Source organism: Vigna angularis, chromosome 1 (genome assembly GCF_016808095.1).
Source record: "Vigna angularis cultivar LongXiaoDou No.4 chromosome 1, ASM1680809v1, whole genome shotgun sequence".
Lineage (NCBI taxonomy): Eukaryota > Viridiplantae > Streptophyta > Magnoliopsida > Fabales > Fabaceae > Vigna > Vigna angularis.
The window spans coordinates 47,867,643-47,922,812 of record NC_068970.1 but is presented as its reverse complement, the minus strand read 5'-3'; the positions used below and the strand labels follow the sequence as shown (position 1 = coordinate 47,922,812).

Below are 55,170 nucleotides of genomic sequence, written 5' to 3'. Positions count from 1 at the left end.
TCTCCATCAGTACCATTCAACTTGACAGAGGGATTGGCTGGAGAAGGAACAACTCTGATAAGCCAAATTTAGAAATGATGTCAAGACAATACTTTCTTCGGTTGAGAACTTGATGAGAATGTGCAACCACAAGCCCCAAGAAGTACTTCAATTCTCCAAGATCTTTGATGTGAAATTGATCATTTAAGATTAGAGTTAATGTGATGAATTGTGCCAAGGATCATGGAGGGGGATCACTGACCGGAGGGCAGGGAAGACTACGTACCGTTGACAAATCTTTCTTTGTTCTTGGTTTCAAGAGCTACCATCATTTCTCTTTGCCACTGATGGAAGTTGATCTTGGTGAGGAGAGGTGAAACAAGAACAAGGGTTGGGTTTTCACCAGGGTGGAGGTATAAGGGTGGAAATCCGAATGGTTTTCGCTTGATTGAGCCATGGTCGATCAACTCAAAGAATACAAGAGCATAAACTTAGTTTTATATAGAACTAAGTTCTGAAGAAAAACTTTACCAGAAAACTAACTCTTAACAAGCCTTAACAGGAAAGTTATAGATAACAGAAAACTAACTCTAATATATGTATGTATCTTATAATTAGTAATCATTTGCTTAAATTAAAAATGGAACACTGAAACAGATAATTTCCAGAGACAGATAATTTCCAGAAACAGAATAAGAAAACTGAGATCTTATAGCAGTGAAGTCTGTAATGGTAGAATCCTTTTATAATGAACGTAAAAGCAGAAACAGAGAATGTAATGTTTCAATACAATTCTATAAATGTTTATTTCAACTTTAAGCAGCTGACACAACCCACTGGTACCTTCTAGAATAGGTTCTGGAATAGTGTAACCTGGTAAAAGGCATTTGAGAGAGGGAGAGAGAGCATAACAAAATTGTCAGAGAAGAAATTACCACACGCATAAAAATAACCTCAGATCACATAATCTTTTAGAAATACATTCTTTCTTTTACACCTCATGCTTTTCCTTTGGCCTTCTCTTTGCTGATTGCTTGCCATGTGTCCTTGTGGTCTAACTAACTTTTCTCCCCTATCCAGCTCAGCATTGTTTTGGATTTCATTTTTTTTCACGTTACAAACACATTATATATTTATTATAACTAAGGGTTATATTTAATGTGAAAAACACGTGACATAAGTAATTGTGTATCATTAGTTTAATATTCCATGCACTCTTTTATTTATTTTAAGTATTTGTAGTTTACATTAACGTTTTTTTTATCTTTTGAATTTTTCAATTTTACTTTACCTTTAATTGCTTTAACTCTAATAAGTAAAGTATTTAAGTGTGAGATCTATGTTATGTATTAACCTCTTTAAAAATAAGGGAAAATATAATACTATTTATGATATAAACTCATTAAAGTGTTATTGATAGGCTGAAAAGACTATGAATACATCCTATCACATGTAGTTCAACAATTTCATAATCATATTTACTCATATACGCACTTTAAAAACCTCTTACTGACTTGAGTGTTATAGTTTTTGCAAGCGGACTTCCCCCCTCATGGCGATTCAAAATTAAGTTACATGTTAATAATCTGGTAAGAACAAATCCCATAAGAGCATTTTGCGTCCACTATGAGACTCAGGTAAAACTTTATCTTGTCTCCACATTTTATACTATTATCACATTTCATTAAGATAGTTCATCACTATTAAAAATCATCTCATTCCTGCTAGCATAAGCATTTATGATCAGAATTTTGCATTGCCTTTAAGGAGTGATATTATGACACTGCATTGGTTTTCTACATGAACATTTTTTTATGATATGATATTTTATTGAATATTTGTGGAGAATAGTGTTATAAACATTTTTTCCCTTTGCTTTGACAACACCTATCTTAATAAATGTTACAAGTTTCAATGGTGGCCACTCTAAGAAGAAGTAAGCCCATAAGTACTCTTTCCCAAAGTTAAAGAGACTATTATATATATATATATATATATATATATATATATATATATATATATATATATATATATATATAATTTGTATTTTTTTTCTAAAGAAAAACCCTAGTTCTTTACTTGATGCATGCTAATATGAGCTTTTTGAATCGAAATAATGTAGTATGTTTTAATGGTGAAAGGGAAAGCGAAGAAGAAGAAGATGAAGGCGTAACAACACATGACGTGTAAGGGACAAATCTCTTTCCACAAATCGAAGGGGGCAACTAATAAACCTTCTTGTCACTTGAGATTTATGTCGAAATGATTTTCTCTTTAATATAACATAGTGCAAATCCAAAGTATCAATCTTAGGAGAGACAAGAAATTTGAATGAATGTGAATGTGCTAATATGATCTGGATGAAGGAAATCTAATATGCCAAATCTAAACTAACTAAGAATATACTAAGAATGCAACTTATATAATGAACTAAATCTAATCTTAAGACCTATATGCAAAACTAGTCTAAAATGAAGTAAAATCCACGGGTTCTCAAGCTAAAATGAGTATGAATGATTATAAATGAGATGCAAGTCTTTATAATGCTCAAATGAGTGATATGAAATGTATCATGAGTGATGGAATGATATAAAATAGTGCATAAATGCAAAAATAGATATGCACATAAAGTGTTTGACATAATGCTCTAATGAACTACAATGATGAATATGTAATGCAAAGGTGATGAACATGATTTCAATGATAAAAATAACCTAAAATTGCAATAAAAATAACCTAAGTGTTTTTCTAGTTTTGGAGTTAGCTTTCCATATACAGAGACTTCTTTGTTTAGTTATGTTTTAAATGTTAGTGATCGTTAAGTACATTGCGTGTCTAAAACATATTCACACATGTTAGCTTATCTAATAAAAATATCGTTTAGTTATGTTTAACGAGACTAGTGTTCAAACGCTTTATCCCTTTTACCAGATGATATAACGATTAGACACATTGTTAGGATCTTGATAGTGTTTGTCACTTTTTATGTATACATTAGGCGTTCTTGTGATATGAGATGTTCTCATATCATGATAGCATTTGACTTATTTAACTGATATCCTAGATTATTCATTTCTTTTAAATACTGTTTGGATATAAAATCTTAAGTTTTAGTATTTAGTCAAGCGTTTGCTAGATGTATTCACATGTCTGACATCATTTGTAAAGCATTGTCTGTTAGACGATATATAATATTATTTTCATGAAACATTATAAATGCTTATTTCATTTAACACATATTTTGTTCAATATTATTCTTAACAAGTATAATCTTTAGTTGTTTCACTCAATAAATAATATTTCGTTAAATATTGTATGTTAAATTTCAAAACATAAGTCACTAGACGTAGTTTCTATAAATGATATTGTTTTAACAACTACTGCGTATCCATAGTATTTATAAATCAAATCCATATTTATAAAAATCCAAAGTCGTTATCTCACTGCTTGCATCTACTAAATATTAACTACCACTTTTCTTTTAGTGTCCAAAATATAATAACACAGTAACCTCACAATGCATAATAATAAAATTAAATTAAATCTTTCACAAATCACGTCACGTACCCCTAAAATCCTATACATATTATATATATAACTATTACCAAAAGAAATAAGTTATCATTTTTCTTTTCTTTTCGAAAAACATGTACAAATAATTAATTACTGCTGCACTCTAGATTTGTTTAAAATAAAATAATTTTATCTTCGTGACCTTATTGACTATAAAAGAAAACCAACTCACCAATATAATTATTATTATACCATAACCGTCCCATGAAAAAAATAATCCAATTACATTTAATAAAAATATAGATAATACCTAAGATAACATCCAAATAATATTATAACAAAGTTTCATACAACCATTTCATACACCATAGTAATATCAAAATTGTCTAACACCATCCAAGCCACAATTATGAAAAACACATTCGAAAATGCCAAAATAATAAATCAACACCTAATAAAACCTCGTACCATTAGCTAACCAAAAGTTAAATATAGAGAATACACATCTTATTAATGTCATACTAAATCAAGTTTCACTTTTTTTATTTATATATATATATATATATATATATATATATATATATATATATATATATTACACATTTTTAAAAATATCCTAAACAATGAGATGAAAACCGAAATTGCCAATAGGTTAAATAGATATATACGTATTATTTAACTTGCTAAAAACAAAACATCCAAATAGAATAATCAATTACTAGACAACACAGGAGGAAATCAATGTGAACCAAGAAATTATACACGATGAAATTATTTGACAACATAGTATTAAATAGAACACATCAAGATGAAATAAATTATATTCCTCGTGAATGAAAATACCGAACATAATATCATTACCAACCTAAAGAAACATGCTAACATCAAGGTATAACATGCAAGTGAATCAACCAAGCATAATTAACAAAATCACATCATACAAAACAAACAATAAATATAAGTCCCCTTATCTTGGTTCCCCTAAAGACTTTTTCTGAAATAAACAATGTTCTTCCATTGCCCGAGCTTTCACAAACCTTTACTCGATCAAACTCTCACTCTTACGACACCTCAAAGTTTCTTTCTCTTTTTCATTATGGCTAGGGTTTCTACATTATCATAATATAAATAAGATACACACTTGTCTCATGTTTTTTTTAACTTTTTTTATAAAAGTCCATTATTTTCATAATACTAAAATAAAATTGTTTTTATCTTAATTGATTATGACAAGTCCCTAAATAATATATTTTATTTTAATATCTTTATTCTAATTGATTCTGATAAGTTCGTATCTTTGTTTTTATTGATTCTGATAAGTCCCTATCTTTATTCTTATTGATCATGATAAAACACCACATAATATATTTTATTTTACTTTTTCCTAAGCTACTTTAATTAACATTTTAATTTCACTTTCCCCATTTTAATTAATTTTTATCAAACACATGCACAACAATTATTATAAACATTAATACACAGCACAATTGCACATAAAAAAATAATAAATATATACTATGTACATAGCAAGAATCAAACCCATGACTACCAACTCATAACAAGGAGCTTTAATCATCTATGTTATACTTCATTTTACTAATATTTACCTTTTATTATTTTTAATTCATGATACCCACACCCACCACCTTTCTAGATAATAATTTTTCCTAGGTCTTACACTAAATACATCCTATCATAGGAAGTACAACAATGTGTTTAAATATGAAAGATGACCCATATGCCACATGTCAAATTTTTTCATTTTCTACTTGAAAGATGTTGCATGTCAAAATTAGAGGGTTTCAAGGTAGAAGATAACTTAGATTTTGACTGACAATCCTAACTTTTGACACGTGATAAATCTAGATTTTAATTGTTAGCAAAAATGATAAGAACGGAAGATAAAAATATTTTGATGATGATAAAAAGCAAGTCCAAGAATTCAAAACATGCAAATGATGTTAGAGGACTTGTAGTTATAAGCTTTTGCAATAAGTCTTTTATAGTTATGTATTGGACTTAGCTTAGAAGGATACACAACAACTTGTATAAGATCACTCAAGAAAGTGTTTTATTTAAAAAGCTTTCGATATAGAGATCATTATACTCCTCTAAGTCGATCACCAAGACAAACCATTGGTTCTACTATTGGGTCTAACAAGGAGAATGTTCACCAGAGAGATACAAACACCAATAACATTGGAGCTCAAACATATAAGGAATTGATACCACTCTCTATCCAAAATCTTAAGGAAATGAGTTAATAAATCTTTTATCTTTATATAATACTCTACTTTCTTGTTTCTATTTAATGTGAGACTTAAAATGATACTTGGATTCCCAACTGTATATAATTCTAAGATGTGACACATTCTAGTAATATTAACTTTAATTTAATATAATAAACTATTGAACATTTCTAAAAAGTAAAAACTCAATAAATTAATAATCTAAATATAAAAATCAAATTATTAATTAAATTTTAAATAAAAATGGAACATGAACCGGTGGTTTAGGGTGGAAGCATATGTGTTATATTATTTAATGTGAAAAACACATTACATAAATAATTGTGTTTAACTACTTTAGTATTCTATTAACTCTTTTATTTATTTGATTTATCTGTAATTTACATTAGCGGTTTTCGATCTTCAAGAATTTTCAATTTTACTTTACCTTCAATTGCTTTTACGTCATTATACTTAAATTTAATTTAATCTTGGGATCCTTTACATTTTGAATGATTTCTTTTTATTTTGATTACTTATATATTCAAATCTTTACATTTTCATTTTAGAGGCATTAAAAATACTTTTTTTTGCAAATCTTAATTTTTGTTAACATATTTAATTTATATGTTCATAGAAAATGAGTAAACTAATATATTTTAATTTTAATCTCTTTAAAAAAAATTGTATAATTTTGGTCCCTCTAAAATTACAATAATATTTTTTTATTTCTAATATTATGTGTCACTATACTCACGTCGAAATTATCAAATAACTAAAACAATCTGCTTTTAAAGAATATAAAGAGCTAAAAACAATAATTTCAAGCTGTAAAAAATAAAAAAAAATATTTCATAAAAGACCAAAGTTGAAAAAAGAAATCATTACAAATTTGATAAGAATAGAAAACAAAATTAAAACTCATTCATTATACGTATTTTAAAAACACATTTATTTGATCTATAAACTATCAATTTCCTGTAATAAAATAGGCTACAAGTAAAATAGGTATATTCTCTTACATACATATGATATAAACGCAATGAAAAATAACACAAATAAAGTTAACTCCTACAAAAACGGAATCGAACAAAATAATAAAATAGAAAAAAAATTGCAGCAATTAACCGACCTATTGTTTGAAACAGTATAAAAACAACGATGTCTGATAGAGCAGTTTCAGTTCCAATTCACCATTCATCGTTCTCTCTGTTCCATAAATCATGGCTACATACCAAATCAAGAGCACCCAGAAGCCGATCACGTTTTCCCACTCGGAGATCGAAGCAGCGAAGCAACTCATTCAACTCAGCAGCGGAGATTCTGAAGAGGATCACCACAGCAGCAACAACAGCTGCAGCTACAGTGTGGTGCAAGGGAAACCGCGTCAGAGCAAGGTCGATTCCGGTGGAGATGTTTCCTCCGTCGCAGAAACCACCGTGGACTCCCAAGATGAAAGCTTTGCTACCACCACCAAGAGGTACCGTTGTGTAAAAGATTTGTATAGCGTTACCGAGCCTGTTCCTGCAGCGAAAGCCAAGAAGAAAAGGAACAGAAAAACGAGTGCCGCAACTCGGAACTGACATTAACATCATCTCTTATAACTTACCTGAGCTAACTATCAAAGTTTGCAAGATGTAAAATCTGTACGTATTGGTTTTCACTGCTTCAGACTGTTTTGCATGCTTGGTTAATTTATGTGAAAGTTCTCGAAATTTCTAGATGTATAGCCGGAAATTTCAGTTTGTTTCTCAGTTTTTAGCTGTTACTAAGGATTATAGAACACTTCTTCTTCTGAGTGCTATCAGAGATTCACCCATCTAATCTATTCTTCTGCTCTTTCACACTTTCTACGATTTGGGTTCGGTTATCAATTTCTTTAATATGAGATTATTGCTTTTTCGTGATTTGGAATAGAAACATGTTTTTTCTTTTTGTGATCTAAACTTTCAGTAGAAAGATGGTTTGGATAGCGTTTTTGGTTCTCGATAGTATGATTTGGACCATAGTTGGAATCATAAATCTTGGTAGCGTTGTTTTAGGTAATCTTGGAGGAGGATTTAGTAAAGATTAAGGTTGTGTTTTTAATTGTATAATTATGGAAAATGATTTCGAGAAGGAGAGAGAGGGAGAGATAGTGTGTTGGGTGAATTGGGGTTTGGAAGCCCCAAATTGAGTTTTGAACAGTGGAAGAGGATTCCGTTGGAAAGCTTACAAAAATGAAGTTTGTGAGAATAGATTTGTTGGTCGATATGCTAGTTACGATCGTTGTCGTACAAGTGATACCATCATATGACTACGGATTTCACACGTTAAACGCCACCGTTTTGCTGGATGGGTGCTCTCTGACAATTGACATTTACCAAATCACAATGTTATCGGTTCCGTACGAACACAACATCAGGGTTACTCATTTAATACGAGAAAGTAGTGTGTTACCTTTTCTTTCATGCTAAATAATCACAACTTTTACCACTTAATATGCACCTAACATCCTTATGTTTAAGCACCCTTTATAGTTCTCGTAAGTATAATTTTACTTAAAGCATTCCTATTTGCATGTCACCAACAAAAACTCTCCTAGACACACCTATCATTGTTCTATAATTACATTATAAGAACTCAACTAGGTCTATACATACAATATTAATACATTGTATCAATATATATGTTCTATTGGTGTATGTATATTTATGTATGTTTAAATATAGATAAATACATAAATACGAGAGCTTGAATATTCTTCTTTCCTATGAAGGCAGACAACATTTTAATATGTGATCATCCACTTTCTAACGAATTGATTAAATAATTGTCACGATTGACTAATAAATTGTTTGATATAAAAAACATAAAAGACGGTCTACTTGGAAGTTTTTGTGGTGTTAAATTTAGATAAACAGTCATCGTATGTATTAAATAATATTTAGACTTAACTATTTTAACACTTTCGTGTTATTCCGTTTTTTAGGTTTTATATTCCAAGAACTTTATATGTATGATGCATAGATAACATTTGATAAACGAACTCTATGTATAGAACTTTTCAGTTAAATAAAGTTGTTTCTCTTCGTGTTTGCTTAGTTATTATTGACTCGAATGCAACTAATTTCACGCGATATAAATAAAAGGATGAAACAATATTGTATAAATTATATAACTTTTTTGTATAAATTAATTGACATTTGTTAATGATTTTTCTTTAATCTATTCATTTACATTGTCATTTTATAACCTCTTGAGGTTTGTTCGAATTATGTTTGTATGTTACACAAAAAGTTGTAACGAAAAACTCGATTTAATACAAGTAAGGTGTGAATTGTTTTTACAAAGTTTAATTTAATTTAAAGTTTGCGAACCTTTTATTTCAGACATGTATTTAGAATATGAAATACACAAACAATACAAGTCATATTAGAAATATAATAGAACATCTTTTGCCTTCCAAATTATAACAATAATAAGTATATTATAAGCAAGATATTTTTGTGAAAAATTGTAACATAGCACCGATAATATTTGCTTCGGAACATAAGAAAGTAATATATACCCGTGGACAAATGAAACAACTCAAAAGCTATCGAAAGGTTTGGCTATAAATGTGAGTTCCTTTGATTTTTTTTTTCACGAATTTGAATATAAGATTCCATTTGAGAATGTACAAGAAACAAAAAAGAAAGTTAATTCCATAATGAAAAATAAATAGGAAATATATTACAATAAGTAAAAAACCATTAAATAAAGGAATGAATGGATGAGAGATAGAGAAGAATAACCTAACAAAAGGAGAAATATGAAGTGTTAGTATAACTAAAAGTAGTGGCATACCGACCATTAAATAGTGCATGGGTTTGAGGATATGTAGTTAGCATTAGGGTTGCAAAGTTTGCACGTTATCAAACATGCACGTGACAATTAGGCTCTTTGAAAATCTTATTATTAGAAGGCCAAGAAACTTTTCACAAAACTAATTTTAGGCTTACTTCCACACCGTCCAAGGCCTAATTAATTAATTAATTTTTCAATGTATAAGAAACATAATGAGGATAAACTTATAAATGTAATCTCGTACCAAACAATGACTAAAGTTACATTATATTGGATTAGTTTAACCTAAAGCATGTAAGGTATGTATTGGAAACAGATTAACTGTTAAAAAATAAAATAAAATATATCTAAAAACTGATTTTTTTTTTCATGATATGATTGATTTTGTTAGAATTTTGAATTAAAAAGAAAGAATAGAACTATACCACTTGTTACATTTAAATATGTCTTACACGTTGCTTTAGAATTTTATTGTATTGTATTTTCAATATGTTTATGTTTGTTAAAATATGAGAGATAAGAAATTTCTTTTTTTATATTATAGTTTTTAACCATAAAAGATTATGTGCTTTATTTATAAATATGACATAAAGTTGCAATTAAAAGTAGTCAAGAGTTATATACAAAATCACAATTTTCTTTTTATTTACAAGTTTATGATTTTTGGTTTGTATATTTTATAATTTTATAATATGATAAAAAATTAATTAAATTAAATTATAAAATTATTAATTTAGTTTTCTTTGTATTTTATCAAAGTTGATTGTTTGTTGGTTTATTTTTCTATTTGCTATTGGACCATCATCAAACTACCTACATATATTTAGTGTCATGCTTGATATGAATATGTCTAGACACGAGGGAGTGTGGTGAAGATCCAAATCAACTAAAAATAAGACTAAATTATAATATATAAGTAGATGCAAATCTTATATTTTATAATTTAATTTTTGTAGAATTGAGTTAAACTTAAGTTTACTTCTTAAAAATAAATGAGATAATTTAATGAGATTGAATTGGACGTCAATTTTATTATTTTAATGTGATATCATTAAGAGTCTATTATAGGTAACATTTAAGCCTATTTTGTGACTTGTTGTGTCCCTCTCAATTAGGGATGACAACGGGTCGGGTCGGACACGGATAATGCTTACTCGCAACCCGACCTGCAAAAACAAATCTGACCCGCAACCCGCCTGCTACCCGCACGATTACCCGCTCAGAAAATATCCGTCGGTACCCGCGAATATCAGCAAAAAATAAAATAAAATATTTTATATTTTTTAAATAAAATTACAATATATATATATATATATACCTAATCAAATATAAATTAATTTTATTTTTAATTAAATTTAATTTTAAAAAAATAAAAATAAATTTTTTATTATTATTTTTTGCGGGTAGTAGATACTTGTGGGACGGATAGTTTAATACTCGCATCCGACCTGTTTAGATGCAGGTATTAAAATACCGCTACGCTTTAGTTGCTGGTAATAAATATCCGCGAATAGTAACTACCCACCGCAGATTTTATCTGCGGATACCCGTATCCGTAGTCTTTTTTGCCATCCTTACTCTCAATTCTCACATTCGATATCATTGGCGTGAATACACTTGATATGAAGGAATGTGTTGGAAATCCTACACTGATTAGAGATATAAAACCAAATTATAATATATAAATAAGGGCAAGCCTACTTAAACGGTTCCATGAAGTTAACTTAAACTTAAATTCAACTATATATCTTAATGCATGAATTTTGTCTAATATGGAGTATTGTTTTCTAGAATTGTGGGTAAAAGTATGAGTCATAAAATTGTAAACTTTATAGGTGTTAATGAAGGCCTTAAGACATCTAAATATCTAAGACTCCCGTTGTTGGTTGGAAGATCTAAGAGAGCTATATTTGGTTATTGAAAGATTGAGTTAGGGATGTATAAACCCATTCCAACATTAATGAAAAATTCTCGCATTGATCAGGTAGGATTATGGATCACTAATACAAAGAAGGTTTTTAAATATGTTATTTTGAGTCTTTTATGCCCATTGAAGGTTAGATGTAGTTGTACGAGATGTAAATTTATGTCAAATTATTTTTTTGATATAATCTCGGCATAAATTTACGTTTGACTATATAATTTCATACATAAATTTATGTCTGACTACATGAGCAAACATAAATGTTGTGTTTTTCTTTAAAATTAAATTGGTTTTGACCCGAAACCAAAACCTATAAATGAAAAATTATTCAGAACATAATAAACATTTAACAAAGAACATTTTGAACACATAATATACATTTCTAAGCTCAACATAAATCATGAGTTCTACTCATGAATAAAAATGTGTTCTAGAATAGAAATTTTAGCTTATGTACTAATTTTGAGTTTAAATACAAGATACAATTAATAATTTCTATTTTTTTTATAATTTATAGACTAGTAATAATTTATTTATCAACACAAACAAGGAGAACATTCGTGTATAACCATGACTGATTTCCCCAAAAATAGTCACACTCGTAATCTAGGAAACTGACCTCAATGAAACAAAATAATCAAAGAGATAGGTGTTTTGATAACAACCTCCTTGAGCTAGGTTGGCCTAAAGCTTAGAAGGATGCAAGGAGATGGTCCCTATTGTGGATATCATTGCGGAAATGGGGTGGGAAATGGTGATATGTTCCTCAATGGTGGTGGTTAGGGAGATAACTCACGATTTTGAGTGGTATGGTGAAAATGGTGTGTAGTTTGATGGTTCAAGGAGAGGTTAGGCCAACTCCATGAGGTAGGTGACTAGAATAGACTCTAGGCTTGTTCTAGTCTTGATCAAGGAAGTGTATGGCTACAATTTGGCAGTATAACATTACATTAATCCAAGATGAAATACAAGGGTAGAGACACCTTTATTTATAGGCTAAGGGTGTCTCCTTCTAACCCTAAAAGCATGATCTCCCACCATTGCTCTCATTGGCAAAAAATGAGGCCTTCTAAGGAGTAGAAAAGTGTCCACAAATCCTATCCAATGATGGAAGGACATGTGGCCACTCACAAACACAATGATCTCCATTCCTAGAGTGTCATGTGACCACTACTAAAACAAAATCCTCTCCAATGGTGGAGGGACATGTGGCCACTACCAAAAATAAATCTTCTCCACTCCTAGGGTGCCATGTGGCCACTTCTAAACAATAAATCCTCTCCATGGCATAAACTTTGCACTTGGTTTGGATGTCTAACTTAAGGAAAATCCTATGCTACTTAGATGTTAATACAAGCCTTAGACAAACCTACACAACATGGCCAAATACAATGACCTAAATTCCTTGCTTAGGGCAAATCTTTGGTCATCAAATATATAAAAGAGTATAAACACAAAGAACATATTACAATGGTTGAAACATTAAAGTCAGAGAAGCAACATAGAAATACAAAGTCAAGACTAGAAACATCTGCACATCTGCATAACAAGCCTAATCAAGAGTTCTGACTAAAGCTACATAAGATGTTTAAATAATAGAAGAATTAAGATGAAACAACATAGAAGCATAAAAAAAGTTCACACAATAGGGTTAAAACATATAACACGTACAAGAAACATTCAAGTAAAACTGATAAAACACTAAGCACAACAACGTACAATATCTAAAGAATCTTATATGCAAAACATAAGAATGTAAGAACTAAGAAAGTTTGTTAAGGGAAAGGCTAGTGACTTCACACATCTTATGGAGTAATGAACAGCACTGAAAAAAAGATGTCTGACAAAGTATTATCCTTCTGAAATCCACAATGCAAATAGGAAAACGAAGCTTAAGAGAACCGCTAAGGAAAAAGCCTTTGTAAGACGCGTCATTAAACAATGTCTCTATTTAATGTGCAATGAGTGTTTTACTGAATGCAACTAATGCTAAAAGATTGCTAAACGATGATTAAACGAACTCTAGATATAACGTGATAGATGAAAGGGTAGAAAATATTTTTTAGGAAAGCACACCAAAAATCTTAAACGTAATTCAAAAACTCATATCGAATGAGAATCTTGCTAAACGCACTCGTAGCATACCAAGCTAAACAAGCTAGATGAACTCTTATTATAAAATGATTTTTTTTCTAAACGCACTAAAAGAACAAACCTTGTTTCAAAAAGACATAATAAAAGATGGCTTGCTAAACACACTTTTGAACTCAACAGGTATCTACTAAACAAAGCGCCAATTAGGAGAAGCCTCTCATAAGTTAAACGATACCATGTGTTAAACATGTTTTCATCCAACAATGAAACTCCCATGAAACATTTAGTATCTTCACTAGAAATCTCAAACAAACAAATCATACATGAACGGTAGAAAATGTGAAAAACTTTGTTGTTCCGAACAATTATTAAATATTATTAAATGTTCAACATTTAAAAACAACAAAAGAATAAGAGAAATGACATATCTACTGCATGCATATCTGCTCTACCTTATGCATATTGCCTATTACAAGCGTTCATCTTCTCTATCAAATACAAGTCAAAAATTGACGTTAGAGACAATAAGACATTTATGGAACAATCTTCTCATCAAAAGTCGCGCCAAAGAGAAATTACGATCCACTTTTGATAAAGTACTAAAAAAGTGAGTCTACTCTAACAAGTAGACATCAACCTATGACAGCCACTTATGACTAAAGCTACGAAGAGCCGAATCTCAAGGACAAGCATCGTCTAACGCCTACATTATCACTAAATCTTGAGGACAAGCATAGTCTAACGCCTACACTGTCAAAAGGAATATAAATAGAAGATCATTGAAGAAGAAGAGAGGGGGGATTGGCACTTAAAGATTGATATGAAAAGCATCCTCATGAAAAGAGCAAGGATTCTCTCAAAACTGTTTAGAGTAAATAATCTTGTGTAGGAATATATATATATATATATATATATATATATATATATATATATATATATATATACACACACACACACACAAAGAGAGAGAGAGAGAGAAAATTTCAAGAAAAGAAACATTCTCAAGCTTCACTGATATTGTTAACACTCGGCAAGTGTACCCAATCGTATCAAGTAATAATAAAATGGTAAAACCAAGTATCATTTCCCAAAGGACTCACGGCCTAGACAGTTATGTGATTTCTTGAATAAATTAGACTTGTAAACGAAATCATTGTGTTTGAATTGCAGAAAATATACATGAATGCCAGTTTTGATCAATTGGATCGAAAGAAGCAAAAGAGATGGATATAAAATATGAATGATTATGTTGTTGGGGTTTCCAACTCATCCTATCTACCCTCATGTATTCATGAATTCATCTTTCTTGATTAATGTTAATGTCACTTTCTAATTTACCTTAAACTCGATGTCTCGGTGAAGAAAGCCTAATCCTAATCACTAGTTTACAATGTCTTGTCTCCCTAGCAATTATTCATGCATTACACTCGCACAGAAGCTTAAAGACAATCGATCCTCCTATTCATATGTCTAGGTAATATTGCTTCCGGGAGAATTTCCCCAGTTCTAGATTTACCTATATGTGTCCATATAGATAACATCAATGATCATGCAATTGAATGAGTTAAAAAAATCATGCATATAAAATATAGAACCAATTCAATACATAAGAGTTTCAAAGGATTACATCCGTTCCCCAACAACAATAAAGGTTTATTTCACCATAGACATGGTGAAACTAAATGAAAAACAATGAAAGAATGAAAGATAGAACCTTAGAATTTGAAGAAAAGAGCTTCCGCATCCAAAATCCTCCTCCAAGGGGTGAAGAAAGTGTGATTTCGCCTCTTGCTGTCCAAAGATACCAACCCTCGGTCGACTAAACCCTTATATAGTTTATTAAAAATTACAGAAAATAGGCCCAAGCCCAATAAATGACACTCAGCGACACTTTTGGCGCTTAGCGGTACGTGCAGCTCTTCTAAATGGCGCTCAGCTACAGTTTTGGCCCTCAACGATGACTGCGGTGCTTCAGAATGCCGCTCAGCGGTAAAAGTTCCGCTCAGCGGTGACTGCGACTCTTCTTTTGTTCACTTTTACTTCCTTTCCTGAGTCCAACTCCTTACTACTTCAACTTCTTTCATCTAATTCATCTTAATTCCTGCCAAAACAAGGAAAACCAAGCATAAAACCCATCAAACTCTCTTATTTCCAAAACTTAAGAAAAAGCATGATTTCAAGCTAGTTTCTAAGTCATAAAGGTTGTTTTTAATATCAAAATTAAGTATAAAAATAACGATTTTTCAACCGTTATTAGATATATAAGCTTACTTTTGAAGGAAGAGAGAAGAGGGAAAGTATTTAGTGAGTCTGTTAGATTGAATTGTATTGAACACATATCCTCTCTATAAGAGTTATCATCTAAGGATTTGTAACCAATTTTTTAATTGTAAATTCTGAAGAGAATTAAGACACTTTACATTTAACTTTGAAAAGTTAAATGGTAGCTAAACAAGTGTGTTTAGTGGAAACCAGGAATGGGTGAAACTCTGACCTTTAACTTGATGGAGTTAAACGGTAACTAGATGGGATTGTATAGTGAAAAGTAGGAGTGATTGAAACTCAACTAGACAATGTATCAAGAAGATACCGTCAGTGTCTAGGGATTCCATAAGTGGTGAAGAATACTGCACAATCAGGAGTGAGTGAAACTGAATCAGAGTCACAGTAACGAGGGTTACTGGGTTGAGTATGAAAACCATGAGTGGGTTAAACTTAACTATATAGTGTATCTAAAGGATACCAATAGTGTCTACAAATACCAAGACTAGTGAAGAATATTGCACAACTAAGAATGGATGAAACTCAATCAAGGTCATAGTAACGGGGGTTACTAGGTTGACTACGACAACCAAGAGTGTGTTAAACTTAACTAGATAGTGTATCTGAAGGATACTGAGTGAAGAATATTACACAACTAGGAGTGGGTGAAACTCAATCAAGGTCATAGTAACGGGGGTTACTAGGTTGACTACGACAAACAAGAGTGAGTTAAAGTCAACTAGATAGTGTATTTTGGGGATACTATGAGTGTTTAGGGATACCATGAGTGGTGAAGAATACTGCACAACGAGGAATGGGTGAAACTCAGTCAGGGTCACGGTAACGGGGGTTACTAGGTTAACTATGACAACCAGAAATGGGTCAAACTCAACTAGATAGTGTATCTGAAGGATATTGGGAGCGTCTAAGGATACCAGGGGTGATGAATAATCTTGTGCAACCATGAGTGGGTGATACTCAGTACTAGTCACAGAAATGGGGGTTATTGAGTTTAACTTGTGAAACCAGGAGTGGTAAGTATACTCATATGTATTTCATTGAAAATTTAGTGGAACCCTCTATGTTATCTTAGAGAAGAACTAGACGTAGGTCAGTTGATTGAACCAATATAAAAGTTTGTGTGCCATGTCTTATATTTAAAAAAGTTCATCTTATATGGAAAACAAATCCTTAACATGCACGTCTGTTAACAGACACCTCATTTTCTAAGAGTTACTTTTTCTAAACGCCACAAAGATAAGCTACATACTGAGACCATAAACGCATTTATCATAACAACGTTTATAACATAAGAACTAAGTTTCTCATGAGGATCATCCAATATTCATCTACTATGATCAAACTTCAGCTTTGAAAAAGATTTACAGAAACACTATTCAAACCCCTTGTAGTGTTTCCTATTACTTCAAATATATCTTTAGATATTTCAATTGATATATTTAAATAATTATCTTATTTAATCATATCATAGAACATCAAAAGATAATAATTGTCAAATCTTTTTGAATCTAACAAGATCTTCTTAAATATTTTTAAATCTCCATGACAACCAAATATATCTCAACGACATTAGATTTATTTAAAAGATAATTAGAAGAGATTACATTATCAAAAAGAGTATTAAAGCAATAGAAAATCCCAAAAGAAAGATCAATCCAATTTCTATATAAAAAGACTTAGGAAAACATATCAGAAGAGGTTTAGAACCCTTTGGGGGACCTGATTTCATTGTCTCCACCATGGAGTGGTAAGCTTTTATGGTTAATTCTATTGTAATTTCTTAACTAGATTCTAATGTTATAAGAAATAAATTTGTTGTTCTTTTAATTATGATATGATTTATGTTTATATATGCCTTTTTATTTCCAAATCAAGTAAAAGTAATGATTTTTACATTGTAGCTAGTTAGCACAATATTTAATCTACATGCATATTAATCATATGATTCAAGAGGTTTTTAATTGTAATTGAGACTATACGTTGATTAAAGTTAGAAACTTGTATATGACTGAATGTGTTTTTACCAATAATTGAGACTATGCATTGATTAAAGATAAAAAAATTTAACAAGAGTTAAGCAAGATTCTATTTCTGTTAATTAGTTTTTTACTTCATAAAGAGATAAAAGAATATACATGATTAGACATAGAAAATTTGGATTGAGATTGTACTTTAGTTGAATTTACTATGAATAGTCTAAAAAGTTATCCCTTTTAATTGAGATTGAGATTGTACTTTGGTTAATAGTGAGAACACCAACAAATTAATTAGAACTTTACAATTATTAACTTGAAAATCTAATACAATAATTAATTGAACAATAATCTTTAGATAACCAATTATATGGATCATATTATGAAAAAGCAGTAGAATTAACCTATTTTCATTATTATTGATTTTCTCTTTTATCCTTTTCCAATTTGATTTCTTTCCATGATTTATTATTTTTTCATTTAATCTTTTATTTATTTTATTTAACTTTATTTTCTTGTATTATTTTTATTTAGTTTAATTAAAATTTTGTATAGTTTTTATAAGAATCAATTATGTGCTCATTGGGAGACAACTTTAAGCTATCTTACCCATACCAATATTTTTGGGTTACTATCTTAGCAATATTAAAGTTTCTATAGTATAGTAGAAATAATTTAAATGTTTCAACAACAACCTAATCAATAACCCATGTGTATTGGGTATGCATGAAATAGACATGTGTTTTAACAAAGATATTTAATTTAATATTTTTTATGTTCTTTTTTCCTTTGTCATTGGAATTTCTTATTGGAAATCAACATTGCGCTATTTCTTTCATTGTTCTTGCAACTCAATTTGGTAGTGGAAGCATAACACATGTAAATCTTAAGTAATAACTGATAATTTAAAGAAATAGGAACTTTTGGTAACCACCAACTATTTGCACGAACGTAGTCCAATATGTCATTCACCTTGTGCAACCTTGTAGAAAGCTTTGTTAGTGTTACTTACCAAACACATATAGTGCTCACAAAACAAAATAAAACAAAAATCTCATCTTCTAGTTTGAAAGTAGCCTTTTTTGGAATAGATGTCTAGCCCTTTAGCATTCATGTGTCCTAGACCCCTACATCACCATAACACCACTCCTTCACCTTATTTGCATCACTCCTCCCTTTATATTTCATTTGGAACCCTTCATATCTAAGACTTTAATAATTAAGGTTATCCCTAAGCTTGTGAACATATATGACATTGGTCTATGTATGAACTGTCATCATGTATCTTTGTTGATAAAAAAAATAAGCATCATTGTCCATCAACATGTTACCACAGTTAACTTAAGCATAGTAAATAAGTCTCTTTGGTAACACATTTAAAAAAGCATCCAAAATCCAACACTAACCTATTAGACGCATGTTGTCTTGAGATGATTTTGTACCCTAAAGTAGTTATCAAAAGACTCCACCATTTGAACTATATCTATCACTCAATACTACTTCCCCAATATTAGATAATCCCTCCTTTAATGTCCAACTTACTTACAATATCTACAAACATATTTAGGAACAACCTTTTCCTTCTTTAACTTCTTGGCCTTTTTATCGTTCTTGATGACCACCAACCCTGAAGACGATGCATCTTTGATAGTCTCAAATGCCTTAAGGAAAGAAATTTATTTATAAAGGTTAAACTTAACCACTTCAAGGATTATGAAATCAACTTGATTGTCCAAAGAACTCAACAAGTCTCATAGGGCAAAGTGAAAGAGTTTAGAAGAATCATTATTTCATTTTAATCTTTTACCTTACATTATTATATCAGAGTTTCATTAAGTTTGAATTGAACTCATCGAGAAAAGTCTTAAATGTTGTACTTTCCTTCATATGTAACCTAAACAAACTCCTTTACCATAAAAATTGTAGCAAATGAACTTTGTCATGAACAACATTTCCAACGTTGGACACAATGCCATATAATTTTTTTCCTTCACAATCTCATAAAGAGCATAATTTGATAATAATAAAAGAATCATAAAATGAGTTTTTTTCTTTCTTAATCTAGTCCAAAAGTTGCTTCTTTATATGTGACGTGCTTATGAAAAGTGGATCACACTCACTACTCCTTAAGAAGGCCTTTTCGTCTTGATCCTTCATAAATTGAGATTATTCTTTTATTGAACTTCTCGATCTTCAATGAGCACTTTTTCGTAAGAATCTTAACCTTAAACACAAAACAAAATTGAAATCTAACTTTGATAACAATTTGTTATTCACCTATGGTAGAAACAAGTCTAGAGAGCAAAGAAAGGAAGAATGCAATAATGATTACAAATTACACTAACTAAATACGAAGAACAAAGAGCTCATGAAGCAAGATAAGTATGAAAGAAAAATGTTTAGTTTATTCGCTTGAATGAAAAGTTCTTAGTTATAAATTTATGTATACATACTCTTCATTTACTACAAGTACAAGTCTTCTACATATATGCCTATAAACGATTACATGTTAGCTAGACGTACATAACGACTTCTAACTAGAAAATTGTATACAATCCACTAGATGATGTTCACTAAGTTATTTGATTTTCATACTTATAAATGAATTCAAAACTATTAAACATTCTACAGTAGACACGTCTACATAACTATAGAGGACCCTTCTAACTAGCTTATGATTATGATGTCTATAACCATTAGATGTTAAATCCTAAAAACGGTTTAGCACACCAAAATTTAAAATCTTAAAAAAACATCCAAAAGCTTCATCTTTAAAACAAAGCAAGTTGAGAGATACATATATCATAAATAATCATTTATAAAGATGATGAAGTATTTTACATCACTGCAACCATTTCTAGATAACAAATATTTGAATGAGTGATCTTCAATAGGTTTGAAATCTTATTTACAACAATTTTAGATATCTTATTTTGCTTTCCTTTACTGAAATATACACAAGTTTCAAAATCAACAAAATTCAAAGTATTAAGCATCTTATCATCTACTAATTATTTAATTATCTTAATAAATATATTTCTCAACATCAGCTACCACTAGTAAAAAAAAGCTTTTTTAACGCGCTATATACGTCTCGGTTCTACTGAAACCGAAGCGTATAAAAGCGCGGTGGCATTTCTGTAAATATTGAGTGGTTATATGCCTCGGTTATACGTGAACCGATGCCTATATACGTTACTGTCTCGAGTAAAAATCCAACCGAGGCATATAATATACATTTTAAAAGATTTAGACATCGGTTTACTATTTAACCGGTGCAGTTAAAAGGTTTAGGCACCGGTTATAAGAGAAACCGGGGTAGTAAACTTGAGTTAAAATAAAAAACAAAACCCTTTCTCTCGCACGCTCGCGATTCTGCACTCTGCCTCCCTCCACTCTGCCTCCCTCCGCTCACGAGTTTTCCTCTCCACCAAACCCCACATCAGGCCGTCACCATCACCGGCCATTGGGGTTGTCGTCGTTCAACCACGCCGTCGGCCACAACGTGCAAACCCGCAAGCCGCCACCCAAAGCCGCTACCACAACGCCTTCGTTCTCCATGGACGCCATTCATCTTCTCCAACACGCAGCCACCACCGCGTTTCAACCTTCTTCCATCACCATCACCGAAATCGCGCCACCGTCACCAAAATCCCTAAAGCATGTTGCCGCCGTCGCGAGAGTTGCCATGGCTGTGCGATTAGGGTTGATTGATTTCGCTGCTTCTGGAGTTGCGATTTCTCAATTGGATCCCCGCTTGATAGTTATATGGTGTTAAATCTGGTTTCTGCAGGTCTGATTGTGGTTGCAGGTGGAGGCACGATTCTGATTTAGGGCTTCCGGTTTCCAATCTCTTTTACGCCGTTGTCATGGTCCTCTGATTTCCAATCGGAGGTGCGATTCTTATTTAGGGCTTCCGGTTTCCAATCTCTTCTACGCCGTCGTCATGGTTCTATGATTTCCAATCGGAGGCGCGATTCGTGTTTAGGGCTTCCGGTTTCCAATCTCTTGTCATGCTTCTCTGATTTCCAATCTCTTCTTCACGACCAATGAGATGTGCTAACCTCGGGCTGCTTTACTCCTAACCCCGCAAGGTTCGAAGACGGAGCTTAACCGAACGAGATACCCAGTCTGAAGGCTCGCGGAAGAAATTTTGGAAGAACTGATATGCCTCGGTTCGTTGAACCGAGTCCAATCCTAGAATACTACCTCGGTTCATTGAACCGAATTAGTATCTTACGGACTTTTTACCTCGTTTTCATATGCCTCGGTTTGAAAACCGAGGTCTATGACCAAAAATAACCGGTGTATATTCCCTTTCCTGTACTAGTGTACAACAATATTGTGTACTCCTTATCCTTGACACATTTTTTTTACCTAACAGTGGCATGAACATAACTATAAGTGATATTACCTGTGTTAATAGAAAAAAGTGATATTACTTTGTAAAATAATACTATAAATATTGTTAGGTAGTTAACTAAAACTAATAACTTCATATTTGTCGAACAAAGTAAAACCAACTTTCATAAAATTAAAACAAAGCTCAAAGGCACAAGTCTTTAAAGGAAAATCAAAATCTTAAAATAAAACTAGAAACATAAAATGTATTTCATGTTTCATTCTTCTTATTCTTTTCAAAAGTAGTCAATTTCACTGATTTTTTTTTTCTATTAATAACACTTTCTTATTTAAAATACACATTGTCAACCACTCTTTGCTTATACTTAGGTTTGTTGTAAACACTTTAAAAGGTCATGTTAATTACACAAAGTGAATAAAATATATTAGTAACCACAAAGGTTTTAGATGAGTCATATTATTCTTTACTGCGCAATGAAATTTCATTCTTTTTATTGAATTTCATTCAACTTTCATGTATAAAATGATAAGATTAAATATATTTTTTTTTCTCTTAACTTTAAGTGAAAGTTGAAATTAGTTATCTCTAAAACTTTGGACCAATTTAGTTCATCATCTTTAAAACTACGTGAATTTAGTCTCTTTAACCAAATTTGGTTAAGTTTATTTGATGTTTGAAATGCGTTTCTCAATTAATATTAAAGTAAAAATATGTCAAATAATGTAAACAACTTAAATGTTAGTATGAAATGCATTTGAAACGTTAAATAAACCTAACCAATGTAGTTAAAATGACTAAATCCACACATTTCTAAAGTTGAAAGACTAAATTAAACCAAAATTTTGAAAAATAACTAATTTCAATTTTCACTAAGAGACAAAAATATATTTAATCCTAAAATAATATTATAAAAGTAATAATAAAGAGTTTATGAAATGTAAAATTTATTCATCAAATATATCTTAATATTATCATATCGGTCAAATCCGCAAATTCTAACGAAAATATCTATGCATGAATATTACAAGAAGACAATTAGAACTCTTTCACTTTTCATATAAACATGATTACATATATTTTCAAACAAATATATACATTGAAAATGTAGTATAAGACTTAAAAAAAAGTGTATAAAAATGTTAAATGTAAGACAACTTACGTCAAGAAAATAGAAGAAACACACATAATATGTAATTGATATTATCCTTAAAGAAACATTAATAAAAAAAATTAAAACCTTCTTGAAAATATTTAATTATATTAAAAATTGATTATTTTTAGTTTATGCAGTAGAATAATACTAATATTTTTAAATGTTGTCATTGACAAAAGGAATTGAAAATTTTCTTTGAATTCAATTTGAGAAAAAATACTTTTTATTTGGAACTTGTTAAAATAAACCTAAAGAACTTATAAAAAAACTATGTTTAATTTTATAAAATTAAGAAGTTTTTAGATGATCTTTTAAATAATTATTTAAATTCATGAAGTAAGATACTTTCTTCGTATATTTATTACAATTCATTTCAATAAATTTCATAGTAAAGCTTATCAATTTCTAGAATTTATTTCTGCAAGTATTTAATTATGAATCAAAATAAATATTTAAGGCGTAATAGAATTTGATTTAGGAGATTATTTGTTGTCAATAAAAAATATTATTATAATGTAATATTATCAATAAGAAGTGTGACATGCATGGTAGACCTAAGACGTTGTTCAATGTCTTGGTTTTGCTAATGGCTACTTTGTACAGAACATTAAGCAGAAGAAGCTGTTGTCATGCCTCAGCTTCTCTAACCCGTACCTATTACTCGTCACCGCTACACCAATACAACAAATATATATCCAATCTGATTCGAAGTTGTAGATTAAGAGAAGCGAGAGCACTCTTTGATACCATGAAGCACCGAAATGCCGTTACTTGGAATTCCATGATTAGTGGGTACGTTCATCGGAGAGAGATTGTCAAGGCACGCCAATTGTTTGACGAAATGCCCCAAAGGGACATCGTGTCCTGGAATCTCATTGTTTCGGGTTACTTTTCGTGTCGTGGAAGTAGGTTCATCGAGGAAGGACGTAAGCTGTTTGAGCTAATGCCCGAAAGAGATTGTGTCTCTTGGAACACGGTCATCAGTGGGTATGCTAAAAATGGCAGGATGGACCAGGCTTTGAAGCTCTTCAATGCCATGCCGGAGCGTAATGTTGTGTCCTTCAATGCTGTGATCACTGGGTTCTTGCTGAATGGAGATGTGGATTTGGCAGTTGGTTTTTTTAAGACGATGCCTGAGCATGATTCGGCCTCTCTTAGTGCCCTTATTTCAGGGCTTGTTAGAAACGGTGAATTGGACATGGCTGCTGGGATTTTGCACGAATTTGGTAGTGATGATGATAGTAAGGATAATTTGGTGCATGCTTATAACACCCTGATTGCAGGTTATGGTCAAAGAGGTCGTGTGGAAGAAGCTCGGCGCCTTTTTGATGAGATTCCAGATGATCGAGGTGGTGGTGAAAAGGATCAAAGGAGGTTCAGGCGAAATGTGGTCTCATGGAATTCAATGATGATGTCCTATGTGAAAGCGGGAGACATAGTCTCTGCCAGGGAACTCTTTGATAGGATGGTGGAGCGTGATACCTGTTCTTGGAACACTCTGATCAGTGGCTATGTTCAAATCTCGAACATGGATGAAGCTTCAAAGCTTTTCAGGGAAATGCCCTGTCCTGATGTACTTTCATGGAATTCGATAGTTTCTGGGTTTGCGCAGAACGGTAACTTGAATCTTGCAAAATATTTCTTTGAGAAGATGCCCCACAAAAACCTGATCTCATGGAATACGATGATAGCTGGTTATGAGAAAAATGAAGACTATAAGGGTGCTGCTAGGCTATTTTCTCAGATGCAGCTTGAGGGAGAGAAGCCAGATAAACACACATTATCATCAGTTATCAGTGTGTGTACTGGGTTGGTGGATCTTTACCTAGGCAAGCAGATACATCAGCTTGTCACGAAGATTGTTCTTCCTGACTCACCGATAAATAATTCCCTTATTACCATGTACTCGAGATGTGGGGCAATAGTTGATGCATGTACTGTATTTAACGAGAGAAAACTTTATAAAGATGTGATCACTTGGAATGCAATGATTGGAGGCTATGCGTCTCATGGCTTAGCGGCAGAAGCCCTTCAGCTTTTCAAACTGATGAAAAAGCTTAAAATTCACCCTACCTATATAACCTTCATTTCGGTTTTAAATGCATGCGCCCACGCAGGACTAGTTGAAGAAGGGAGGATACAATTCAAATCCATGGTTACGGACTATGGTATTGAGCCACGGATTGAGCACTTTGCCTCCCTTGTGGACATCTTGGGACGGCAGGGGCAGCTTAAGGAAGCTATGGATTTGATTAACACCATGCCATTTAAACCAGATAAGGCTGTGTGGGGTGCATTACTAAGTGCTTGTAGAGTTCATAATAATGTAGAATTGGCCATAGTAGCTGCTGATGCTTTGATCAAACTTGAACCAGAAAGTTCAGCTCCGTATGTATTGTTATATAATATGTATGCTAATTTAAGACAGTGGGAAGATGCTGAGCATGTGAGAGTTTTGATGGAAGAAAAGAATGTCAAGAAGCAAGCAGGATATAGTTGGGTAGACTGATCGACAGAGACAACTTTATTGTCTTAGAAATCTTCAGTCTACAATAGATGTCAGATAATTTTAGTGTTAGTTATTCAACATAACCATACACATACTGTGCCAGATAGGAAAGATGATATTGACTGATTAAGCAGATTTCAAAGTAGAATAAATTTCCAGACGTTGGTTTGAAATGGAAGAAGCATGTCTTCTGGCAAACATTCAGAGGTAAGGGGTAGTTATTTGTTATTTTTGGATGAACTTAACTTTGTGAATTAGTGGCGTAGTGGTGTCAACTGCCATAAATCTCAGCTTATTTTCTGTGTTTTTTTTAATAGATCAATTTGCCAATGTCAACATTACGTGATTTCTACTTTGGCTGGCTGGAAGATTAGGTATGTTACAATTTGTTTAGTTGATCCTCAAATAGATATTTTTTTATAATGATGATATGTGTGTAACCTTATTACAAGATGTTGATCCCGTGCTTAACTTCATTTGGAATAACAATTTCATGATTGCATTGCCTTACATAAGAAAAGAATGTAGATGGAAAACATAATGCTTTTGAGGACTAATTTATTTTTTCTAAGCATTCAGCACACTATACGAAATTGGATATATAGTATTTATTATTAACGATATTATTTGTTTGTGCGTTAATTGGATCAGTCTTCCATATGCTGAAGGCGTCACTTGTTCCTACCTGTAAAAGAATTCTGTCTGCCATGAAACGTTCTATGTGGCTATTTGGCACTGGTAAAGTGCGTCGGAAGTTTGACTTAACAAACCAATATTTTGGAAGTTTAGGTAACTTTGAGGTTGCTGAACCAGTGTATACTTGGAAAGGAGTGGCAGAGTTTTTATAAAGGAGGTGAAGTAAAAAAAATTCGTCCACCCTCCCTTGTAATCGGTAGAGAATAAACTCTAATAAATTTGTATAGAGATTAGACATTCAAATTATATTTACTTTGAATATATATATTTTTTTTTCAAAATTATTAGTTAAAATATGTCAGAGCTACAAAGTATTATGGATGAAATTTGTAATGGGCTGAACTTAGTATCGGACACTCTTCTGAGAATCGTCACATTCTTCAAAGTATGTGTTAACTCCCACATGATTTCGATTTGTCAGAATGATGTTTCTTATGAAATCGTTAGAAAGTGGAGATTTTGAAGAATCAAGTTCAGGATCTCATTAATGGAAGAGATCAAAAATCAAAATTATCAATGGTGACAATTATTTAAAGTTAGGAAGTTATGAGTGACTAGAATTTATTCTATAAATATCAAATTTGTACTTTGTAATAAATGATGAAATTTATAAATACTACTTAAATCCTAGAGGCTCACGGATGAACGTGTTATTACAAAGTTCTCAATCATTTACTTCAGGTATTCTATTTACTTCTTTTATTATTTTCCTGAACTTTCTTTCTTTTAGTACTTCTAACCTTTAATTGTGAATGCATATATTTTGCACGATATTTTTTGTACATTATCTCCAATAAATTCGATTTTGAGTAATATCTTTATTTTTTTTAAAAGATGTTTATAAACAGTCAATTGATAAAAATTTAACCACACCCATAACAAAAGATTCATGGAAGATATAATGTCTCTAAAAGAAGTTTCTTCAAATTCATATCAGATTATATTTTCTTTACAAAATTCACCATTGTCACAATGATCTCATACAAACTTGTTTGACGCACCCAACTGGCAGATTGTATTTGTGACATACTTTACCACTGGAAAAACTAGTTTTATATTTCTTTTTGTTTAACTTCCTATTTGTTTCTTTTCATTTTTATCGGCAAAGATAAAGTTAAATTAATATAAAGGGATACTAGTATTACCCCAAGAAAAAAATCACAAACATGTATTTCCTCTATCTTGAACTATTGGTTACCAGACACTCAATTGCATATTGCATATCAATGCATTATAACCGACTCTGCGCCCCCTACTTAGAAGAAAACAAAATACTCATAACACCCTACATAAAATAACAACAAACATAGTTGCATGTGAGTCTTAGATGAACAACATACTCTTTTAACCATAAAGTATTTATTATTCTTTCATGTGACAGAATACACTCTTTCAAACCAACCTTGAATCATTGCTAGGTCTCAAAATATATATTGAAAAATTGTTATATTGTTATATTCAAAATTGGATATAGTTTTATGTTCAATATATATTTTTCCTAATTCAAAATAATACATTTATTTTCCCAAATGATAATATTATAGTTATATAATTGAACATAGTTTTCATTTATTTATTAACTGAATTAATTTTTTTTACATGGTCGATCATTTATTTTTTAAAATTACTGACATTAAAAAAGTTATCAGACTTGGGCATATATTCTAGTTTTCAATTGTCATCCATACTTTTCTCATTCAGATAAGATTCACACCAATAATCAAATAATGTCTACCCATTCACGTTCTTCATCCAATGGATTTCCTTGGAGTTCTTGATGCCGTACTTAATCTTGTAATATTCACCTCCAGTTATTTCACTCTCATTTTCCTAGCTCCTAGCTCCTCTTGATAGAATTACTAGATTAATTTCTACACGAATAATAATAAGATATACTTATATCTGAACTTACTATGCAAAGGACTTAGTAAAAATTCTTATATCAGAACAATGCACAATAAATAAAGCTACTTGAACTCCAAACACGGCTTCTTGAGCTTAAAACAATTTCTTGTTCAATGAGTGAAGAGCATCGTGACCCATTAAAATTAAACATCTATTTATATTTCCTTACTTCTTATGCATTTATTTATTTTTATTTTAATGAAAATAAATATAATAATAACCATAATATATGGTCAGGGTTTATTAAACAAGATTAAGCAGGAGAGGATCTAAATTCAATTTGACTTCCAAAGGGTTGATATCATCGATTGGATAATTAATTACTTTTGTAGCAAAAGGATTCAATATCAGAAGAGTAATACTTCAAGCCTACGATAGCATATGCAATATGGGACACTTCAAAGAATCTACAGTACCTATAATGAATTCTATCAAAATTACACGTTATCTACTAACAGCAGAAATAACTAATGTATCTCACTTAGTTGTTGAAGATGAAATCATCTCGTCATTATCCTTGGAATTGGGTTTGATCCCATTTTGAGGGATTAATTTATTGGTGCATAGTTATATCTGACCCTGGGAATCAAAATGAGTCAAGAATTATCCACAACAGCAAATTCCCAATCATTTAAAGTGCAACAACCACAACGACCACAGCTTTTAAAACTTACGCAATTGTCCTACGCAAATTTTAATCAAACATTCAATGAGGGGGAAAAACCTTTCCTAACAGCAATCCTCCACAACAGAGTAACTCACCCTAATTGCACTAACTGATATTTAAATCACTACTTTTACTTGCAACTCCCACAAATAACTATTATTAATCAATGCTCTCTGAAGAGAGAAAAATAATATGCTGACAATCGCAAAATGGAGAAATTAAGGATAAACTTTAAAAGGAAATAAAATATCAGATATGCTAACAACACTTCCTTTAATCCTCTCTTTACTATTGGTTGAAATTTATTAGAAACCAAATTTTAACACGTTTCATTTGTAAATCAGGAAAATCATCAAATGAGAAATGCAATTTTCAATAAATTCTAACTAATAATATATTGTTACTAGCACCCAACCAAAATTATAGACCCATTATATGTCATTCTATACTGATATAAAAACAATAGAGATAAATAGACAGAAAAATGACATACAGAAAAAGAGGGGGGTCAAAACTTTTAGTTTGGAAACCAAGGAGAGGATATGACAGAAACAAGAAAAAACAGGAAATAGGCAAAAAAAAAATAGAAAAGTAGAAAACAAAGATCACTTCGAGTTTTTTGTGCACAGCAAGGGATGAGGGATGGGCATGAACTCGTGTGCAGAAGAACAGAGGGAAGAAAAATACGGTTAGATCTTGACAGAGAGAAGCATGAACTTGGTGTGTTAAGAATGAAAACAAAGAGGTAGGCTGAAATTTCAAATTTGGGTTTCCATGAAAATGTTTTCATGGAAAGCTGTTCTCCAAATTTAAACAATAAAACTAAAATTTATATTTCTGTTTCAGAAAATGTTTTCATGCAAAGCTGTTCTCGACATTTAAACAAATAAAAAAAAATTTATATTTTTGTCGGGGGGTTGAGAGAAAGTTCTGAATTTTTATTTTAACCATATTGCATCCAACGCATACAAAATAAGACCTTCTCACCAGTCCATTTAAAAACAAAAACTAGAGAAATAGTCAAATTAAAGCATATTCAAACGAAAACATCACATCTTATGCTTGCTGTACCAAAAAGCTAGTCGATTGTTTGAGATGATAATCCATTAAGTGGTGGTAACATACAGGATAGCAGAACAAATGTGCCATCACACAGTTTGTCGATTTTGACTTGATGTTAGGATTGACAAAAAATGAGAAACTATAAAATGATAAAAGACATCAGCCTGATAATAAACATATCTTAATTATAAGAGTTGAATGGACATTAATGATTAAGGTGGAACTCCCTAATGTCAAACAGATCAATCTTAATTAATACAAAATGATTCTCAATAACCAAAACATCTCACAGAACGAAAATTAAACATAAATGGCGCACCATGCTTCTCAAAAAACTTTTCACTACGATGAAGACAAAGCATATATGATTGTGCTATAGGAAACTACCAAGAAATAAGCAATCCACTAGCTGTATAATCAAGAAAGCAGTGTGAGGCTCGTAATCCTTCATCGTTTATAGACAATGAACAACAAAAGCAGATTGACTTTGCTTGTGTCTGAGGGTTTTCCTTTGCACACTAAAGAATAATTTGGTAAAATGAAATGTGAATACATTCACCTGTGAACTACTGAGCTGAGGTAGAACTAGAACCAACATTGCCCAAACCCATCTTCTGCCCCAATAATGTAAGCTGCTCTACAAAGTCGACTCCAGTTAGAATTTCTGTTGTTCCATATATAATATGCTTGGCAGGCTGCTGATGTTGTGCAAGCTCTTGCAGACTGCAATATTCAACGTAATTACCACCACCAATCATGAACACAATTGCTTCCTTAAATGGTCCTTTCAAATGGCTGCTACTTGCTCCTGAACCAGATTTAGGGGCCCGGGGATCAAAGGAAAGGTATGAATCTGTTTCAGGATTTGGCCTACCTTCAGTCAAGGCCTCAACTGTCCTTGCCAATGCTAGCTGCCTATCGTTAGATAGAAGGTTTTTTACACCAGCAGTCACTGCACTAATTGATTGCCCATAGAGCTTCTCAGCCCAATCAACAATATTACTTCTGCTGGCAGAATTCGCTGATGCCAATGAAACATTCAACGACTTGATCTTCTTCACGTACTGAAAAGCGGCAGTATCAACCTCAGACTCTCTCAGAGCTGCTTCTACAGCCTCTACTTCAGACTGATTAATGCTTTCAGAAGAAATAAGATATATGATGGCAAACCTTAGCTTATCCATTTTTGTTCCCTTCCCCTTGAGCACACTAAGCAGGTCACCCCTTTCAATGCCACCTCTAACCAACATGTCATTCTCCTTCTTAGCATAAGAATCAAGGGACCTCTCCTTGATCTCCCCCAACAACACGGTCGCAATGTTTGTATGTTTATCAATCACCTGCTTTCTCTCAGTCAACTCAGGCAGAGAATTCACAGCATTCATCAAATGCTTCGTGTTCCCAATCAAATCCGTCCCATCAAACTCAGCACCATGAGTCCCACCAGTCCTCTTATTCACCTCATCCACATCCTTCTTATACTTATTCAACTGTGTCTCAATCTCAACCGCAACCTCTGGGAACTCCAGCGATCCATTCGCAACCCAAAACGAATCAGCGTAATCCAACTCATAAGACCTCATACCACCTTTCTCCCCCTGCACACTCATCCTATTCAGCTTCAACCCAAGCACATCATGAACAAGAGGCCGGTAGCGAAAATCATGCTGAATCGCCACCGGCAACTCAAAATTCCGGTCAAAAATACACAACACAGGGCGCTGAAACGAGCTCACAAAGTTCCCACCCTCTGTAAACAAATTATTTTTGGACAACAAATGATCCCTAATACGCTGATCCAACGCAGAAGCAACCATCTCAGCAGGGCCGCCACGCGGGCAGCGGATAACCGGCACAACAGAGAGAGTGGCCAACACGCAAAACAACCCACCAACGATCTTCTCAACAAGCTCCTCAATTTCCTTGTCTCCAGCAGAAGGGTCATTGAGTTGAACATAACAAGACTTGTGGGCCAGCGAAAAAAGGTTATCCTCTAGGGTTACAAACTCCAGATACTGATCATGGACCTTGGAGATTCGCTGAATGGAATCGGAGTTTAGGGTTCCGGAGGCGAGGTCTTCGAGGAGGGGCCGGGGGATGGAGGTGGAGAAATTGAGGTGAAGACTCTGGTAGAGTGCTTTAGACGCGTCCGAAACGATGCGTTGCACGTTGAATTGGTTAGGTTGGACGAAGTACACCGCCGGAACGTCGTGAACGGGCTTGCGATCCTTGTCGATGAGGAAGTAGAGGGTTACGCCGTGCTTGCGGAGGTCCTTGACGTGGATCAAGGGGGAGAGAATGTTCTGGCAGAACTTATCGTAGATGAGGATCTTGTACACTTCCTCGTTGGCCGTGCCGGTGGTGGCGTTGAGCGGCTGGTTGAGGTTGAGCATGCGCGCGATGCATTCTGAAATGCCAATGGATGGTTAGCGTGGCAATGGAAACGAGGGGGCTCATTGGGAATCGGAAAATGCAGAGATCGGAATTGAGAGTGATTACCTGTTTGCTTCTGACGGAGATTCAGAGACATGGCTGTGACGGCGGAGCGATGGGAATTGAGTTGCTGAAACGGTGCTGGATCTGGATTCAGATATAAATACACTATGCATTCTCTCTTCCTCTTCTTACACCTATTTCTATTCAACTCATTTTTTTATTTTTTTTTTAATTTTATTTTGCTCAACGTTAAGTAGCTATCCTAATACTACCAATGTTTTAGGAAAATGCCACGTTTATCTTTTTCTTTTTGTTGTTATTTAAAATATTGTCACAGATATTATTATTTTGTGTTCTAAGACTTCTTTGTCAATGAAATCTGGAAGTATTCTTCCAAAACTTTTACCGACATTATTTTAGTAATACTTTTCCGTTACAAATTAGTTGACGTTTTAGCAATTTGAAAAACAAATCATATTAATCGTAATTTTAAGTTTCTTTGTTAAAAATTATAATTAAGAAAAGAAAATATATTTTATTCAGTTTTTATTTGAATTATTATAAATATATGTTGATGGATTATTTTCATTTATCACATAATAAAAAGTTTAAAGGTTAAACCTTTTCGAAACTCCCTATGTGAGATTTTCCCGGTTAGATCATCGTCTTATTAGTTTCGTTAATTTAGTCTTTAAAATGAAAAATTGACTCAATTGGGTCTCTGTCTTTAAATTGGTTTAAGGGGTTAAGTTTTTGATGAGTTGGGATGTTGATATGGTCAGTTTTTGCCACATCACTCCTCTCACGTCAACGTCATCTTCTCCAGCAGAAATCCTAATTTCCCTCAACAAATAAAGAGAACCGAGATTCATGGTCGTGATTCACGCCATCCTCGGACCGCCACAGCGCCTCCATCTCCTTCCACCATTGTTTCCTAATCGCGAGCGGTGCTGCGACACTACTTCATCTCCATCAACGGAGAACCCTAAATCGTGTTAAACCTAGTCATGCAAAACCCAGAATCGCGAACTCCTTGCGCCGCCGCGAGACCACCTGTGAGAGCTCCAGTGCCTTCGTTTCTTCTTCCTCGAACAATTGCGAGAACCAGCGCATCCTTCATCTCTACAAGTCTCTTTTTTCACAAATTCATCAACCTACAAATCCAGAGAAATCACAAAACACAGAAACAGAAACTCATTGCGAGTTCATCTCTCTCGTGCAAATAGAAACATGAGAAAACCTCCAATCTTGAAGGAGAGGCCCTAGGAGACATTGGACTCCGCTCCAATCTCGAACTCTATGAATCCGTGATTTGTTGCGTCTTTAATCTCGAACCCAATTTGATTTCTAATTTGGTGATGAACCATGAGCATCAATCGCTAAAGTTGAAGATCATGAAGGGAGGTTGAAGATGATGAACCCTAATTTGGGTTTCAATTATCATAAACTTTATTTTTTTTATTTTTTAATTATACATTCCACGTAACCTCTTTAAATGTGCCACGTATAAAAGACTTACCATGTCAACGTGCCAGGTCATCAAAAATATAACCCCGTTACACCAATTTAACGGTAGGAGTCCAATTGAGTCAATTTTTCATTTTTAAGGACTAAATTGGCGAAACCAATAAAAGATGGATCTAACTGGAAAAAACCACGTAAATAGGGACTTCTGAAGGAGTTTAACCTAATAAAAAAATAAGATAACATTTCATGTGAGAATGCAGATATAACACTAGCATAACAAACTGATTATATTTCCTCTCATCTTACATTTTTATTTTCTGAAATGAAATCATAACTTTTATGAACTATGGTAATTAAACGGATATTATCACTATGCCTCAAATTGTATTGTTATTAATAGAAGAAATACCCAATTTGAAATACATAATAGATATTTGACCTTTTAATAAGATACGAAAATGATGATAAGTGGTTCTCCGAGCATGAGAGTGAATAGGTACTTTCTTTTACCTTAAGTGTATTAGAAGGATTGTTCGGGTATTAAGTCTTTTTTGTGTGAGGGTGAAGGTGTGATCTTTGTTCTTGTGTAGTAAGATTACATGTTCTTTAGCTAAATTGCGGGACTACCTGAGCAGATCTGTAGAGGAGGCTACAAACGTTCTGTAGGGAAGGCTATAGGTGGGCTATAGGAGTTGCTATAGTCGATGAGGTAAGGTACAGAAGTGAGACAGACTCTTTCCACTATGGTGTTTATGGTACGGTGATGCTTGTGGTGTTGTTCATAATTGGAATAATCATGATGGTGGTGTATCTATGATGGTAATCATGGTATTTGAGATGCTCCATGTGATGTTATGTGATAGCGGTGTTACTATAATAGTTATAGTAAGTAGTTAGTATAGGTGATAATGAGTGGATAAACCAAGGGTCTATGTGTAAGATGTTAATGATGACGTCGAGGGTTAGAGATCCAAGATCAGGGATCGAGGATCGAGTAATTCGTTGTGATTGAATTGTTATGTTAGATGTTTAGGAATCTTATTGATATCACTACTATATATGGGGTGTTTGATTATTGTTGATATAATCAATATGTTTATATTTTGTTATTATGATTGTTTTATTGGTAGCTTACCCCATACATATTTGTGTTTGTGTGTTGTGAATGATATTATTGGCGATGATAGTATATTATAAGATGTGAGCAGATAATGTTACAGATGGTGCTGAAGCATGATAGCTTCAAGAGATGACGGGAGGCAGACTTGGAATTTTTATTTAAAATCATAATGTTTGAGTTTTAAAGATAATGTATTTGGATTTATTTTATTTCTTTCGTTATTTTCATTGGACAAGAGTTTTTGAACTATTTTGTTTTGAACAAGTTATGCACGTTAAATGTTGAGGTTTTTGAAAATACGTTTTTGCGCTATGTTAAAGTTTGAAATTTACCGGTATTTTTGAATAACCCGTGGCACCCTAAAATTTGAGGCGTTACATCAAGTACTTCCCAACACTCACTCATGCTTAACTCTCAACCACAAGTCAAACTTGACCCTCAACATAACCACTAACCTCAACCTCTAATTATCATCATGTTCCACAACTCCTCAGGCTTGGTCTACGTCCATTCTTCATCACATTCATCATTTTTCACAAAAATGCACTGTGACAATCGATTATTACTTAAGATAATCAATTATTACTTAAGATAATCGATTATCTCAGTAAAATTTACCTAATAACATCACGTAAGAAGGGATAATCGATTATCATCTCAGATAATCAATTATCATCTCAGATAATCGATTATCATCTCAGATAATCAATTATCATCTCAGATAATCGATTATCATCTCAGATAATCGATTATTCCCATAATTATACTCAACATCGACACCCAAATAATTGATTATAACTAATGATAATCGATTATTGTCGAATTCAAACACATCCTAGACATGATTTAAGCATTCAAGCATACACACATCAACCCTAGATCTGAAAACGTATTTAACACATCATACATTCATTCAAGCATCACATACCCATGTAAACATACTCAAACAACGATTATCAATCAAAATAATCAAGAACACATTTAACATACAACCACAAACAAACAAAGGTAAGTTTCTCCATACCTTGGCCAATATTAGGACTTTATCTAGACCCCAAAAACACCACAAATCCTCTCTTGCACTTAGGTTTTCTGTAGTTCTTCATCTTTTCTCCTAGAAAACGTCTCTTCTTTCCTTTATCATTCTAAATTTCATTTTTTATTTTAGGGTAGCAATATGCAGACCCCTTTTTACTCCTCTCCTTTTTATCTTCTATTCTATGTTTATCTATTTGGTTTTAGTAAAATCTCTCAGTTTATCTCTAAGACTACTGAGATTTCCTCTATTATTCTCTCTTAATTACTTTTTCAAATATCAACAACCACTAAATCTTTCTAAAATCCACTTAATCTTTTAATTTCATATTTAGTTTTATTCTTTTACTTTCTTCACCCCCTTATATTAATTTCTACACCAATTAATAAAGGCATAAACAGATCATTTTACCCTTAGGCTTAAAATTCAATTAAAACAAAAGTTTTACTTAACTCTTTTTTTTATAATTGAACCCACACATATTCAATCCTAAACCACTCTTCTATCAACAAGCCCATACATCACATTGGTAGTATCACACACACACAAATCATTAAAATGACAACATATCAATTATGTGTTCCACTTAATCAACAATAACATTAATTAATAACCAACCATAGCAATTATAATCATAAAAAGAAACATATAAGCATTACACACCAATTACCAACAATAATTCTCAAGTCTCATAACCACTTTCTTTCCTAACTACTACAATTTCCTTGGATCTTATAAATAGGATTAAGACCAACTGAAGAAAAAACACAAGAAACATTAGGAAAACATAAACAAAAAGCCAAACTAGGTGAACACGTAGGATCTTAGGAAATAGAAAAATAACCAAGTCAAAACTTCCAGACACAATGCTAAACGACTATCAAGTCAAAAACGTCTCAGAGAGTTGAAGCTAAAAGCGTAAAGCTTATCATACATAAAGGGTATTCAGTTTAGATATCGAAAAAACAAAAAAAAAATGTCAAGATGATGTCCTTAACAAAACACACCAAAAGACTAAAACTTAAGACATTACAGAAAACACAAACAAGTTAAACATTGTATATAAAGGTAAAATAACAAGAAGTGTTTACTCTGTCTAAATGATACCATGAGCTAAAACATTATTTCGTCAAACGATGAAGTCTTTAATCAAACGCTACCTCAATGGTAGGAAATCAAAAAGCACTTTGTTGTTCTCAACAAGCATTAAATGACATTAAATGTTCAACGTTAAAAAACAACTGATAATGGACGAGTAGTCTACACAAATCAGTAGTAGGTGTCAGTAACAAGACAAACATTCATGGAATGTTTATATCTTAGGAAATCGTAACACAATACCTACGCTTAAACAAAACATGAAGGCATTAGGTAAAACACGAATCAGGAAGAAGTCTCTTACAGGCTAAACGATATTAGTCAAACACACAAACAAAACAATGGAAAACTTAGAATCATGTACCAATGATTAAATTGTTTGAAAACACCAAAACAAACATGAAATAGGGCATACTTGCTATACAAACTTTTGTTTTATCCTATGTAAAACAATTGCTACAAACGATCAAATACCTATGTTAGAATTAATAAGCTTTGTTTCTCAACACCAAGAGAGGGGTGAATTGGTGTTTTATAAAAATGTTCACTTTTGAAATCTTTTTCGCAAATGATGTTGTTCTTGAAAGCTTTCTTGTGTCGTAAGCAATGTGCGTGTAATATAACCGTATGTGTAATCAATTAATGACAGTGTATAATCGATTATGTAAAGAGATAGGGAGAAGAAAATCCAACTCAGTTTTTATACTGGTTCGGCCTCAATGCCTACATCCAATGTCCTTTCAATCAACCTGAGATTGAAAGTCAATTGCACTATAAAGATATGAGTTTTTACACCAAGGCTTTACAACGACCAATCTGTCAAAATGTAAACCACCTATCTAACTCATTAATCTAATATAGCTAATAACAAGACCCTGCAGCAATAACAATCCTCTCTTGTAGTCACCCCTTTGAGACACCTCTCAAAGTACAAAGAACTTCCCGCTCTTCTTCCTAGCCGCACGCGCAGGGAACCGCAAATTAAAAATTGTGAATCTTCTTCTCTTGATCAAACAAAAAGCATCTCAGTTGTGCAGAACGATCAGTCTCTTCAATATAGTAGTCTACTTCACAAGAATTCTTCAAGATCTTTTAATCTTTCATGTTCTTGATTCTTGGAGCTTCTAAGTAATCTGTAAGCTTTTTAAACTCAATAACAATCAGATATGAAAATGTTAGAATCAATCCTTCTTACATAAAACAATCAATGCACCAATATATAGTTTAAGTCAATCCTGATGCAATTAAATCGATTAGCCAACTTACGTAATCGGTTACATTAAACAGTTGTAACAGAATTAAAACCAATTTGCCTCCTTATTTGAATACGCAATTAATACAATCGATTTCCATTAAATGCTGGTCAAATATATTTAAAAATATGACCGTTATAGCAGTTATGACCACATGAAATCAGTTTTCAAATCTTAACAGACTTAATTGAATACATAATCCACATAATCGATTAAGCTTTAACGCTTCAAAGATTTTTGAAAACCTTTCTTTCCAAAACACATCACAGCACATTTTGCAAAAGATATATGCAAACACACGAGTTTTAATCGATTCACCAACTAATGTAATCGATTCAAAACTAGTTGTTTTGCCACAGTTTAAAACTGAAGTTGTCTGATGACCTTAATTGATTATCATTCCACTGTAATCGATTTAGTCATGCAGATATGTTTTCGTGCTTGTGGTTTTCATATCACCAAAACATGTATTGCGCATGCACAGATATAATCCCTTCATAAACACAATAGTATGCATCAATCAATATAATATGTTCAACAAATGTGACAAACACAATACGTGCATATTACACAATAAGCATTCAACATATATATCACACAGTACTTACACATGTGTTCTTAATAACAATCTGTTGTCATCATCAAAAATCAACATCACAGGGATTGGGTTTAGCTAACACTGTGCTCCCCTTATCAACAATCTACTATCAAACTTTTGATTAATTTATCAAAAGTTGTGTCAAATGAGAAGTCAAATATGCTTTTGATAAAAGCTCAGAAAAGCATTACTACTCTAGCAAAGGACTCCATCCTATGACAGTCATCCATACCAATAGCCAGAAAAGAACAGATCTCAATACAAGCTTTTTTTCAATGGTCATTATATTAAATTTTGGGAAAAGCTTCATCCCAACGTTTATATCGTCAAGGTGTATATATAGAAGACAAGAAGAAGAAGAAGAAAATGATGATGAGGAAGATAAGCTAAGCAAGAAGATATACCATCATCATTTGAGCAAGGAAATCTCTTGAAGCTACTAAAAGCAAAACTCCTCTAACCAAGGAAATAGTAGAAGAGAAAAGCTCAAGAAAAGAAAGATTCTCCCAAGCCTCATTGTTATATCCACTCATCTTATGAGCGAAGAGAAGAAAGAAAAAGAAAAGAGAAAAGTTTAAGCAATACTTTTGAGCTTCATCGTATTATTTGCTTACTTTTGTAAGATGAGAGAAAAAAGTAAGGAGAGAAACACATGTTAGTGTTTAGACTGCTTTGTGTTGTAATTAAATCCTTTTTTGCGAGAGTAATAGTCTAAATGACTTATAAGCAATCATTGACTGAAATTCTAGAGAGAATCAAAACACTTACAACTTGACTTAGAGAGTTAAGGAAATCAAGGCAAGGTTGCTTAGTACTAGGAGTGGTGTGAATACTTCTTCAAGTTTAGGGTAACAGATGGTTATTCACTGACTGTGGAGACCAAGAGTGGTGAGAATACTCAACCAGTCTAGGGTAACATGTGGTTATTCGTTGACTGTAGAGACTAGGAGTAGTGAGAATACTCAACCAGTCTAGGGTAACAAGAGGTTATTTTCTGATTGAAGACTAGGAGTGGTACAAATATTCAACCAGTCAAAGGTAATTAACAACTACTTGTTGACTAGAAAATCAGAAGTGGTGCGAATACTCAATTGGTCTAGGATAATTGAAGTTTATTCCTTGATCAGGGATACCAGGAGTAGTGAAGAATACTTCACAACTAGGAGTGGGTGAAACTCAACTTGACGATGTATCACAATGATACTAGAACCATCTACGAAAACCAAGAGTAGGTAAAGCTCAACTAGACTATGTATCACAATGATACTATAATCGTCTAGGGATACCAAGAGTGGTGAATAATACTACGTAATCAGAAGTGAGTCAAACTCAACTAGTCAAAAGTAACGATGGTTACTCAATAGGACTAGGAACACCAGGAGTGGTTTAAAACACTCAATTGTACTTCATTGAATATCTAATAGAACCCTTTAAGTTAACTTAGAGGAGAACTGAATGTAACCTTAACAAGTGAACCAGTATAAAATTTTGTGTGTGTTGTAGTCCTCTATGTAAACGATTAGGTGTTGATGAAAGCAATTTCCTTAAGAGCTCAAGTTAGCCTTAAGCTATCAACTACCTTTTACATCTTCAACAACTTACTGCTTATATATCTTTGGAGAAAGTTAAGTTAGTCCTTTAAACGATCTTTGTGGAATAGAGTTTATAGACAAAGTATGACTAACTCACAAGTGCTACCTACATCATGATCAAATCATCAGAGTCGCGAAAAGATCTAGAAAATACTATTCAACCCTCCTTCTAGTGTTTTTCCGCACCTTCCGCTTTGTTGTTTTCCTCTTTTAAAAACTATTATTAAAGTTTCCTATGTCACCATTTGAAAGAAATCTTATTTGCTTATCATATATACCTAACGTCTAAACATTGTACACGTCTGCATACTCCCATTACAAGTCATTAGACGTTGTCTTGCAAAAATATTTTGAAAATACTATTCACCCTTGTCTAGTGTTTTCTTGTGTACTTCAAAAAATAAAATGAAGGATTTCAAACCAAGTTGAAAGTAGTCAAACCTAAAGGGGAAAAAATTAAAAATTTAATGCATAAGAGAGGACATTAGAAATTTAGGAATATTATAGAGGAAATACATTAAGGGATGTGAAAAGAAAGCATTTAATAGAAATCCAAAATTTGATTATCCAACTTACTAATATCTTATGGTTTAAGGGAAGAAAATAAAAACATGTAACCATGACCTTTTCTATGATAATATGCAATCGTTACAAATTTAAATTACAAAAAAATATAACTTAGAGCTACTTATTAGGATTATAATATCCAATACATGTTACTAAAAATAATCTTGTGTAACCTAGTCCGCCACATGCTTGAATCAATTTTTATTCCATTATTAATAATAGAGAACTAGAAACACAAAGACACATAACACTAACAAAATAAAATCCAAAAGGAACTAAATCTAAAATATAAATTACGGTATCTCAATTGTGAATGTTTAAGAGTTATATCTTATAAATGATTCTATTTGAAAGATATGCATTAAAACTTGTTAGAAAGCTAAGGATCAAGTTTCATATTGAATAAAATGAGTTAGGTCCACCAACATGTTAGATAAAGAATGAGGTTGACTCAGTATTTTAACCTACTTATGTCTACCACACAAACCTTGTGTTTGTGTGGGCTAATGATAGGGTAATTAAACTCACAACTAAAGAATCCAATATATTTTAAACCCTACGGGAGTTAGTATTTTTATTTATTTATTTTGTTACTTATTCCCTTACTTCATTCCTGAATCCTTAAGTCAATTCTTAGATTCTTAACAGGTATAGGAATTGTCTCTTATTTAAAAATGTGCAAGTAATTATTTTTACTTTTATTTAGAAGTATGAACTTTTTGAGGGTAATAATCCTTTTAACTTATCCTAATTTTATTTTATTGTTTTTATTTTAAATTCATTTATTGTCATTGTTCAAAAGGTATACAAATGATGATGGAAAAGATTATAATTAAAAAAAAGTGGAAGATGAAAGTTCTTCAAAGCTACATCCAATGTTATTAAAATTGAAAAATAACAATGATACTTATGAAGTCAATGCAAGATTATAGTTAATCACTGTAGTTTTTTAGTAGCTTAAATGATAATCTCTTTTTATGTTTTCTTTTTATGAAAGAGTTAACTTTGACTTTTTACATAGTTCTTAATCTTATGTTTATTTAACTTATTTGGATTTTATTTTCAATTGTACACTTATGTAGTGCAACAAATATGTGAAATATTAAAACAAGATCATTGTAGCATATTACGTGAAACCTATACTCTTTTGGTTAGTTTATTCGAATTTTGTAAAGGTCTTTTGAAAACTCAGAAAGTTTTCTTTGATTCGAGTCAAGTGCATTAGCTATTTTCCCTTTAGGAATCTTGTCTCAAGCTATTGATTTTAACTTTGGCCCTCCCTGAAAAGGAAAATCTGAAAGCTTCCCTATTTTTTCTACCTCTCTTGTTCAACAATGGGATTCTTTCTTCTGGTTTTCCACATCATTGCTCCACGTAAAATGTCCTAAGTCTACCACATATTTTAATTACACCACATTAGTATGCCATGTTAGTTGACATTTAATATCATTTATCCAATTTAACGGTAGGGTTCCAATTGTATTAATTTTTCACAATTTGGGACCAAATTGAGACAAAAAATAACCCAGAAACACATTTGATAAAAGTCATAAAAAATAAGGACCAATTGTATGATTAAACCTTCTTTTAATTAATAATTTTAAGCTTATTTTAGTGATAATATAGATAAGAGTAGTGTTTCTTAAATTTTCTTAGTTTCATTAGTCCTAGTCTAGTCTTAGTTTTATCTTAGTCTTACCTAGAGTAATTTAGTTAGCTTGTGAGTAATGGGCTAGTCTAGTAATTAAATCTTAAAAAATAAACTTTAGAACTCTTGTTTTTAGTTTGTCTTAGATTTGGAATTAATAATTTCATTTTCTATTTTTGGTTAGGATTTTATTCAGCCTTTATATTCCTTTTACTCGTCCATGTATGGATTTCATTTCCTAGTATTAAAGTAACATTTACTTTAATACAATTAGAAGCACATTATTTTAGGTCACTTATAACTAAAACAACAATTATGTTTTCTCATAATTCATGAATAGTTTGGTGTGTTTAGATGTTGTTATTGACAAATATAATACACGAGAGGGAACCAACTGTGACATGTTTTGGTGCCTTGAGGAAGCTTGGAGAAGAAGTTTAACTTGTTGCCATGAGTGATTAGACAAACCAGTAAAAAATTGACCAAGTATATTTTTATTTCTTTAAATTTTTTTATTGCATGATATAATTGCTTCAAGTAAATAAAGAAAAAGAAGAAAAACAAAAATCTAAACTTGAAAAATTATTTTATGCATTACTTAATTTATCTTCATATAATTTGATATTAGTTCTACATACCGTGTGAGCAAAAAAAACTACAAAATTTTTAAAGCATAATTCAATAATATCTTCTTTAAGAATTATTTTTCTACCTCTTGAAGGAATTGTAAAATATTCCAAAGGATTCAAAAGTCAAAGGTTTCTATGGCCCTTTTGAAAACTCACCAACCACTCTTAGGCCAAACCTTTTGTAGAAGATAAAAGCTTTTTTTTTAAAGATGACAGTATAGCCCTTAAGGAGAAGCATAAATTGAAAAAGAATATGAAGTTACATGCTCCAAAGGTGCATGTAAAGATAAAGGCTAACGCATAATCTAAAATTGAAGTAGACATTATTTGATATGATCTTGAGGAGTATTTTGAATTTTGTTTGTAATTTTTATCTTGTAATTAAATATAGGAAATAATGATTCATATAATATGAATTAAGTAATATTAATGGATATTAAAGAGTAGCTATTGAGAATTAATGAGAATTCAAAAGGTTTTGCCTAATTCATCCTATAAAAGGATGCACTTTGTAATATAATGAGATACATATGAATTTGATATAAATTTGTATTTTCTATTTATGAGAGTTTTATGGAGTTTTACGTTATAAGTACTTCAATTTTGATCATATCAAGGTAACTTCTGGTAATCAATTCCATGACTTATCACTCACCTTCCCATTTTTTTTTTATTGTGGTGTTAATATCCTTTCCAAAATTGAAAATCAGAAGGAGTCCCTTGGTTTCTCATTTGTTAGTATCAGAGCTTCGACTTTTTATATTCACTGAGTTTTTTTCATATATAATCTTTTAATTTTTTATTATTATTTTGGACTTATGTCAAGTAGTGATTCTAAAAGTGCCCTTCAACTCAATGTCTATCACAAATTGTTGGTTGATGAGTTTGTTTCACAAATGGAGAAGAAATTAAAATAAAATTTTGAGAAAAGAAAAATAAAAGAAAAGAAAGAGATAAGGTATAGATGTAAAGAGAATTTTTTTGATGGATATTGCAAAGGACATGTTCATACTATGTTGATGGAGAAAGAGATGGAGAAAAAGGAAATTAATGCAGAAAAAGAAATACAAGAGAAGGTGTTGAGAGGATGAGAAAATCAAAATGAGTTAAGAGAAAAAGAAAATAACGAGGAGGAGTTTAGAGAAAAATGAAAATAAAGAGGACGAGTATGGAGAAAAAGATATTTTAGAAAAAGATATAGAAGGAAAGTGAAAAAAGAAATAAGTGGGAAAAAAGTGACCAACAAAGAAGGGAAAAATGATAACAAAGATAATGTCTTTTATGAATATACAAATATTGTTATTTTGTCCACTAAAACACGTGGGTAAATTTTTGTCTAAGATGTCTCAACAACAACACATCATTTGGTATTAATCAATAAAAGGTAAATATTTGATTTGGGTATTATCTTTCTCTTGGAAGAAGAGTACTCATGACATGCGAATATTAATACCAAATATTTTGTCCACTAAAAAACATGGGTAAATATTTTTATGAGATGTCTCAACAACAACACATCATTTGGTATTAATCAATAAAAGGCAAATATTTGATCTGGGTATTATCTTTCTATTGGAAGAAGAGTACTACATTCGAAGATGAATGTACTAAAAGAAGGAGATAATCATATGATCTTGAGGAGCCTTTTGAGTTTTCTTTGTAATTTTTATCTTTAACTAAATATAGGAGGTAATGATTCGTATTATAGGAATTATGTAATATTAGTGTCTATCAAAGAGTATTTATTGAGAATTAATGCGAAATTAAAAGGGTCTTTCCTAATTCATCCTATAAAAGGATACACTTTGTATTATAATGAGATAAATATGAATTTGATAAAAAATTGTGAATTCCGTTTGGTAGTTATGTGGAGTTCTGCATTATAAGATTCCTAATTTTAATCTTATCAAGGTAATCTATGACGATCAACCACATGACTTATAGCTCATCTTCTCATCTTTCTTGAGTGTGGCATTAACATCTCCAAATAATGGTTTTCCCCTTAAATGTAGTATAGGGCCAACCAAGAATCAATCCAATGATACAACAACCAATTAACTAGTTATAGTGTGTGTGATGTTATTTAATTAGAGAAAACAATTAATTATAATCTATCTAAACTTATTTAGCATATATATATCCCTAAACCTAAAATAATGTAGAAAGATTATATACAAACAGTTTGATGAAATTCTTAAAACAAAACATAATTCAACCTAAGTATTTTAGTGAATGCAAGAAGGAATTATGCTATGATGAGCCTACAAAACCTCTAACAAAATAAATGCAACTAGAATTTATGTTTGAACACAACCAAACTTGATTATAATTCCTAACCTGAACTCAAATGCATAAAATCTCAAAAATAAGCCATGAGATGAACTCTATCATGAATTTGATGCAACACAGATGCGTACATGCACAATTATACGATGGATATGATTCGAAATACTTCTATATGGTTAATATCGACACCAAAATCATTAATTTGGCTTAAAATTGTGAAATGTAAAAATCCCTAACTGTGAACCCTAATTAACGAGCTTAACAAACACAATGCAAACTCTGAAATTAATATGTCAAACTTGCTCAAAATGAATCCTGAAAGTTAATTCAAGCATACAAGCATGGTAACAACACATTCCCAGAACTAAAACACACAATTAAACACAAAATTTCACAATCACAAATAAAATAGTACAATGATGGTGGCAATTTATCAATTAGCTTTCAACTTCACCCAAAACTTAAAATTCAATCCTACCTTTGTTATTCAAGAGTCTATTTGCACATCTTGAATGCACAAATTGGCCATTGTGTGCTTACAAAGTCATAAAATTATGCACATAACATGACTTAGCATATTACAAAAGAAATGATGAAATCAATATCAAAATGAAGGAAAAATCTTAGTGATAAGAGAAAATGAATAAAAAAACACGATGAACAAGTGAAATGAAACTATTTGGTGAAATTGAATAGAAAACATGAATAAGATGGACAAAATAATGAAAAGATTACAACAAGTACTGAGTTCATGACCTAAGTATTAACTATGTAGTTCATAGTTCAAAAATTCTACAAATGGAAACTACAAACAAAAATAAAACCTAAAGATTAACTCCTCTAGCTAGATGTGTAGACCAATAGTCATTGAATCTTCAATAACAACTCCTAAATAATGGTTGACAGAGGAAGAATTGTTATGAATTGTGTGTGCTCCTAAGCTATTCAAGTTCCTTGAATTCTTTCTTGTGCAATCTTCAACTCTCATCAACCATCTAGAACTGCCCACTCTATTATTGATTTCACTATTTATAGTTGGCTACCTATAAACTGGTTTAACCTGCAATTACAGGTAAAGAAAACTTCCTACAATAGGTACACCTCAATGTAAATTCCTCGATTCAATGCATTTTCTTGGTTTGGTTCAATAAGTGGAAAGTTATGCAAGTACATTTGATTTCATTTATTGGTTATGATAGGTTGCTCCAACTTCTCAACTTGTTTATTGTAATCCTTGACTTCAACATGTAGGTCACAAGAGCTAGGTTCAACCATTTTGAAGTCATGTGATAGCAATTTCAGCTTACAACCTTCTTCACTTAAAAGTAGGTTAATACAAATTTAGTTTCATCTTTAGTTGCAATGTCCACCTCATTGGTCCAACTTGGAAGTAGATCCCTTATGGGTACAGGTTAAGCTTCTTCTGTAAGCTTCCTCAAGGCACTAAATCATATCATAATTGGTTTCCTTTCTCAAGTGTACTATCAATGTAACGCTCCAAATTTTGGGTTGTCACGGGTTTAAAAAAATTGATTATTTATAAATTTTTATAGTGCGGAAACATATTTTTCAACATGCATAATTTATTCAAAACATAGTTCCAAAAGCCTTGTCCAATTATATTATTCCAAAAGTAATTAAAATGATTAAGAAAATAAAATAACTATAATTACATTGTTTCAAAAGTCTATACTAAAAGAACTTTTTAAAGAAACTCAAATCTTTCCCCCGTTATCTCACGAATTTATCATGTCTTTGGAACATCTAAAATATCATTTGCTCACGTATAACACATTATACGACCATTGCTAATAATTTCATTTTCACAAACACACAAACGCACACACGTATAGGGTAAGCTACCAATAAAACAATCATAAAAACAAGATACATACATGCTGATTATATCAAAACTTAATCAAACACCTCATACATAGAAGTAATAACAATATGATTCCTAATCCTCTAAACACAACAAATCAATCATATCCAATTACTCGCTCCCCGAGCCTCGATCATCCATCCTCGACCCTCGATCATCAATCCTTGATCTCTAAACCTTGATGTCATCATTAACATCTCACACATAGACCCTTAGTCTATCCACTTATTAGCACATATGCTAACTACTTACTATAACCATTATAGTAACACCACTATCAACATAGCATAACTTCGACATCTCCAACACCATGATCACCATCATTATAGATACACCACCATCATGACTATCCCAATCATGAACAACACCATAAGCATCATCATACCAATAACCACATAATGGAAAGAGTCAGTCCCACTCCTGTATCCTACCTCACCGACTATAGCCGCTCCTACTTGTAATCCTACCACACAAGGACAAGGAAGACACATTCACCCTCACACAAGGAAGGCTCAATACCCAAATAACCCTTCCAATGCACACAAGGCAAAAGGAAGCACTTATCTATAAATAGCACCAGGATTTACGAGGTACAAGAAATAGACTTATCATCCACTCTCATGCTCATCAATCACATACTAAAGTACAACACAATGCTCACTCATGCTTCACTCTCAACCACAAGTCAAACATAACCATTAATCTCATTCTCCGATTAGCATCACATTTCACTACTCCTCAAGCTTGGTCCATGTCCATTCTTCATCAAAACACAATATTTCTAGTAAAAACACTCTAAGATAGTCGATTATGATAAGTGCTAATCGATTATTCCCGAAACACACACATGTTCACAAAATACCTTGTGAAAATCAATTATCACTTAAAATAATCGATTATCACAATAGTTCTACACAACAATTCACCATAATTCATCACACATGAAGGGATAATCGATTATCACCCCAAATAATCGATTATCATCCCAAATAATCGATTATTCTCGCGAATAATCACATTATTGGACAAAACCCTAAGGTCTAACCCCATGTATCAATCCCAAATCACGTGAAAACATGCTTAAGACATCATACATGCATTCAAGCATCATATACCCTTGTAACATACTCAAACACATACATCACAACACTTAAATCATCCAAACCCAATCATTATACATGTTATACCCCAACAAATCCAAACATACTTCATATGATTATCACAACACCCTTACAACATATACTTGCATGAGAAACCTCTAATCGTCATAACTTTGTTCCCCTTTAGCATCAAATCCTATTATGGGATAACCTAGCAAAAACATACATAATACATTCATAGGGAAAATCTATCCTAAATATTACATAAACCTTATCCCCATGCATACACAAACCCTTATCAAACCATAACTACAAATAATCATAATTCATAATCATGAACACATGCATCAAACCAGAATTACCAATCAAGATAATCAAGAATACATAGCATACTACAAACAAACATACTAAGGTAATTAATATTTAATTATACATAATCGTATCTTAATATATCTTTTAATTAACTAATAACAATATCCAATAACATCTTTTAGAATATCTAACAATATCTAATAATATTATTTTCTAATAATAATATCTCTTTTAATCTCAAAAGTATATCTCCTATTTTTTTCAACTACTTTTAAAAATAACAACAACTAAATCTCCAAAAAGATTTATATAATATCTTTTTATTAAATTCCCACGTCATGTAATTTGCATGTTTTTCCTTTCTATACCCTCTATTTTAATTTCTTACACTTAATTAATAAAAGGTAAAAGATCTTTTTGTCCCCAAGCCAAAATATAAATAAAATAACATAACATAACAATTATATTCTAACAAAGGTGTACACTTAATAAAACTAATTTCCAAACAAAAACACTAAAGTCACAAAACTACCTTATTTCTAAGACTCTACTTTTCCTTAATCTTACCGTTAATAACAACATCTAAACACACCTCACTAGTCATGAATTATGAGAAAACTTAATTGTTATTGTAGTTACACACTAGTGAACTAAAGGAATGTGCTTATAATTGTATTAAAGTAAATGCTAACTAATATTTAGGAAATAAAATCTATATATGGATGAGTAAAAGGAAATAAAAGTTTGAATAAAAATTAGCACATGTTGCTCACTGCACTTCAACCTGTTTCTCCATTTATTGTCGGATGATTGGTTGATATAAGTCGTCAATAATTATTTTTGATAAGAACAATACTAACGAATCTTAACCCATCGATAATCTATCAAAAAACTTCAATTAGTGACGAATTTTGAACATTATCAACCACATATATCCATTGGTAATTCCAATTTTTTTTTCTTAGGCTTTGTTCACTTGAATGAATTTCGGGGAGAGTGATTGAATGGATTTGAAGGTAAATTTTTTGTTGTTTATTTGAGTTGATTTTGAGGTAAGTGAGAGTGGATTTGGAAGTAAAGTTTGTGAGAATTGGTATAGGATTTGATTTATGTGACAGATTAAAAAAATTTACTTCCAAATCCACTTTCACTTACCTCCAAATCCATTCAAATAAACAACAAAAAATTTATCTTCAAATCCATTCAATCATTCTTTTCCAAATCCATTCAAGTGAACAAAGTGTTAATGATACATATATATATATATATATATATATATATATATATATATATATATATATATATATATATATATATATATATATACACATGTGTATATATATATATATATATATATATATATATATATATATATATATATATATATAAAGCATTTTATATAAAGAGATGTTTTATAAGTTTTAGATAGTTATAAATAGTTTAAATCTTAACAAGATTATGTGTTTGAGCTATTTTCATCATACTATTTATATAATTGTTATTGATTTCATACATATTCAATATTATCTTTCTCTCACAAATGTCAATAAATTGATAGTGATGGCATATGCCCTAGCCATAGTAAAATTGTGTGTATTTTAGACCTAGTATTAAGGGTCAAATAGTATAGTATTTAATTTTAGGCCTTGTATTAAGGGCTAAGTATTGTATGGTTTGTAATCTTATTTTTAAAGAGTGTGTCCCACCATGGGACATGATGGCCACATGGCAAGCTCTTAGTGAAGACACTTCTTAAAAAGGAAGTGGCCATGTGTCACTTTCCAAGTGGAGAAACTCTTCCTAAAGTGGATTGCCACATGTCACTCTAAGAGTGGAAAGCTTTTGCAAAAGTGGATTGTCACATGGCACTTTAAGAGTGGAGGAACTTTGCAAAAGTGGATTACCACATGAGTGGAGAAGACTTTACAAAAGTGGATTGCCACATGGCACTCTAAGAGTGGAGAAACTTTATAAAAGAGGATTGCCACATGTCTCTTTAAGAGTGGATAGTTTTTAGGGTTTCTTGTCTACTTTGGAGACACCTTTCTCTATAAATAGAAGGGTCTCCTTCCTTGTAAAATCACTTGATGAATTTGAATGTTATTATGCCAAAATGTGTGCAAACATATCTTGTCTCAAGTCAAGGCTAGAGCATCCCATGAGGTCCCTCTAACAACCCTTCTCTAGAGTTGGCCCAACCTCTCCGGAGATCCATCAAACACCTCCATCCTACCACAAATACTCACCAAAAACCTCACCAAAATTGTGAGCCCACCACCATATCCATCGCTTCCGCACAAATCCCACCTCCATAGCTTCATCTTCGTGCTTAGGCCCAACCTAGCTCGAGGAGGACACTATCATTTGGTATCAAGAGCTTTGGGTCTACAAGAGCTAAGTATCTTGGTCCTTTACCTATCTTTGTGTATTTCTTGTTGTTATTGTGTTGTTCTTTATTGTCTTCCATTGTTTACATCCATATATGTTATTTTTATAGTTCTAGTTTGTTCTTTTGCGGAACCATTCGGTTTTTACCACTAAGTTTCCATATACATGTGTTGTGGCGTGCTTTTATATTTTTTTTGAGTCTTTCTTCATATATTTGGTTCTGTTTTAATGTCATTTTTGGGTTATTTTTTATTTTTAATTCCATCCATGTTGTCTAGAGTCATGTGTAGTCATTTTTATGTCATTTTCTTAGTTCGGGCTTTGCAAAAATCATAAAAAAATATGTCCCATTGGGATTTCGAAATTACAGTATATACATCCATTTGAGTGCTTTTTTATTTCATATTTGAGTTCATGCTTGTCATTAGATCATTGTCAAGTTCTTAGAGTTAAGTTTCTCTTGTGTTTCTTTGAGTTTCATGCTCTATTTTTGATTCTAGTAAGATTTCTTCCATTTTTTTTCTTTGAGTCATGAACTTTGAGCTACCCAAACAAATTGTCCAGATCTAATTTGTGTTGAAAAACAAAAGTGTAGACAAAAGTAAAAAGCCAAAGTAAAAGAAAAAAAAGAGAGAAAAAAGAGAGAGTAAAAGTACAAGCAAAAGCAAAAGTGAAAAAAAAAGTTACTTTGACTTGAGACTTTGACATGAGACTTTACCATGACACTTGGAGATGATACTTGGACATAATACCTTGACATGACACTTGGACATGACCCTTGGATATGAGACTTGGACATGACACTTTTGGCAAAATATTGTCTCTGCCTACATTGCACCATTAGCTAAGTGTTTGTAAAGATAAGAAGTAATAATTCTCTATTCTAATTGTTTTTGGTTTTATTCATCTATTCTAGTGCCTTTCTTTAGGTAATTCTTTTGAGTGCCTAGCCTTTGTTTTTAAGCTTTATTTTCTTGATTGTCTTGTTCATTACTCTTTGTTTTGTCTCAACATAACTCCTTTTGAAGAGCTATTGTTCAAATTGGCCCTTGATTTGCATTCTCTTTGGATTCCTACCTTTCGGATTTGGTTTGATATTTGGTGTAGGATATTCTTTGGAGGAAAAACGAAATTGGACATAGTATATTGGGTGATCGGAGACCTCTATGGACCTTGAAACCTTGAGGAAGAGACAAGAAGAAAAGGAGTGAAACACTTTAGAGAGGAACACACATTATTTATTTGTATTACGCATTTTTGAGTTGTAAAATTGTATTGCTTTTGGATTTGTAACTCATAACCTTGTTAGGTATCTTGGGGTAGTCTGTGATACTCAATCCCATATCCTAACAAAGACTTGTAAACCATATTGAAAACGTTTTTAGTTGGTTAAAGTTTGAAGGTTCCAAAGTGCCTTCTAACTTTACCATTAGGCCGCATAGTCTAGTTTAATTGTTGTCTTTAACTGCTTATAATTTATTGTGTGTCTACTTGTGTATCAAACCTAATTCCATTTGAGAAGTTTGGTGCAAGAGAACTTGAGGTAAACTTTGGCTAGGAAAGGCTTGGATTTTAAGTGATCCTTAGTGATTCTCCTCTCTTTCCTGGAAGTGAACTTGAGATTATTTTTCCTCCTTAAATCTTTAAAGGAATTTACTTTTGAAATACAAGTTTGTGTGTGCATTACATATTTTGAATTTTTTTTAAGAATGTCTAAGGAACCTTCTTACCAAATTGATAGTGATTATAGTGAAGAGACCCAACCAAATTTAGAACAAATGGCCAAGGAACTAAAATCACTAAAACTTTGGCAAAAGCAAGAATCCATTTTGAAAGAAAAAGAAAGAGTTGAAAGAGAACAATATCTTGAAACCTTAGAAGAAGAACTTAGAGTTCTAGCCCAAAAACAAGAAAAGGTCCAAGAAGAGATAAAGAAAAGTAGGAGTCACTCAAGGAGAAGTTCAAAAACTCCCACAGAAAACACATACCCTAAACAAGATAGTAGGACCGCTGCCCAATTCTACCAACATCCTCCACCTAGAAGGTATAGAAGGGAGAGTGAACAACCACCAAGAGAGATTAGGCTAGACCTTCCTCATTTCCATGGGAAAGAAGATGTTGAGGCATACCTAGATTGGGAAATGAAAGTAGAACAAATTTTTGAGTGTCATCAAATAATAGAGGAAAGGAAAGTTTCCCTAGCCACCTTAAGCTTTCAAGGGAATGCCATGTATTGGTGGACTGCCCTAGTGAGAGAAAGAAGACTCTCTAATTCCCCTCAAGTCCAATATTGGAATGACTTGAAGAGTGCTCTAAGAAGAAGACACATACCTTCCTACTACCTGATGGAGCCAAATTCCAGAGGAAACCAGTGGCCTGAAGCTCCCTCTCTCTAGATTCTTCATATCTTGGCTTAATTAGACTACCCTCCCTCTTATATTCTTTCTTGTAACTATGAGGGTAATCTTTCTTAGTAGAGCTTTTTCTTTTGAGTTGCTGCTCTACCCTCACACAAAGTTGGACTAACTCATTGAGTTCATTGTAGGGTATAAGTTCAACCCTATCTCTTATGTCATAGTTGAGTCCACTTTGGAACCTAGCAATTGTGATTCTTGGTTCCTCTCTTATCCCAGCCCTCAACATGAGTAATTCCATTTTTTGTCTATATTCCTCAACACTCATGTTCCTTTGTTGGAGTTTATGGAGTTTATCCATTATCTCCCTATCATAGTAGGCTGGTACATGCCTCATCCTCAAGGCAGCTCTCATTTCATTCCAATACCTAATGGGAGGTAAGTGTCTTAGCCTATGGTCCTTGACTAAGGCTGTCCACCAAATTAAGGCATAACCTTGAAAGCTTAGAGAAGCCATGGTGACTCTCCTTTCATCATCTATTTGGTGGCACTCAAACAATTGCTCAACTTTCATTTCCCACTCTAGGTATTCTTCTACATCATCTTTTCCATGAAAGGAAGGAAGATCAATCTTAGGCTCTCTTGGGTAATGCTCTCTAACTCTATGTTGTCTTCTAGGAGGCATTTGGTAGTGGTCATCATTGTGATGACTACTATTTTGCTCAATTTCACTTGGAGAAGATGATGATTCTTCTCTTCTCCTATGGGAAGACCTCTCTTTCTTTTTATCTTGATTAATCAAAAGTTTACTAATCATATCTTTGAGCTCACTAATCTCTTTATCCCTTTGTTCAAATCTTTGCTCAAATTCTTCCCTTAAAGACATTTCACTATTGGGTTTCAAACTTCCTTGCACACTTGATTGACTCATTCTTGTCAAAGGAAAATTTTCAAAAGGTTTTCAAAATGTTTGACAAGTAATGAATGAAAAAAAAATTTTCACAAACTTTCTTTGTTTTTTGGTGAAAAATTTCTAAGAGATTCTAGAAGTAAAAGATGTTTCTAAGTAGCTCCCAGGAAGAAGAGGTGAGTCACAAATGGACAAGCTTAGAAACCAAGTTCTTCCTTAGCCAGAGTTTCCTTAGAATGTTCTTTTACTTTAGTTTCTAAGTAGAAATTCTTCAAATTCTTTTTAAATGTTATGAACCTACAAACCAAAGAAAGGTT

The 55,170-nt window shown here is 32.1% G+C and overlaps 2 protein-coding genes across 3 annotated transcripts; one reads left to right on the top strand and one right to left on the bottom strand.

Annotated features, from left to right (window-relative positions):
* Positions 1-23,891: 23,891 nt before the first annotated feature.
* Positions 23,892-27,088, top strand: LOC108321020 (pentatricopeptide repeat-containing protein At1g62260, mitochondrial). Its single transcript, XM_017552642.2, has 3 exons — positions 23,892-26,054; positions 26,165-26,221; positions 26,499-27,088. The coding sequence occupies exon 1, from the start codon at positions 23,925-23,927 to the stop codon at positions 25,845-25,847; it is 1,923 nt and encodes a 640-aa protein (XP_017408131.1). The 5' UTR covers positions 23,892-23,924; the 3' UTR covers positions 25,848-26,054; positions 26,165-26,221; positions 26,499-27,088.
* A 1,655-nt stretch (positions 27,089-28,743) lies between these two features.
* Positions 28,744-32,836, bottom strand: LOC108321028 (SEC1 family transport protein SLY1). Of its 2 annotated transcripts, XM_017552655.2 has the most exons (3): positions 32,677-32,836; positions 30,737-32,584; positions 28,744-29,027 (listed from the first exon to the last, which is right to left on the bottom strand). In XM_017552655.2, exons 1-2 carry the CDS (start codon positions 32,705-32,707, stop codon positions 30,744-30,746), a joined length of 1,872 nt encoding a protein of 623 aa, XP_017408144.1. In that variant the 5' UTR covers positions 32,708-32,836; the 3' UTR covers positions 28,744-29,027; positions 30,737-30,743. The 2 variants fall into 2 exon arrangements, with proteins under 2 accessions (XP_017408144.1, XP_017408143.1); XM_017552654.2 differs by lacking the exon at positions 28,744-29,027 and having other exon boundaries at positions 30,406-32,584.
* Positions 32,837-55,170: the final 22,334 nt, after the last annotated feature.

Excerpts from the sequence above, each read along its gene's own strand:
- LOC108321020 (XM_017552642.2), top strand. The coding sequence starts at position 23,925 with ATGGCTACTTTGTACAGAACATTAAGCAGAAGAAGCTGTTGTCATGCC.
- LOC108321028 (XM_017552655.2), bottom strand. The coding sequence starts at position 32,707 with ATGTCTCTGAATCTCCGTCAGAAGCAAACAG. Across the intron at positions 32,585-32,676 it reads TCTCCGTCAGAAGCAAACAG|AATGCATCGCGCGCATGCTC; the intron begins GTAATCACTCTC and ends TTGGCATTTCAG.